Here is a 72089-nt window from a genome sequence, read left to right as displayed (position 1 = left end):
CATTATGTTGAGGATTATTTTAATGTGAACCCCCTTAATGTTGTGGGGCTCCTTTTGGAGTAACCACGAAGCAATTTTTAATAAGAAGTTCATAATGGACTGCCTACCGTGTGAAAGGGGTCTTTGCATCCCATGGTTAAGCTACATTAGTGATATCCGTAATAAGCTAGACAGTCCTATACTTTCAAACCCTGACAGTCTATCTGTAATGGATACATGCTTGGTTAAAATAAAGGCTTGGGAAGTCAGGAAAGGGGAAAGAGAGAGGGTTGAATTACAGACGTTTTCCAATAGAGACTATTCATTGAACCAAACTGTGCTAGTGCTTGAGTGGTATCTTGCCAGTGTGACCCACACCTGGGACAAGCTGCTCCTGACTAGATCTAGGTTTGGATTAGTCAGATGTAAGCTCTGCTTTGCCTCGGGCCAGTCTGAGCTAACAACTATTCTCGTTTGCCCTTGAATGAACATTTTCTGCAAACCCTGGCGCATTTAGTATTCTTTTGTAAAATTCTATCGTATTTATACCAGAAGGTTTTACTAGATGTGTGCCTGCGTCATTATATCTAAAGTTGCTTTCCACTCCGATGTGTGCCTATTTGTTTCTACATTTCTTCAAATCGCCTTCCGGTGTAGCCAGTCTTTAATGTTTTAGATTGTTAGATATTTTTTTTAAACTCATTTTATATGTCAATTAGTTTGAATTTGATATTTTTTTATGTGATGATGTGCTTTTATGTTATTCTTTCAATGTTCGAATAAAGCTATTCAATTGATTGACTCTGTGAATAAATTTCTCCTTAGCATGTTGGCAAGTGACACCTGTTAAAAATGTGGAAAATAGGTAGTAAATACCAGAGTTTAGTTTAATAAGCACTGAATACCTCTTTTCTTTCCCCACTGTCATAGAGAGAACTGAAATTAGGAGGAATTAACAGCACCCTGTAAATACCTCGCTCTGTCCCGTCCCACTCATAATTCAGGCCATAGGTTTCTCTCAACTACATTATTTCTAGCAATATCCTTCGAATGCTTACTCGCTGAATCAAAAAAGTTAAATATTTTCCAATTCCACAGCACAGTCTCAGAACAGTTTCTTTTGTTTCTTTTTGTTTTGAAACATCAAGAAATGCAGCTGTCACACTGTATACTGGAAACGAAATTCTAACTAGATTGACATTTTCTAAACAAAATGGCAACCTCTGCCTCAAACATTACGAAGAATAACATGAAAACCTGTCATGCTTGCCCTCTTGATCTAACACATCCTGAATTCATTTAAGGATTACTAACTTGATTTGAGCTGACCTGATGCTTTTCAAAATTCTTGGTAAACAGCAGATGTTCAAATGTTTTTGTAGTTTGATGTTGCTGATTATTTATGTCACGTGCTCATTTCCTGACATTTGCCTAATCCGTTCAGGAAATGTGTTGGCAGACACTGCTGTAAAACTTCAAAAACAGGCACGATGTCTTTTTTCATAATTTCACCTACACAAATAGCGAGAGCTGTAATTAAGAAAAATAAATATCTGTTGGAAATATGTGCAGAGGTTAGGCTATATGGCCGTGCAGAGGAGTTGCTTTATAGTGTTACCCCAAGAATCAAGAAGGTCTGATGGACTGGTCTGATGGCTTATCGGACAAATTCATTCACTATAGGGACCCCCTAATCACAGATTCCAACCCCTGGTAGGTTCATTCAGCATTCCCTCCTTCTGTGCCCAATAAAATGAGAACTGTTGAGTTGGGCAACAATGAATAATTGTCCTTCAGCACCACGGAACCCTTGAGTGAACCTACGCTTTATATTTGCATGGCATACAAGAATGACTGGGTTCAGTTTTGAAGTGCTCTGTAAGTGTTAGGGCCTCATTCAAGCGAAGGCCTCAGTACAGAACACTGAGGTTCCTAAGAAATGTGGAATTACCAAGAGAAATCAATACGTCTGGTTTTGCTATCCCTGGTAATTCCTGCCTTTCAGCTTCAGGAATCACCAGGTGATACTCTAGTATCCTGTAATATGTAAATATCCTGTCACTTTCTCCCTAGCTGCTCAGCCAGTGTGAATGTCCTGCTGTAGTGAAGTTCCTATATCACGGATAGGCTCTGCGCATTGGAATAACATACACTATAGATTTGACATAGGACTAAGGTCAGTATGTCTCTATCGAGTATATTAAACTTAATTACTTGTGTGTGCCAGCTAACTCAGAGGTCACTAGAAACTTCTCGAATATACAAGAAGGGATTAGTCTCTGACAACCGCATGAACATGACAACTTTGTTTCCCTTTAGAATCGGAACAATCTCAGAATCATGGAAACAATAGATAACAGTTTCACTCAGTCAATCGTGCATGCTTCGTTTCTACAGAGTTGCACAGAAATAGAGAGACGGGCCTTTCAATAAAAGGGTTTATTGAACAGTCTTATTTCTCATGCAAGAGATATGAATTGCTACAATCGTAAGACAGACTGCGATGTACAATATGTACGAGGTTAGCAGTAAGATAAAATAATACTGCAATAGCATGGTTTGTAGCTATGACATATATTAATCAAAATACATACATAAATACCATAATGCTAAAATGTGATACTCATCTGATGCTTCTAAATTGTTCTACCTAGTGTACCTAACCTAAGTGCAGTACGAGGTTTGAGTAGGTGCTATTTCTAAAGTATAGCTAGCTATATTTTAGTTTGGCCAAGAGTTGCCAAAAGTTTCTCTAAGTTCTAGTCAGCTCCATACCTGAGAATGAGAGAGGGTGGAATCTCTTTTCTGGACTCAATAGTCTAAGCCCCCGCAAGGAAAGTCAGAGAGCACTGGAGCTGGATTCTCTGCGAGGAGGATGGCAGCGTCAGGTCATCGCATCAGGCTGGAACTCGATCTCCTTCCGAATTTGCCGTGTCAAACCGCACAGTCTGGGTTGGATCGAATCCTCCGGGAATCGCAATTTGCCAGGGCATGTGCTGGTATATTTATTCCTTGAAGGGCATAAATCGGGAAACCTATATACAGATTCTAAATCTGCACACAACACCCACTCCAGTTTTGTATGAATGACGTTACTAAATCCTAAACGTTCGAAACATATCTTAAAACAGAGTATCGCAGGGGTTTGCTGAAATAAGCTAAAAACATATCTAAAACATATGTTCTAAAAAAGACATTACAAAACCATTGCTATGCATAAAGTGTTGTACATATTAAAGGCAATGTTCTATTCTAAGCATAGGATCACATTGAAATGCTAAATGAATGAACCAAAATATATACATGTGATGAAATGGCTCGTAAATACAGAAGAAAAAAGGAGCCGAAACCATTACATATCAGGTTAAATAAGTCAAATTGTTATCCATGACAAGGTGGTATACTGTTGAATCAAAAGAGGGAGGGGAAGTCAAGGGATGGGCTTTTATAATCAGGTCCAGCATACATGCCCAGAAGACTATTTTTAAACACTGAGCATGAAGTTCCTATCAAAAGATGAGAAATGAAAAATGCTAACTGTATGGTTGAAACCAATGGAAAATAGGAGAGTGATCTCCTTATTGGAAAAAGACCCTCACACACCTGACAAGTAGGTGTCTTGCTTCATCATCGGGTCTGCTCCTACTCGGGCCGGCGCTGCAATGCCCGATCAGGCACCCGTTAAGGGGCCTACTTCTCGGAGATCTTTTTTTTCAGAGCCGATAGGTGAAGTGCAAGTGAGGGTCCTAGTGTAGGTACAAGTGAAGGTGTTAAGTGCGTTAAAATAGAGAAAAATAGTCCAATCCAAAAATATTTTAATGAGTATGGCTACTTCCCTAATTAAAATGAATATAACGCTTATCGTCACCTAATGTTGTGTAGTGATACGCTTAAAAATAGGTCGACATGTTTCTTGCCTATTTATCAAGGTTGATGGCAATTCCTCAGGACCTAGTGATGTACTACCTCCACATTTTTTGGTGGTGGTCACCCAACGCGTACAGTGAAGAAGCGGCCACCTTTACAGCACCCTAAAAAATGTGTGGGGGTGGTTGGTACCTTGGTATCAACAGGGGTTAGCAATGCTTAACCTGAAATGGAAAAAACAGTTAGAACAATCAAGAAGCAATCTAGTGCAGTGTTATTTCACTGAAAGTCACTAATCCCAGTACAGTAGTTCGTGGTAGTATATTTAAAATACATGCATTGGGACTAAGAACAGTGATGTGCTAAAATGCGATAAAACAGTGATCAATCAATTTGAGGACACTGAGGTGATGGAAAGCAAAGCAGAAATACGAAATTAAATTACAGGGAAACATTGTTCTTAAACCGTAAGAATTTAGTATCATCAAAATATGTCTCACCCTCGTTCAATCCGTGCCGGGCCATAATGGTACCGGTCGCCGCCAACACTGAAATCTAGTGTCCTAATATATGATAAAAATACGTTAATGTCAAACACTTTGTTATATGTACCCAACAGAGAATTGCCTCCTAGGATTTAGGTAAAGGTAGTGCCTAATGTAAAGGTCTCTTAGTGCTCAGTAGTATCGCTGGCTAGGAAGTTTAAAACCTCTACAGGCAACACTGGAATGGTAAATAACTCCATTTGCTAAAAGTGAGACTTCATACATACTGGGTGATGAAACCTGGTCAATTGACCAGATATATTTATTAATATGGTCTATAATGTCCAAGATACCATAGGCTCATATATAAGCAGTCTAGGTATCGTGGGGTGGTGCACGCTTAAAGTTAAAATCGATTAATGTGCACCAGCGACAAGCGAGTATCGCGTATCTCTTCGTAAAAATATACTGTTCGGTTTCCAGAGGACAACGATAAAAGGTCAAGTCAAGCATAAAGTTTTACTCACGGTTTGCAAGTCGAATCACAACGTTAACCCTACCCCAGCGGATCGAAGGGTCCAAGTAGTCTGGTGACCGGGAGGTTGCTGGTTGTGGTTAAAAGGAAGCGGGACGCGGGATACGTGTTCTCCGTGCTTCCGGGTCGGGTAGATTGGAAACTAGAGCGCTATGCAATCAGGGGCGCCATCTTGGGGAGGTCTGGAAGGGACCAAGCAGAATATGGTAATAGAAGATGGACATCAACACTACCACCTAAAAGAAGGGTCTAAGGGAAAATTTTAAAGACCTGCCCAGATTCTAATCCCCAAAAACTAGACTATACCACATAAGAGAATCGGGGGTCTAAGGGTAGACAGTACAAAGAATAAGAAAGGAGTAGGGTGTGTAGAATCAGTCTAACCCATGCATGATCAGAGCAGAGCATGGATTACCATCAACCTTACTCATCCAATGAGACAAATAGTGAGAGCAAGGACACCTCTCTTGATCGTTTGCATCATATGGTATCCAACTAGAACAGAGGTATGTCTCTTGATCGTCGAGACTCCCTCACTAGTTAAAGGCTCTATTGCTCCTTTTAGGTTGACGGAAAAGCGTCAAGAGGACACGTGAGAAACTGTGACCACCAGACAAAAAAGAAGTGCAGTGCAGAAAAAGAGACTGTGAATTCTAAAAAGAGGTTGTGTGGAGAATGCGATATAATTCAGTTCACTCCACACACCTTGATTAAAAAAATGTGACAAAATTACCAGCAGTACTAACTAGTCGCTGCTAGATGAGGGTCGACATGTTTCAGCCTTAAAGGGATAGTGGCCCGCGGCTTTCTTCAGGACCTTTATGCTACAAAACTATGCTACTGCATTCAACTGATACATTTTCCTATAGTGCAGTGTGCCCCCACTTATAAGAAAAAGTGAAATTAAACAAAATTAGAGAAGTAGTAATAAATACGACCTCAAGTTGTCCTAATCCTCAAAATCACAGGATGCAAACATCACCCAGCGTGATCAGGGATTGCACCTCACCTACCCTGGAAAATGTATCAGTTGAATACCTCTGTTCTAGTTGGATACCATATGATGCAAACGATCAAGAGAGGTGTCCTTGCTCTCACTATTTGTCTCATTGGATGAGTAAGGTTGATGGTAATCCATGCTCTGCTCTGATCATGCATGGGTTAGACTGATTCTACACACCCTACTTCTTTCTTATTCTTTGTACTGTCTACCCTTAGACCCCCGATTCTCTTATGTGGTATAATAGAAGATGGACAACAAATGTAAACGCGGTCTCAAAGGATTGCGCGCTTTTTTCTACAATTGACTCAAAATACCGATGTCAATTCTAATGATCTCTCATTCATCACATCTTAATTATGTAATGTGAATGCCCACGAAATGGTGGGAGTCAGTGGCGTTGAAACGCTTGTCTAATAGGATAGTCTGGAGGGTCAACAGAATCATAAATAGCCAGGTGTTTGTTAAGGGGAGATATACGCTCCAGGCATCCAGCTATTAATAGAACTCATGTTTAAATTATCCGAGTCCGTGATAGCAAATGACATACAAGGGATGATCACTTAGAGAGCCCCTCAGTTTCTAGAGGTCGACATGCTCCACGGAATCTCCTCGTTAAGTCCTGATCTATCAGATGACAGTCTCAGGACCCAACGTTGTTCCAAACGGAACAAGGCATCCTTCGTCATGCCAGGGTGTGCTTCAAGAATGCACCAATCAAAGGAGTCGGGAGGATGTTGACTTTCTTTGTAATGGGTGGTCATTCTTGTATTGGTCTTAGCACATCTGAAAGTGCTTCTATGTTCCATCATGCGAAGCTTCACTTGTCTTGTCGGCATCCCTATATAGATCAGGTTACAAGGGCAACGCATCAAATAGACACAGTTGGTTGTGTTACAGTTCGTATGTTTTTTCAGATGCCACACAAAATTGTTCGGAAGATTCAGTTGTTTTGTAACCTTGGTTTGGGAACAGACAGAACACGAACCACAAGGAAAATGTCCCTGAACTGGTGGCAAATGCCAAAGGGTGTTCTGTGTTATGTTGCGGCGTTGTTTAGGTCTGGTATGTATCAACATATCTTTTATGTTGTTTGTTCTCTTGAATGCAAATCTGGGGTTAGCGAGGTTCAGAGAACCGGTGTTCAAAATACCCCAGTGCTTGCGAATAATGTTCCTCAGACGACTAGAGTCTGGGGTGTAGGTGGTGACACAGGTGATGGTGGTGTCTGGTTCTCTCATCCTAACCTCCAACAGTCCCTCTCGATTGTTATTCCGTGCTCTTTTATAGGCATCATTAATCACCTGTTTAGGGTATTGACGTTGGAGGAGATCTTGTCTCAACGTATTTGCTTCCTTTTTGTAGTCACCGAGGGTGCTACAATTCCTTCTGATGCGGAGAAACTGGCCTACAGGAAGATTGTGTCTCAATGCCCTGGGGTGATGACTGCTGAAAAGAAGCAGACTATTTCTGTCTGTTGGTTTTCGATATAGAGTGGTAGAGATTGTCCCTGCTTCCAACTTAATCATCAGATCAAGAAAAGGAATCTCCTTCTTAGAGATCGTGTTGGTGAATCTCAGGTGGGGATTAAGGGTATTGATCCACGGACAAAACTTGTTGCATTCAGTCATCTCTCCCTTCCAGAGGATGAGGATATCGTCGATAAACCGTTTCCACAATAGAATGTTGGAAATGTAGGGATTATCGATATCAAAAATCTTGCGTGTCTCAAAAGCGGACATGTACAGACATGCCAGGCTTGGAGCAAAGGTACTCCCCATTGAAGTACCCTGGGTCTGATGGAAGAGTTGGGTACCAAACTGAAAATAATTCTCTGTGAGCGCTATAGTGGCGCATTCCATAATGAATGAAACTGGGGTGGATGAGTTCCACTCGGCATTGGTTAAGATGTCTTCAAGAACATCCAAAGTGGCTCTTTGAGGAATATTAGTGTATAGGGCCTCAACATCCAATGTCACCAGAAGGTTCACCTCATTGGGATGTTGGACCCCCTCAAGGAGACGCAACCCGTCAGTCGTGTCCCTCACAAAGGAAGGTGTTTCCTTGACAAAAGGTTGTATGAAGTAATCCACAAACTTGGAGAGGGGCTCCAGTATAGAACCTATACCTGACACGATGGGGCGTCCCGGTACCGGCGTCATCCCTTTATGAATTTTGGGGAGACAATAAAAGTAGGGCACAACCGGGTCATTGGTTATTAAGAACCCTGCTTCTTTTTTCGAGATCCATCCTTCCGATTCAGCAGAGAATGTCATTGCAGTGATGGCATTATGTAATCTCTGTGTAGGATTCTCTCTTATTGGAGTGGAGTATCTTCTGTCACTCAATTGTCTCTCACATTCGATGTTATAATCTACTGTGTTCATAATTACAGTGGCCCCACCTTTGTCAGCTTGTTTGATTGTAATGGCATACTGTCCCTGGAAGTGTTATCAAAGAATTCTGTTCTCTATGAATAGTTCTACTATAAGCAGATTACTGTGCCAAAAAGTGCAAAAAATACAAATTTGGAAAAAAAAATTAATCATAGAAAAAAAGGTTCCAAAGTCAGTAGCATGTTTGAAAAAGACTGAAGTATCTCCAGAACACTCTGTGCCTGAATCAAAAGTCAGTGTGTGGGGATGAAGAAAACAAAAATGTTTTGAATCCTGTAGACAACAAGTCATCTACCATTGTGGGTGAGAGTTGGAATACCTTGTGTAGAAGATCAATAGCACAGAGATACGAACTATCGCCTTCAGCATTGGAAGCATCAGCAATGTCCGAATTGGATGTTACTTGCACGTCTGGTGTTTCCTCTCGTACCTCAGCAGTAGCATGTTGCGTCTGTGAGATCTCAATGAATGCCGCCATTAGGATTGGTAGCCGCTGGGGACCACACATAGCATGGGCCGTTATCGGGTCCAGCAAAGTATCGATATCCGTAGGCATGACTGATGGAAGTGTCAGACAAATGTCCAGCACGCATTCTTCACCACATAGCAGGCAGCGTAGAACAGGTAAGATGCAATCTTGCCAAATTGGTCTGAATGACAGAAACCAAGTGGTGTTTAATTCTCGTAGACGAGGTAAACCCAGAATTTGGACGATGCGCTCACGACACTTCATCTCCAATAGAGTTCTTTCCATGGTGAACTGGGTGTCGCTGGTGATTTGGCTTGCCATATCGTAGCAGTAGGAGAAAAAATAGTATCCCTGCAACGAGTGCTAAAAGGAGCGGCAGTCCGCCAAACACAGACTGCACGAAGTTGGGAAAAATTCCGAGGACTGCTTGAAAAGGTGCTAACAGTCCCACACACACGGTCTTAAATACATATACAATTCCGCTTGTATCAGACATGTTTAAGATACGACCTAACATTTCTGTGAAAAGTACAGGGCAGTTTGTATACAAAAGGGTATGTATATCTGCTGACTTGGAGGTCATAGGTTTCTTAGGCAGAGGTCAAAGGCACAGTTTTTTGTAAAAGAATGACTTTCATTCTGCTTAGACTATCAATTCGTATAGAAGAGATATTCAGTGAAGGCCATAAAGGCGACTCACTGACTATGTCTATTTGTGGAAACAAGACTTGCATACAGCAAGTGACCCTGGATGTAACAGTTACTAGATATGGGATACCTGGCAGCAAGCCACAGCAGCTGTGATCATTCAACATAATGTAACTCCCATTTGAAAGCTGACCAAAGATTGGATTAATCACTGCTGCCGATGAACCGTGCAGGTGGCAGGATAAGTTCGTAGAGGAACCATCGCAGGCCCCGTGTAAATTAATACCCTGACAAAGGAGAGAACCGCTTAGTACCTGTTCACAGTTTTCACCGCTAAGAAAAACTTCACGTCCCCCACTCCAACATCTGTGTGTGTAAGGTAAATCCCGGGATGTCTTGATGTATTCTTTACCCAACCTTTAATCTTTGCCTGCTGGTATATTTTTTAGGCCATATTGAAAATGGAAAGTTGTAACAGGAAGAGTAATTTTACCATGTATGATCCACTCAGTAGCTGGTTTTTTTGCCACTGTGAATGGTAATTTCTCCAGTTTTTCAATGCTCAGCACCATATAGTCTGCTCCTCTTTGTGCCAGTTTGATCTGTCTATCAGTGAGATTGAATTCTGCAAACAGTGACATAGTATTGATTAAAGGCCAAGGAACATAGCCAGAACGCAGGTTTTGAAGCGTCCAGCCTAATAGCATGATAGAACGTAGCTGTGACTGACCATGTTGCAACATGACCAAGTCTTGGTCCATGATGTCTATGACAGAGGATACAATGCTGTCCAAAGAATATATACTGGACGACAGACTCATCAACCCATTGTCTACTACAGAGAGAGATTTCTCTAAATTAATACGATCAATTTCTCGTATTTGTTCTGCATTCTCTGCTTGGGTGACCTTCCATGCTTCATTATAAGCAGCGTAGATACCGGCATATATGAAACGTTATTGACATGGTTTTCTTGGACCTAGCAAGAATTCCCTAAGGTCTGCGCCTTCTTGAAGTAAAGTTAAGTGTTGTTTTACATCCTCTAGTGTAGCTTTCTGTAGCCAATCAAGGCAAAGTTTCCCTACACTGTAAGTTGTTACTACCCCCGGATGCTGGCTTTGGACATAACGTGGGTCAGACCTATGAAAGGTAAAACCTTGTGTCTTGTTCAGGAATCTATCTTGACAGTTGTTTGTGTCTAAGGGCCAGAGCAGCCATTTTTTTTTCCATTCAGAATCTGATCTGTTGTGATGCAAAACTTTATGTACGTCGACCTCCCCCTGTGTAGTGCTTTCACTTGAAGGTGCAGGTATAGACAGTGTTCATGTTTTTTATCTTGGCTATTCCAAGGCATGGTGTTTGTTGGACAGTGTCATTCAAAAACATAATTTGCTCAGGGATGTTACAGGCTCTAAACAAAGCTTCTATTCCCTGTACTTGCCAATCTTTAGTACCACAGACAGTTTTTGTCTCAATGTTGTCTTTCCAAAAGTCCTAACCCTGTCTAGACAGTTGGGCAATAAAGGCTGTAGAATAAATCTGTTTGGTATTCGTTAACATAGGAAAGGAAGGAGCAAGATGGCGGCCAATAAGTCAGCCGAGTAAGTCGACCGTCTCTCCCCCTGCCGATGCAGTGATCAGCTAAGGAAGACCTGCGGAGCCCGAGGGAGGGGAGTCAGGAGCAAGAGCGCGAGTCCGAATGCGCTGGAGAGTCTTCTCGCTGGGAGGCTGGAGGGATCACGGCAGCTTACCTCTTCATTTTCTGGTTGGCGGACTGCCGTGGTGCACTTCCATCGGGCCGATGATGGCGGCGAAGGCTGCCTCTCGAGGTCAACGGGGGAAAGGCGGTACAGTGTCGGCCGGGGTCCCTCCTAAAACCAGGAATGCTTCTGTTGTGGCGGCACTTAAGACGGCGACAAAACAAAGTATCAAGAGCTCTAGCCCTGTAAATCGAAAAGATTTACCAGCCCAGACCATGCCATCCCAGGATACAGACGCCAGTTTATTATTGCACGGAGGCTCAGCGAAGGTGAAGACAAACACGCATAGCATTTCGTCGATGGTATCGGCAATCTTCTCGCGGGTCTCTCGGAAGGGGCTCCACCTCGAGCCCAGGGCTGTATCTGTCGCAGGAGGCAACGGGGGAAGCAGCGAGCTGGGGACTGGGGTTGAAGGCATTGCCGGTGAGTCTATAATTCCTTCTTTGCCCCAGTCATTACATGGCGCCGACAGTGTTGGGGGACTCTATAGTCTGCAAGACGCGCTGGGTTTAGGATCAGATCTCTCCAGTATAGCATCCGCTCCGGTTAAACCCAGCGACAACTTGTTAGAACATTGCACTCTGGGACTTGTAGGCAAAACAGGTGAATGTACGCAGCCATCTGAACGTTCGTGTATACCAGGCTTACACCGGCAGGAGTTGATGCCTATAATGGATACGAGAATGGAGAACCTTAATACGGGCTATAGCTCTAATAAGGTGGCTGGTAGCCTACATGAAAATCAAGAGGCTCTTAGTAATTTTGACATTCCTGATAAAATATCAAATACCGATGATTTTTTCTCTTTATCTGATCATTCTTCGGTGGAAAGCCTAGCTAAGGAATTGGCGTGGGACTTAAACCTAGACGAAGACGAAGACGAAGATGAAGGGAATTCAGACAAATCGGGCTCCGCTGCAATCAAAGGACAGGTGGCTCACTACAAGAGTACTCTCGTGGCAAATAAGCATCCGGGATCTGATGTTTCATTGACTTGGGACTATCAGCATTCCCCTAATATAGACACTACTCTTTCTAATGTGGCTAATGTGGCCGAGATCACTTCTGGTGGGAATGTTGGGAATGAACTAAAAACGGGGGATATTACACTCTCTACTATCTATGATCTTATAATGGCCCATAGATCCGAAACCCAGGCAGAGAGCAACAGCGCCCAGGGTGCCTGTAAGCGGTTACAGAATGCAATACGAAGGATTTCAAAATCGTGCACTGAAATAGCATCACGGGTGGGGGAGATTGAAATCAGGATCTCAACTATAGAAGATGATCTGGTAGTACAAAAGGAAGCAACAGCGTCTTTGCTGTCTCAGAGAGAAGATGTACAATGGAAACTGATAGATTTAGAAAACAGGGCCAGACGTAATAACCTCCGTATTCTAGGGGTTCCGGAAGGCAAGGAGGGTTCTGATGTAAGGAAATTTGTCATTGAACTTCTGAGTGAGGCCTTTCCGGGTTTGGGGGTGTGGAATTGGCAAAAGGAGGTGCAGAGGGCACACCGCTTCCCCTTTAATCAAAAGAAGAGGAAGGGGCAGAAGGAGGCCATGTCACAGGCCATCCTCATTTCACTCAACAATTTTCTAGCAAGGGAGGCTCTCTATGATCTGGCTCGCACCCAAAAAAAAGCCCGTGGCAAGGGTTGTGAGTTTTTGTAAGGCCGGATTTTTGTCAGGCCACGGTGGAAACTCGTTGGAGAATGCACCTGATGATTCCACTCTTTCAGGCCAAGGGGGCACAAATTTTTCTACAAAATCCTGCTAGGCTAAAAGTAATTTTTAAAGGCCATACGCAGATCTTTCTCTCTGAAGTTAAAGCTAACGAATTTCTACAGTCTTTAGGTGCATAATATTGTCATTAAGGGTACGCTCGTTGGCGTAACCCTAAGTTATGCTCCGATTTTACTTTCTGGTCATTGGGTTCTCCCTAGTTTGGCTTGATTTTGGGCTATTTTTCTGTCAGGTTTTTTCTTGTTTGTGGTTCCCATTGCATCGGTGGGGGGGGCCACGTGGGAGATCAACTCTACATCAAAGGGGGCGTCTGCCCCCAAGCTCCTTGGGGTGGGTAAAGGGGGGGAGGGAGGGTGGGGTTCGGGGTGGGGGTTGGAGGTGGTGTGCGTGATGGTAGAGGGGGGGGTGTGGGGGGGAAAGAAAAAAGTATCCATGAAAATCTTGTTTTTGAGTTTGATACTTTTTGGTTGTCCTGCTATCCAGCAATATGTGTTGCAGCCATCTTGTCTCTTTTATCACTTCTGTGTTTTGTGGTATTTACACTGCACATGTAAAGGTTATTCATCAGCTTCTCATGTAGAATTGATTATCAGTGGTTCTATCTATCTTCTACCTCTAATAGCTCAGGCTATAAGTTAATTGAACTATTAAAATGAGGAAATTAACTGTTTGTACTCTAAATATTTCGGGGCTAAACAATCCTAAAAAGCGAAAGGTGCTAGCCGGGTTAATTAAGTCCCAAGGATGGGATTTAGTCTGTCTCCAGGAGACTCATATTTCATGGGCCCATAGAGCTTGGTTGGGTATGCTGGGGATGGAACTATTGGGCTGCTCAAGACAAACAACTAACACTAGGGGGGTTGCCATATTGTCAAGGAAAGGGATATTGGAATGCAAAAGAAAAAGGGAGGATACGTGGGGACGGTGGGTGATTGTGGAGGTGAGGATTAAAGGGGAGGGTCTTACAGTTTGTAGTCTTTATGGCTCCAATTTAGATGATGCTGAACTGATGGACTCAATCAACAACGAATTATCACTCTGGCCCCAACCTTTAGTAGTATGCGGAGATTTCAACATTCACCTGGGAAACGAGCTTAACGATGTTATCGGCCAGCCCTATAGGGGGCAAAAACCTAGAGATTTTAAAGGTTTACAGGGATTAATGCAGGACCAGGGACTCTGCGATGCTTGGACTAGATTAAGACCCAATCAACCTGGGTACACATTCTTTTCGGCACCCCATAGCAAGTTGGTACGGCTGGATTATTTTATGGTCTCGTATACATTATTGGCTAAATCATACGTGAAAATGTTACCAAGAATTATATCAGATCATAATCCGCTTATTCTGGAAATTTCTGGTAGTGATTCCCCGGTCTCTGTTAATAATTGGTCCTTCGACAGGAAACTTCTTCTGGATCAAGACTATTGTATACAGAGTGGATCAAAATGTTTTTTTCTGTCAATAAGGGATCTGCTTCCTTGCCTACGGTTTGGGATGCGTTCCAAGCCGGGATCCGCGGTGAAACATTAAGCTTTGCGGCACAAAAAAGAAAAAAAGTTAAAGATGAATTGGATAGTAGCCTAGAGAAAGGTAGAGAAAGAAATGACATACAAAATTAAACATAAATTAGATCTGGTAGAATGCCAGGCAAGACTTGCTGCTAAACGATCATTAATATATCAGCATTTTGCAGAAGATGTCGCTTTAAAATTCGAGATACATAAGAGAGAGTGCTACGAATTTGGGGAGCAAACTGCTAAGGTGTTAGCCAATAGACTACGCCAGAGGGAGTCCCAGAATAAGATTGGGGAGATTAAAGATCTGCGTGGAAAACTGCAGATCTCTCCTTTAAATATAAGACAGGCATTTAGGGAATTTTATCAAGGACTTTATAGGAATGAAAAGACTATATCAGCTGAAGGATATTTAGCGGGGATTGAAAGATCGGTATTATCACAATGTAATAAGGAATATCTAGGTGCTCCAATTACTTGGGAAGAAGTTGAGTTGGCACTCTTGTCTCTCTCCCGTGGAAAGGCAATGGGTCCAGATCGAATTCCCTTTGAGTTTTATATAATATTTCGTCGCGTTCTTAAAACGGAACTGCTTGCTATAATCCAGGCGGCATTTGAAGGATCGCCACCAAATTCATGGTCAAGGACTACGATAGTAGTGTTTAAGAAAAAAGGCAAGGACGCCAGAGAACTCTCATCTTACCGTCCCATCTCTTTAATAAATGCTGATAGCAAGATCTTTTCTAAAATCCTTGCTATTTGGCTGGGGAAAGTTATTGCCCCATTAGTTTCCTTGAGACAGCATGCCTTTATTGGTGGGCGAAGCACTACGGACCATATAAGACGGGTCATAGCATTATTTGACTGTGCTCAAGTAACGAAATCTCAAATGGGATTGGCCCTCCTAGATGCCGAAAAGGCATTTGATAGGGTGTTGTGGGACTTTTTATGGGCAGTACTTGTCTGGAAGGGCCTCCCGTGTATATTCATTGAAGCGATCCAGGCTTTATATAAGAACGCGCTGGCCACTATTAGGATTCTGGGTGGAGAGTCTGACGAATTTGTGGTGGGCAGGGGGACCCGGCAGGGGTGTCCCTGCTCACCTCTTTTATTTGCTTTGTATTTGGAGCCTTTAATTTCTAAATTAGAGACAGATTTTCTGAGATCTCCCGTTGCTTCTCGATAGTGGCCCCCAGGGTTCTGGCCTTTGCGGATGACCTGGCAGTAATATCTTCTGATATCAAAACCGCTCTGAATAGAATTGAAGTCATTACTAAGGTATTTGGTGCAGTCTCTGGTTATAAATTAAATTTGATTAAGACCCAGGTTCTCCATTCTGAGGCAGGCCTTCCGCAACAGGTTGAAATTGTTTCCGAGGCAGTTTATTTGGGCATTCACATCTCTTCTGATGTTCGGAAAATACCAGAGATTAATATAGATCCGATCGTGGGTTCTTCGAATAAGCTTTTACAAAACATTAATAGACCACATCTATCACTTTATGGTCGATCCAATGTCCTGAAAATGGCAATACTTCCAAAATGTCTTTATCTATTCCGTGCCATACCCCTGGTATTCACTAATGCTCTATTCAGCAAGACTGAAAGAATGTGCTCACGCTTTATGTGGGGATACAAGAGAACTAGGAGGGCAATAAAGTGGCTTAACTTACCTAGAGTATGTGGTGGTTGGAATGTGCCGAACTTTAGGTACTATTATTGGGCTTCCCTGCTGCAGCATCTGGGGGTTTTAATAGCGGGTGAAGAAGTAATGTATGATCCGGCTCTTACTCCGTCAATCTACAGGATGATTCTAGGTGATAATGCCCGCTACCTTTTAGTAAGGTTTTTGGAGCCGAGATATTATAAAAGGACTAGGTTCAAGGTCCTGGAAGCTGCTTTTTTGATTTGGAAAAAGATACTCATTATGTATAAAATCCCTAAAATATCATTTCTGACTCCTTTCAAATCTATAGGGGTTCTTCCCAGGATTTTTCAAGATGCGGTTTCTCGGCAGTGGGAGCAAGCAGGGATTCGGGATATTGGGCATCTGTATGAATCTGGACAGCGATTGTCTTTTGTAGAGCTTCAGAATAAATTTAATTTGTTGAGGGGCGATTTCTTTAAATAGTCTTTAAATATCTCCAGGTACACAGTTTTCTGGACAACGTCCGGTCCAAAGGTCTCTTTCAGGAAGGGCGTAACAATCTTTTAATTCTGATCACAGCTAAGTGTAAAATAGGCCAGATCTATAGATGTCTAATATCAGCTCAAGCAGACGATCTAGAGACCCACCAGGAAAACTGGAAAAGGAAACTTGGTGATGCCCCGATTGATATACAGTCGATGCTGGAAATGGCCAATTCAGTTATACTTGCGGGGAATTTGAGAAGTCAATTTTATATGTCTGTCTTCAATTTGTATTATACACCCTCAAAAATTGCTAAATGGAGGACGGGAAGGGGGGACAAGTGTCCTAGATGTAAGCTTTATGCTGCAGACTCTGTACACATGTTTTATGCTTGCCCCCAGCTGGCGGTATTTTTATCTGAGGTTGAACACTTCCTCAATTTTTCTTTAGGTATAACATGCAAATTGACTTCAGAAGTTGTTTTGTTTGGGGTAGCAGTATGCAATGGCAATGGTGGGGCGTATGCATCAGAGCATCGTTTTCTATTCATTTGTATGTCTATTGTTAGACTATGTATTTCATCTCAATGGGTTGACTCTGATCCCCCCACATTTTGGGAAGGGAGAACTAGGATTTTGGCTATATATCATTTAGAAACTGCTTTGTGTAGGCTCAAACGACCGGGGAAAAAAGATTCGGATTGCTAACCTGGGATTATATCAAAAAATGGCTTTGATTTGTTTTTGTTGCTGGAAATGCTTAAGTCTGTGAATGTATCCATCTTTTATTCTCTTTTTGATGTTTGTTCATGGATAAATGAATAAAAAAAAAAAAGGTATTCGTTAACATAGTTTTCATTCCTGTCTTATTGACATTCTTAAAGTAAGATGTCTCTGCATTCGAGATATTATACACTGAAAAATATGGAAATTTCATTGCAAATGTTTTTGAGCTACCCTTCGGTGGTGGAGGACAATGTTCCCATTGGTTATATATTAATACATTTCTAGGTGTTGCAGTTTTATGCAAGAAATGATGACCATAGTGGTTCTAACAATACAGTTGTTCATAGTCTGATGAACCTTGTAAATATTTATTATTAGTAAATGCAGTTGACATCTCTAGATCAGACATCATATTATTAACTGTCTCGAAGTCCCAATCATCCAAAAAGGTACTGGAGGTAATAAAGTCACTTAATGAAATTTTTAATAAATGTGGAATCTTCAAAAGTTCAGACGGACCAAAAATGTCATATTCGGTTTTGTCCCAAACTATATCATCTGGTATAGGAATCGCCATGATGTTCACTGCTGACAAGTCTCTCGCTTCAGGATGGGATGATTTGTGTGGCTGGAGAAGTAAGGTCACTCTTTTACTTGCTGTGTCCATTTGAATATATCTTCCATTAATCAGCATACCAAGAGTTATTACCAGAGCTAACCAAAGTAGAAAGAAGAATATTCCCAAAACAATTCATAGTTCAATCCATGGTGAAACCAGATAAGTCTTTTTCAGTAGAAGAAAAAGCCTGTTGCTTGTTCTTTGAAAGTTCTTTGTACTGGCATCGTTTCAGGCTCACTGTGATCCTCAGAAAATGTATCAAATTTCATGAAATAGCCAGAAGCAGTTCTGTCAATGGTCGGAATTGCATCAGGATTTGTTGAATTCACTGTAACCAGTTGATCACTTGTTACTTTGTTTTAGACATGTGGATCAGGATGAACTGTTATTTGGGTCTCAGGAGGGCAAGGTCCATAGCATTGTTGCTTAGTCCTCTATTTCTTACAGTCAAATCTTCAAAGGTGATGAGTCTCTCAGTTTGAACCTCTTGGATCGTAGCTAGAGGAGTGCATCTGCTACATTGGCAGAGTCCACTTGGCCTACTGTTCAGTATCGGCCACATAGCGTGGTTTGATCAGGTCGATGGACCCAAATCTTTTCTCCTTTTTACCAGCAAGAGGCAGCAAAAGTACTGTTCTTGATCCGTGGATTGCTAGGACAGGTACTGGTTGTCTGTAAGAAGGTCCAAATTCCTTCTTGTCCGCGATCTTTTCTCTGACTAGATCCCCAAGCTTTGGGATCCAGACAGGTCTTGCTGGGACGGCCAGATTTTTCTCAGTGGTGGTTGGCTTCAGGATCACTTTGCTTTGTTGCTTTCTAAGTTCATTTAAGTCCTGTAAAACAGCCAAACGATCTTTGATATCAAATTGTTTGTTTTCCACCACTGTGCCTTTCATATCTAATTCCGGAACCAACATTCTAGTCCCAAACAGGACCTCATATGGAGTGACACCCCCTAGAGAACTTTTTGGCAAGTTGTTAAGTGCGCGCTGGACCCCATATAAATGTTTGACCCACGCATCACCCGAACCTAATACCCTAGCTGTTATAGACTGCTTTATGTCCCGGTTTTTTCTTTCCACAACAGAATTTCCCTCAGGATGAAACGGAGAAGAATACTGCAATGCTACACCCAGACTGGCCATGGCTTCTTTGTAAGCCCTAGAGCTAAACGCAGGACCCTGGTCAGAATGTAGTGTGCCTATGGCGTAGATGTGCCGATAAAGACTCACAAATCTTTTATAACAGTTTGAACGTCAGCCGAGCGCTGAGGCCACATCCATAGGAACCTAGAGCATGAATCCACTGCAACCATGATATATTTATAGTTCCCATCCCTTTGTAAGGGACCACAGTAGTCCAGGTAAACACAAGCTAATGGTTTATCTGAAATTAACAGGGGTGTCTGCACAGGACGTTTCACAGTAGAGAATTTCATCTTCTGGCATATCTCACAGTCCAAAACATAATTTCGAGTCTGTTTGCTAATGCCGGGCCACCAGTACCTTTGTTTTAATAATGCAACTGCGGTGGAAACACATGCATGGGCAGAGACATGCCCTTCATGTGCTGCTAGGATTAGACATAGTCTAGGTTCCATGTTTGGAATTACTCTATCCCCCACTCCAGGGATTCGAGAAAACTGAACATTGTTGGCATCAATTATATATGAGTATTTGAGTGGAAGCTTTTTAGGTAATGCCGCACCGCTGCCTTTGCTTGATGCATTGACAGCCAGCATTATTTACCTGTCTGTTTTCGTTTTTGATCGAGTGATTGCAGCTACAGAAACCGTTTGCACAGCCCCTTTCGGGGCTTCATCAGCCAATGAATTCCCTTCAACGTGAACGCCATCACGTTGGTGACTCAGCGTGTGTATCACGTGAGTGTTCTGTAGTCCGTTTCGAACTGAACTACATGTTCCCAAAGCAATTTGTGCTTGATTGTGCCACCTTTTGCATCTTTGAAACCATTTTGAATCCAATTCTGGAGATATTCATTGTAAGATTGAACACAGTAAAAAGAATCGCACACTATGAGTGTGGGGAATTTGCTATCCGTATTTTCAAGTGCCATCTTAAATGCTTGTAGTTCAGCTCGCTGAGCTGTACAATCTCCTAGAGATTGGGTTTTTGTGACCATTGGTCTGAATTTGCCATCTCGCATGCGACCTTTAACGATAGCACACGCTGCACTGTAAGCTTCTTTACTCTCCGTAGCGGGCTGTGCAGATCCGTCAGTATAAATTATAAATTCGTACTGGTCAAGAGGGAGAATTTCATTAGGCAGAGGACATTCGTGTTCATATTGCAGGAATTCTTGTGTTTTTAAATATGGATCAAAAACATATTCAACATCAGTTGCAGCAAGTGAATTAACCCATTATATCCATCTCGGATGTAAACCTTTTGCATTTGGAATGCTAGCCTTTGTGACTGCCTCTAAGGCTGGTACAGGAGTCACGATCATAATGTGTTTCCCCTGTGCTAGGGCTCTTTCTTTTGCTACAGTGGTTTGAACTGCTGTCAGAATTTTTTCTGTGGAAGTGAATTTCATTTCTCCTTGTGTACACAAGTGGGATTTGTATGTAATTGGTACTTTTTCACCTTTGTTAAAAGTTAAGTAGGTGAATCTGCATTGACCCGGAATTATTCGGATCACTAAGTTGCGTACGTTTACGCGTGTTTCATTGCTAACATGTCTGTTTGTAGTGAACACTAAATTTCTGTGTGTTTTTGTGTCCAATGTGTGATTTTAAAATCAGGTTTGATAAATTCATAGAGAGGTTTAACCCTTTCTGCGTAGTTCAGAATGTAAGTTCTTCCAAAATTAAGGAAACCTAGAATCGACTGTAAATTTTTCAGAGTTTTTGGTGGTTGGAGCAACGCACACTTTTCTAAAAAGTTGTCTGCCAGGCTTTTGCCTTCACTTGATAGTTCATATACTAGGAAACGGACGTTGAGGTGGGCAATTCTTGACTTTTTAAAGTTGAATTTGTAACCCTCTGAGGCGAAGCCCAATATTATGGTGCTCACCCTGTTCAAGTGCCTATCCAGATCATCGTCTGTCAGATAGATATCATCAACATATGACAATGCCTCGTCATCATAAGTTTGTAGTAACTCTGTTACCCTCGCTAAGAATAACCCTGGGCTGTTTTTGAATCCCTGGGGCAGTCGACAAAATTGACTCTGGGTCCCCATTATTGAGAAAGCGGTCAAATATCTGCTTTCTATTGCAATATTTTGACAAAAGAAACCATTTGAAATGTCTGATGTGGTTTTATATTTTTTACACACAATGTTATTCATTAATGCTGTACTGTGTGCATTTTGCACTGCAAATGTTTTGCAACAAGAGTTTAGGTGTCTGTAATTCAAAACTAGACGATATGTATTGTCTGGTTTGGAGACAGGAAACAAAGGATTGTTCATTGCTGAGGTGCATGTTTCAATCGGCCCCTGATATTCAAGTTGATCTAAGATCTCCCTGACCTGTTTTTAGCTTCTTGCTTAACTGGGTGCTGCCTTTGTGCAGTCGGTTTTTAACTGGATTTTATGGTGAGGTGAGTCCTCATCCCATCCTATATATTATTTTTGGATAGTGCTGGGGCTTGGGCTACTGCCCATTTGCTGGCTAATGTATATTTTAAATGAACTGGAATACGGTTGGAGAAGGCAGGCATAATGATGGCCTCGCCATGTGGGCACTCCCTGACAAACTCTGGTGGCCATTCCTGTTCTGCTACAAGTATATCATAACCCTTTGAAATATCAATCAATCAATCATGTGCATTTATAAAGCGCGCTACTCACCCGTGAGGGTCTCAAGGCGCTGGGGGGGGGGTCAGTGCTCGAAGAGCCAGGTCTTGAGCTGCCTTCTGAAGGAGAGGTGGTCCTGTGTGGCGTGAAGGTGGCTGGGAAGAGAGTTCCAGGTCTTCGCTGCTAGGTAGGAGAAGGACTTGCCTCCGGCGGTGGTTTTGCGGATGCGAGGTATGACAGCCAGGGCTTGTCCGGTTGAGCGTAGGGTGCGAGAAGGAGTGTAGAAGGAGACTCGGTTGTTGATGAGTTTTGGTCCGAGATTGTGCAGGGCTTTGTGTGCGTGGGTGAGGAGTCTGAAGGTGATCCTCTTGTTGACTGGAAGCCAGTGGAGTTTCATCAGGTGTCCGGAGATGTGGTGGTGGCGAGGTATGTTCAGGATGAGTCGTGCGGCCGCGTTCTGGATTCGTTGAAGTTTTCTCTGCAGTTTGGTGGTGATGCCGGCGTACAGAGTGTTTCCGTAGTCCAAGCGGCTGGTGACGAGGGCGTGGGTGACGGTCTTCCTGGTGTCGGTGGGGATCCAGCGGAAGATCTTGCGGAGCATGCGGAGGGTGTTGAAGCATGCAGAGGTCACCGAGTTGACCTGTCTGGTCATGGAGATGGATGAGTCCAGGATGAAGCCGAGGTTGCGTGCATGGTCGGTGGGTTGAGGAGTGCTGCCTAGGGCGGGGGGCCACCAGGAGTCGTCCCAGGCGGTGGGTGTAGGGCCGAGGATGAGGACGTCCGTCTTCTCTGAGTTTAGTTTGAGCCGGCTGTCTGTCATTCAGTTCGCCACTTCCTTCATGCCTTCGTGTAGTCTGGTTCTTGCTGCGGTGGGGTTGTTGGTGAGGGATAGGATGAGCTGGGTGTCGTCGGCGTAGGATATGAGGTTGAGTCCGTGTTTTCGTGCGATGTTCGCCAGGGGGGCCATGTAGATGTTGAAGAAGGTGGGGCTGAGGGAGGATCCTTGGGGAACGCCACAGATGATCTCCGTAGCTGTGGATCTGAAGGGGGGGAGGCGGACTCTCTGAGTTCTTCCGGAGAGGAAGGAGATGATCCAATCCAAGGCCTTGCCTCTGATGCCGGTGTTGCTGAGGCGACGTATCAGGGTACGGTGACAGACCGTGTCGAAGGCTGCGGAGAGGTCCAGGAGTATGAGGGCCACGGTCTCTCCTTTGTCGGTCAGAGATCTGATGTCGTCCGTGGCTGCGATGAGGGCGGTCTCGGTGCTGTGGTTAGCTCTGAAGCCGAACTGTGAGGGGTCGAGTGAGTCGTTGGCTTCCAGGGCGGTGGTGAGTTGAGCGTTGACGATTTTCTCAATCACTTTGGCGGGGAACGGTAGGAGCGAGATGGGCCGGAAGTTTTTGAGTTCGGTGGGGTCTGCTGTTGGTTTCTTTAGGAGGGCGTTGAGTTCGGCGTGTTTCCAGTTCTCCGGGAAGGTGGCGCTGGTGAAAGATGTGTTGATGACGTCTCGGAGGTGGGGTGCGATGATGTTGTCGGCTTTATTGAAAATGTGGTGCGGGCAGGGGTCGGATGGTGATCCTGAGTGGATGGAGTTCATGATGCGGGTGGTTTCCTCGGTGGTGGTTGGGTTCCAGGTGTCGATGGTGGTGTTGTCGTTGGCGGGTTCCGGTGGTGGGAAAAGAGTCCTTCCACTTTTCTTGGTATGTCTCCCTCCATCCGAAGTGTTATTTCATATAACCTATGTGGAGAACTAACCCTGGTGTCTACAGTCTCAACTTTTATATCTTCATTCAAGTCCACAGTCTCCAGAAGTCCCTTCAGGTTCTGGCGAGCTATTGTAACTTCTGCTGCACTGTCCAGCATGGTCTGGGCCCACTCTTAGTTCCTGAGTTGGGTTCTCAGTATTCTGGGCATGTCTGATCTTCAGACCTGCTACCTTTTTCTTGGAGATTTGGGGTTTTGCTTTATTTTTCTGAACGCGTTGATCATCTTTGGACTTCACGCATTCTTCCTTTTTTTTTATGACCGTCCTCTTCTTTCGGATTTCTGTGACGATATCTGAAAGGTACGAGAGGAACGTGTATCATTTTCTTGATATCTGTCAGGTTTTCTCAAATTATCCCTATTCGTGAGGTTGTACCTCCTTTCAGAGGGTTCCTTCTGTGGAGGAGAACTGCCTCAGGAATGAGAACGCTGCTCTTTGGAATTCTGTTTGCCATTTTCCCACTTCTTTTTAGAAGAGGTAGGAGTGTTTTTAGAAAAGATCTTATCAGGACTTTCAGACAGTTGTTGTTTAACTGTATAGTTCTATTAGCTTTTGTATGTTTTTAAGTAATTCCTCGTCTGACATTGATTCAATGTCAGGGTCAGGTGTGTAGCTGGCTAAAATCGGCCATGTTGCTCCTGGTCTACCTAGTGGACCGAGCCTGGTAATGTGATTGTAATGTTTTAGGGTGCCTTTAAACCAGAGCTCATGCTCCTGGTATATGAGTGGAATTTCAATATCCTCAAAATGAATGTATTCCTCTGGTGGTTCATCTTCTTTGTAGAAGTGAAACAAGTGTGTTACTGGATTTGATTCTGGGAATACTATCCATGAATAGAATACGTCTGTCTGGTGAGATTCATGTGCCTCTATCACGAAAACTGCTCTACCACCTCTTGGTGTTAGGCCATGTTTTATGAGTTTTAGGGTGATGGCTCTCCTTAAATTTGGACAGATGATTATAGTATCCTCGTCGGTTTCTTGAAAACCTGTACGATAAAAAGCTGCTGCGAATTGGTTGGCTACAGCCCCACCAGCATCGGAGTTTGTGCAGTTTTCGGACATGTTGAAATGAAAAATGCAGAGCAAGTTTCAAGGGAACAAAGATAAGGTGCACAATATTTTGGAACACTGTATCCTTCAACGTTGAACAAAACCAAACAGCTAATACATAGGACTTTCGTCCTACTCAGCTATGGCGGATATTATCCCTACCCACTTCAGACGTCTTATGGAGTTTTATGAGTAGGGGTCTCTGAGAAAAGCACGACTGAGTTGCTTCAGTATCTAGCGGTAAATTAGTGCCTTACCAAACCGTTGGGCGCCATGTAGTGTAGTTCCTATAACCCTGATAGGCTCTGCGCATTGGAATGACATACACTATAGATTTGACATAGGACTAAGGTTAGTATGTCTCTATCGAGTATATTAAACTTAATTACTTGTGTGTGCCAGCTAACTCAGAGGTCACTGGAAACTTCTTGAATATACAAGAAGGGATTAGTCTATGTCAACCGCATGAACATGACAACTTTGTTTCCCTTTAGAATTGGAACAATCTCAGAATCGTGGAAACAATAGATAACAGTTTCACTCAGTCAATCGTGCCTGCTTCGTTTCTGCAGAGATGAACAGAAATAGAGAGACAGGCGTTTCAATAAAAGGGTTTATTGAGCAGTCTTATTTCTCATGCAAGAGATAAGAATTGCTACAATTGTAAGACAGACTGCGATGTACAATGTGTACGAGGTTAGCAGTAAGATAAAATAATACGGCAATAGCATGGTTTGTAGTTATGACATCTATTAATCAGAATACATACATAAATAACATAATGCTAAAATGTGATACTCATCTGATGCTTCTAAATTGTTCTATCCCAGTGTACCTAACCTAAGTGCAGTACAAGGTTTGAAGTAGGTGCTATTTCTAAAGTATAGCTAGCTATATTTCAGTTTAGCCAAGAGTTGCCAAAAGTTTCTCTAAGTTCTAGTCAGCTCCATACCTGAGAATGAGAGAGGTTGGAATCTCTTTTCTGGACTCGATAGTCTAACCCCCGCAGGGGAAGACAGAGAACACTGGTGCTGGATTCTCTGTGAGGAGGATGGCAGAGTCAGGTCAGTGCATCAGGCTGGAACTCGATCTCCCTCCGAACTTGCCGTGGCGAACCACGTAGTCTGGCTTGGATCGAATCTTCCGGGAACCGCAATTTGCCAGGGCATGTGCTGGTATATTTATACCTTGAAGGTGTCTAGGAATGCCAGTATTGACGTAAAAGTCGGGCAGAGAAACGTCATGAATGAACCCCTAAGGAATAGATGTTCATGCATACTTAATGAGTTCTTGGAGAAATCAATATTCAAGCTGAGGGAAATTCCTAAAGGCTTAAGGGTCTGGTTTTCCAAGAATTTGTTGTGACGTGGATGGACGGATGTAGGTGGTCATGCCTGTATTTGGTTTGTACGGACAATGTCTAAATAAGGGCCGGATTTCTATGTCCAAATAAGGGCCATTTGAATTGTACCTATATAAGGGCATAAATTGGGAAACCTATATACGGAATCTAAATCTGCACACAACACTGCGTGGAATGTTGGTGTGCTGATGCTGGATGGAATGTTTGGGTGCCTGTGTGATGAAGTGTGACAGGTGGAGTATGGGCTGAGCAGCAGGCAGGCTGCTCCTGGTGGGGCTCCTGTACATGATCTTTTCAACATGCAACTAAGACTAAATAAACCTACTTAAACTGCATCTCAGCTACTGGACCTCATCATTGTATCCTTCAGATATCTAACAGATACTAGGTGCTCCTGAAGATCTTGTAGTTCTGATGCTGCCCCTATAGGAATGAAGGGACTTCTCACAATGAGGGCCTTTAGAGTGGGTATTCGAAGTAAATTGTCATATTGGGATAAAAAAAAGTCAGTATGTTTTTTCCTCTTTGGACATTTCAAAAGTAAGCATCTGGAAAAATATATGGGTGGAAATGACCCACCAAAAGATAAATTACCATTGGGACTCATGTACACAAACACTGAATCCTATAATTATTGAGGATTTCTCAATGTATTTTTGATGTTTATGTATCCTGCAAGCATCAAACTCTGTGGGGTGGGAAATTCCACGTGGAGGGTGGCAAATGAAGTTCTCCTCTACCTCTAAAAAGATGTTAACAAGACTAGGTTTTCCGGCTCAATGTGAGGGGTAAGGTGCCTAACTAGAGTTACCATATCTGAATTCAGCACATTCTCACTCGTTCTGATCTGTCTTCAACCTGCACATTTTACCAAATGTGAACAGAAAATAGCAGTTAGAGTGATAATAATGTAGAATTCTGAATATAGGCATCTGTGACTATTGAACCCTACTCCGGCGGCAGTGCGAAGGAGCACCTTCCTGTTTACATGAGTTGGTTCTTCATTGAATATAAAGATGTTCTAGGAAATAAAGTCTAGTGAATTAAAGGTTTCCCGATCAGGTCTGTGTTTAACTAGAATATCAACGGAAACGACTTTAATACCCCTCAAGGTGGTTTCTTGTAGGTCTAATAAATTGGCAAGTTCAGTGTGTGACCGTTCCCTGTGTGTATGTGACAAGAACACTCGTAGGCATGAAGTACCCCTATCCAAGAATATTCTGTGCAATATGCTTGTTAAATACAGCTTGGCTGCTAAGAGGGAGGCATTACTTACTATGATCTTGGAATTCCAAGCCGATTACTTCAGTCATCTGATGAATCGCAATAATGAGTGCTTTTCAGTGGCTCAACATGGCTCATCGAGTATTCTGGCCTTGTGTATTGCTGCCACAGTCTTTGATGTTCTGTTCGAAGATATTCAATAAATCATTTTTATCGTTTTATCCTTCAGCCATAAAGAAACATGAGCACGTTTTGCAGCAGGATAAAATATGACACACTTTTAATGACATTTAATCGTAACAATGTGCTTTTTACACCAGCAGAGACAATTTAACTGTTCTCACAGAGCTGTTACAAAGTCATTCATCGATTAAATTGTATTCATCAATCTAAAGATGGCAGCAAGATATATTTAGCAATCTGGATAGACAATTTAAACTAAATGCAAACCACGTGATTCTAGCTGGAAGAAACTGAGGGGATGTTTTAAAACCTAGGGGCTGATTTACAAGAAAGTGACGCCTCTGTAGAGAGGCGTCACTTTCCCTGCGCTACCCTGAGAAACCATTGCGCCACCGTGGATGCGCCGTATTGTAAATATGGCAAACCATGTCGCAAGGATTGACACATGCGTCAGAAATTCTGACGCATCTGTTGGTGCAAAAGTCAGGCATTGCTGGACTCGCGTCGTGAGCACGGCGCAACTCCGGCAATCATGTTGAGGCCTATCCTCATTGTGCTGCGTCACTCCTTACGCCTGCTCGAAGCAGGCATACGGTTTCAACGCAGCGGCGTCCTAGAAGTGGCACAGCAAAATCTTGTAGATTTCACTGCGTCACTTTTACGAGGCTTTCCTGCATCGAAACAACCACCCTGAATACCTTATACCTGACGCAGGTATAATGTGAAGCAGGGCTTTACAACGTGATGCATCTCCCTAGATGCGTGACATTGTAAATGGGATGCATTTTTATGCTGCGTCACAAAAAGTGACACAAAGGCGGCACAAAAATTACGCAAGGGGCTTGTAAATCTGCCTCCAAGTGTTCTTAAAAATGTATCTAGCAGTCTTTTGTCTTTTGTCTATGGCAATCATCGCTGGGGTTATCCTAGTAGTGCTTTTGTAACCGCCTTGCAGTAACAAATAGAGAATTCGGGCTTTAACAGCTATGACAAACTATGCTAAGTAATTATTTGCACTGGACATTAGACACCCTCTATTGCAGGAGCTGCTGCTCATTTCAAATCTCACGTTGAAAGAAAGGCAGAAACCTTGACTCGTTTGTGTGCTGGCCTCCTCAGGGAAGAGGAACCTTCATAGCATGGACTGGGTGGAGCTGGATACTGCTGGGTGGATATTGTCCTTTTTTCCTGAGTAGCAGGTCTGGGCCACCTTAGGGAGAAGCCTGGGGAGCTTGAAGAAGGTACACTGGAGGACCAAACATGTGCCATCTTGGTATTCTGTAGATCAAATGAGTCTAGGTTAGATGTTGAAATGAAACATACATTGAGCCACTTTTCTGAATGTGTTACGGAAAAAAACTGGGAGAACTGTAGTTTGATTTCCTCTGGAGCTCTCTGCAAACACAGACTGATTTAGTCACTGGCCTAACCACTCAGGGAGAGAGAGATAACTGATATATAAGATAGAAGAAAACAAAGTTATGCCTGTTCCTCTGGATTGACTTCCTAGCTCCCTTTTTAGAGTACTGTGGCAGAAATGCATCTTCAGCTCTTTCTGCAATCCCTGTGACTGCTCCAACCTCGCCATGTGCTAGGGAACATCTCCTCTTGTTGGACCCATGCCCAGTCAAACAGCATGCTTGTCCTTTTTAAATGTCTCTCTTGAACTTAAGAGACAAAAGATGTGAAGTTATCACTACTTGGAAGAATAGCCAGTGAATACATGAATGCATGCATGAATGAATGAATAAATCAATGATTGTATTGTCCAGTTCAGTAAAACATTTGCAATTGAATTGATAATGACAGGATCAAAAAAGTGAAGAGGACCACATTTCATCATGAATAAAATCACCAAATATTCTCAACAAAGGAACCTTTGCTCAAGATTGTCTGAGACACTGTTTGTGATTCCCAATTGGGTTGCAAAGGACCTACCTCAGTAATGGTGTATGGTCGCAGGCAACGGCGGACACAATGACCGCACTATCCCAAAGTGTACCCTTAGTATTAACGTCCGTAATATGTATGGGGAAGGTGTGCGTTAGCCACTTCCAGCACCTGCCGTTGTTGGGTGCTAGCTGCAGAGCAGAGAAATACTGAATTCAGGTTTTTGGAGTGGCGCACTACCAATGTATACACAAAGTTGTTATTCACAATGAGTCGCAAAGTCTTTATAGTTAGTAAACCAATAATGTCTTTTATTGGAAAATGTTTGTCATTTTTAAGACGATTGTCAGCCAACGCGTTTCGTTCATAGATGAACTTCTTCAGGGCTGAAAGTTACAATATAAGGTACATAAATATATATACGACAACAAAAACATACATGTACAAATTACAAAAATTCTGGTGACATAGAGGTGAGTATGTAGGCAGGAATAGTGAAGGAAGAGGCAAGGGGATCAGTGTTTTTAGGTCGGGAACAAGCGTCAGGTAGACAGTGCGGGAAAAAGGTCAGAGCAAGTAGCAGAAGTATAGAAGGAAATGTGCATCTGGAAAAGAAATGAGAAAGGGGAATGTGGTGGAGACAGGCAAAGACAGACTGTGATCAAAAAGCGTTCTCCCTTTGTTGTTTGTCCTTTCATCTGTGTGATATGTCCTAAAAAAATTGTGTATCACAGCTAGTTAGATCTATGCATTGTGTATATGTAGTGTGTGAATGCGCGTGGGGACCATTTCAGGCCAGATTAATCTAAGTGGTGGTACGTGGTATAATGCGAAAAAGTACAGGCATGTCCCTAGTTGTGTGTGCACAGGGTCTAATAGTTAAAGGTTGCATGTCCCCTGTTCTAGAATTGAGTACAATGGGGAAAAAGTACAGGCATGTCCCCAGTTGTGTATGCACAGGGTCTAATAGTTAATGGTTGCATGTCCCCTGTTCTAGAATTGAGTACAATGGGGAGAGTTACATACCATGTGCGAGTGTTATCTTGTGTGCACTGTAGCGTGTTGCTTGCCAGTCCGGGCCTCCTTGATAAGGGCTCGTAGTCTGATGGAGGAAAAGCAATAAAATGAGAGTGACCCCAAATAGGACGTTATATTCAACAGTAATGGAAAAAAGGGGCTGCCCAAAAAGAATGGTGAAATAAGTTAGTCATATGTAATCCCGAGAATAATGGGATGGGGGCTATGTGAAGAAAAAGGGCCCGGAGTGAAGCGGGCGTAAAAAAGTGGTTGGGTGAATATACCGCAGAGATCGAAGGGGCAAGAAATGGCGCCCCGGGGTTGTGTGATACATAGTTTCGAATATGCCATGTTAAGTAACAAGGCGGGAGCAGGCGCAAAGACATTCACGACCGCAAAAATGGAGCGATCGGTGAGTATGGTGGCAAAGGGAGACTAGTTAATCCATTAAAGGTGGTAGGACGTGTGCTCAAAAAAGCGGGAGTAGGCGCAAAGATATTCACGACCGAAAAGTGGAGTGATCAGTGAGTCGGGTAGCAGAGGGAGAGTAGTGAATAAAATAAAAGTGGTTGGAGGCGCGCTCGAAAGGTGACGGAAAAGGAAGAAAAAATAATAATAACATATGTTGCTATGGTAGTGCAAGGCAGGCTCGGGCTGAAATACTAATGGATGTAGACAAAAAGTAAAAGTTAGAAAAACTAGTTGCGTATGCTTGAACAAAGTGTCTATGAAATCCGTTCGGGTTAGAGACTAGAGAATAACTAATTTACGGGACATATATCGGAAACCGAGCCCATGAGGGAACGTACCTGGTAGATCAAAGAAAAGGCTGCTTGCTGCTCCGTCCAGTCGAGTCAAGTGAATGGGGGCAGAGGAGCCGATTATATACTGAAAAGCGCGGGGAAGAAGATAGCAGGAGACGTGCGAACAAGCACGTAGTCCGTAAGGGAAAATGACGTGTCACATGATGGCTGGAAGACTCATGGATGTATCTATGTTGTCCGAGCGGTGGGAGGGCTGTAATGGTGGCAGTGTCAGAACAAGCGCGTCTCTTGGAGGCTGGAGGATGCAGGGTTGCATCCATGATGTCCGAGTGGTGAGGAAGTGGCAGAGTCAGAACAGGCGTTTGGGAGAATCCATGTCCTGTGTAAAAAGGGGCGTGTATGACGTAGGTGGTGAAAGCCTGTCTCCTAAGAAGACAGAGAGAAGGGCAGGGTCATAACAAACGTGGTGGAAAAATGAATCGAAGGGGGCGTCAAATGGGAAAACGAAGTATCCAAATACGCAGAGATATAAAGTTGGGAAAGTAGGAAGTAAAGAAAGTCATTAAACTTCGGACAGTTAATGGTGTCAAGTGGATACGAATATATATATAGTAAGAAATATAAATATGTAAAAAGAGGCAATGGATATATGGAAAATAAAGTGGGTCTAGGAATGTTTGTTGAAAAACCTAGTTGGATGTCAAGGCCGATCAAGAGGCATAAATTGCCCTGCGTAAATAAGGGGAGGCAAAAAATGATGTCATGTAAGAGCTGCTCAGACAATGTAAATGGGCCTGTGCCGTGTTGGTAGCCACTGTGTATAAGTATCTATCTAAGGAAGTAGTGAAATTCATGGTCAGTATTATGTCCCCGTTTGACCGCATCCAGTCTGCATATCCATTTTGCCTCTGTTTGTCTTAGTGTCAGTTCTCTATTGCCACCCCGGTTGTTGAGTGGGATGTGGTCAATTCCCAGAAAGCTGAATTTAATCGGCCCTGTGTGTGTGGAGCGATAGTGTTCGGTCATTGGGTATCTGCTGTCATTGTTGATGAGTGCCCTGCGGTGTTCCTGGATTCTGGTCTTAAGGTTGCGAGCTGTGCTGCCTACGTAAATGATTCCGCAAGGACATTCCAAGATGTAAATGACAAACTGTGTGTTGCATGTTATGTGGTGTTTGATTTTGTGTGTTTGTTTAGAGTTGTAACTCCACTCTGTGCGTTTGTTCTGGCCTAGGCAACAGACATTGCAGTTGGTGCAGGTGTAAAAGCCATTAGGTGCTGGTGGTAGCCATGTACGTGTGTTGGTCTTGCTGGTGGTGACATAGCTGGGACATAGGGAGCTTCTCAGGGTGCGCCCTCTTCTAAATACAACTGATGGGTGGTCAGTTATAAGAGGACGCAGTGACGGTATTTCGGTCAGTAGGTGCCAATGTTTCCTAAAGGTCTTAAAAATGTGGCTGCTGTGTGCTGTGTAATCCGTGAAAAAAGCTATTCTGTCCTTCTGTTCTTTTCGTGGATTGCTGGTCTCTTCTGCGTTAGTGTTGGTAAGGGTATCCGCTCTGAGTAGTGTGAGTGCCCTCTTTTCAGCTTTCTCTATTGTTTTGTGGTTGTAGCCCCTGGCTTTGAAGCGTTCTTTTATGTCCTTGATGTTCCTACTGAAGTCCGTGTCCTCGCTGCATGTGCGTCTTGCCCGTACCATTTCCCCATAAGGGATATTGGAGATAACTGATTTAGCGTGGGCACTCGTGGCGTGTAATATACTGTTGCAAGAGGTGGGTTTGCGATATAGTGAGCTGTGAATTGTCCCATCTTTCACATAAAAATAAATGTCCAAAAATTCAATGTGGTTCTGGTGGTGTTGCATGGTGAGTTGGACATTGAAAGGGTTGTTGTTGAGATGATTCAAGTATTCGTGTAGGGATAGTTCTGTGCCTGACCATAGACAAATAATATCATCTATGTATCTCCCCCAGTACACAATGTTTTCGGTCCAGGGGGCAGCTTGTCTGGCCCATGCGTGCTCCTTCTCGTACCAGCCCATAAAGAGCCCAGCGTACGAAGGAGCAAATTTTGAACCCATGGCGGTACCTTGGATTTGGTGAAACCATTTGTCATTGTGCTTGAAAAAATTGTTGGTGAGAATGAGGTCTATCATGTCCATGATCATATTGTTGTATGCATAGTGGTCTGCTCCCTCAGTGTCCAGGTAGTGGCGAGTGGCCAACATCCCAAAGTCTTTGTGTATGCACGTGTACAATCCCACTACATCTAGGGTCACGAATCTGAGCTCCTCTGACCATGTGAAGCCATCTAGCTTGGTAAGTATGTCTTTACTGTCTTTTATGTATGATGGCAGGTTGGTGACGTGTTTTTGTAAAGTGAGGTCAACGAATTCCGACAGTCTCTCGGTGGGTGACCCTATACCAGAAATGATTGGTCTGCCTGGTGGGAAGTGTCCACCCTTGTGTACCTTTGGGAGAATATAGATGCATGGAAACCGAGCATTGTCAACGTGTAGGTATTTGTACTCGTTGTCGGTCAATAAGCATTCCTCCCTCCATACAGTAAGTCTGGTGTTGATAGTGGTTTGTAGTGTCTCTATGGGGTTGTGTTGGATGGGCTCATAGCACTGTGGGTCATTTAGTTGACGTGAGATCTCACCCATGTAGTCTTGTGTGTTCATAACCACCACATTCCCTCCCTTGTCTGCCTCCCTGATGACAATATTGGGATCTTTCTGTAATCTTTGTAGTGCTTCTCTTTCTTTGCGGTTTAGGTTCTGGGTGGGATGCGGTGCGTATTTGTCGGTGATTTCTAGCTTTCTAATGTCTTCTGTCACCAGATCTCCAAATTTTTCAGTATTAGCATGGCAAGACCCTGGTGGAACAAAATTGGATTTAAGTTTAAGACCAGTGTCCCGATTATAGTTTTCTTGAATTTCCAAGTCATCTAGGATGGACTGCATGTCAGGTGTTACATCATTTTCAATTGCCAATAGTGTTTGTACTCCCCGTATATCACTGATGGTGCGATTAGTACTAGTAGTATGGGTATTACGTATGACAGGTCTATTGGGTTGTTGTGCAAAGAAATCTTTTAATTTCAAATTTCTCAAAAATTTATACAGGTCAACGTGTACATTTACTAAGTCCCCATGTTGTGTTGGGCAGAAGCCTAAGCCCATCTTCAAAACATTATACTCATGTTCATCTAGGGGCCTACATGATAAGTTGATGATCTGTAGTTCAGTGCTTGGTGTGGATTTTGCAGAGTCGCTGTTTTCTCCCCCCGTGGTGGAAGCGTCAGCCTGCTTCGAACATTGGATAGTTATTTGTTCCTCTTGGGGCGTAGTGACATCGCATGGTTTTCCATGCCTCCTCCTTTTCCTTGCTCCTCTCCTTGTTTTCTTGTGTTCTTTTTTGCCTGTCTCTCGCCAATTCTCAGTCTTTCCATTTCTTTTTGGAAATTGGAGGAAGCTTCCTCTAAAGGGATCGTGGGCTGTGCTGTGCTTGAGGTGGTACTTTCCGTTGATGCCAGAGAACTGGTACTTTCGGATCTGTTCTCCAGGCTTTCTTCTCTGGCTCTTTTCCTGTCATCGCCATTGGTGGAGTTGTCATATTTTTTGGCAAAGGTGTAAATTCGGCCGTCTCTGTAATCCCGGTCGTCTCGTCTGATTTTGCTCATTTTTTTATCTCAGAGGTATTGTTGGTGTTCCTCAATCACTTTGTTGAGGATGGCATAATTCTTTTCAATTAGGTCTTTGCAGTCCATAGAGTCGATCTGTTTTTCAATTTCGTCTATTTCTGCTTGTAGTTTTTGGCCTTTTTCACTGGCATGTTTTACCAGGATTTTCATCATGGTGAATGAGGCCCCTTTGAGGTTGAGCTCCCATTCTTCTAGGAGACTTCCGCTGAGGTCCTCAAAAGTTGGGAAGATGAGGATTCTTAGACCTCGTGGTATCTTGTCGTTGTCCATGTACTGCTGCAGGGTCTTACCGTCCCACCAGCGGGCCAGTTCTTGTTTTTTTGTTTTTTCTAGTTTCATAAAACTTGCTCGTAATCCGGTGTTATGTTGTTCCGTTGGCGGATTGTTTGCCGCCGCACTGAAACCCTTGCCGAAGAGGTCCTGTGCCATTTCTTCTCTTCTATCGATTAGTTTTGGCATTTTTGTGGGTATGCGGATGTGCTGGTCGGTCCAATTGGTACAATGGTGTATGGTCGCAGGCAACGGCGGACACAATGACCGCACTATCCCAAAGTGTACCCTTAGTATTAACGTCCGTAATATGTATGGGGAAGGTGTGCGTTAGCCACTTCCAGCACCTGCCATTGTTGGGTGCTAGCTGCAGAGCAGAGAAATACTGAATTCGGGTTTTTGGAGTGGCGCACTACCAATGTATACACAAAGTTGTTATTCACAATGAGTCGCAAAGTCTTTATAGTTAGTAAACCAATAATGTCTTTTATTGGAAAATGTTTGTCATTTTTAAGACGATTGTCAGCCAACGCGTTTCGTTCATAGATGAACTTCTTCAGGGCTGAAAGTTACAATATAAGGTACATAAATATATATACGACAACAAAAACATACATGTACAAATTACAAAAATTCTGGTGACATAGAGGTGAGTATGTAGGCAGGAATAGTGAAGGAAGAGGCAAGGGGATCAGTGTTTTTAGGTCGGGAACAAGCGTCAGGTAGACAGTGCGGGAAAAAGGTCAGAGCAAGTAGCAGAAGTATAGAAGGAAATGTGCATCTGGAAAAGAAATGAGAAAGGGGAATGTGGTGGAGACAGGCAAAGACAGACTGTGATCAAAAAGCGTTCTCCCTTTGTTGTTTGTCCTTTCATCTGTGTGATATGTCCTAAAAAAATTGTGTATCACAGCTAGTTAGATCTATGCATTGTGTATATGTAGTGTGTGAATGCGCGTGGGGACCATTTCAGGCCAGATTAATCTAAGTGGTGGTACGTGGTATAATGCGAAAAAGTACAGGCATGTCCCTAGTTGTGTGTGCACAGGGTCTAATAGTTAAAGGTTGCATGTCCCCTGTTCTAGAATTGAGTACAATGGGGAAAAAGTACAGGCATGTCCCCAGTTGTGTATGCACAGGGTCTAATAGTTAATGGTTGCATGTCCCCTGTTCTAGAATTGAGTACAATGGGGAGAGTTACATACCATGTGCGAGTGTTATCTTGTGTGCACTGTAGCGTGTTGCTTGCCAGTCCGGGCCTCCTTGATAAGGGCTCGTAGTCTGATGGAGGAAAAGCAATAAAATGAGAGTGACCCCAAATAGGACGTTATATTCAACAGTAATGGAAAAAAGGGGCTGCCCAAAAAGAATGGTGAAATAAGTTAGTCATATGTAATCCCGAGAATAATGGGATGGGGGCTATGTGAAGAAAAAGGGCCCGGAGTGAAGCGGGCGTAAAAAAGTGGTTGGGTGAATATACCGCAGAGATCGAAGGGGCAAGAAATGGCGCCCCGGGGTTGTGTGATACATAGTTTCGAATATGCCATGTTAAGTAACAAGGCGGGAGCAGGCGCAAAGACATTCACGACCGAAAAATGGAGCGATCGGTGAGTATGGTGGCAAAGGGAGACTAGTTAATCCATTAAAGGTGGTAGGACGTGTGCTCAAAAAAGCGGGAGTAGGCGCAAAGATATTCACGACCGAAAAGTGGAGTGATCAGTGAGTCGGGTAGCAGAGGGAGAGTAGTGAATAAAATAAAAGTGGTTGGAGGCGCGCTCGAAAGGTGACGGAAAAGGAAGAAAAAATAATAATAACATATGTTGCTATGGTAGTGCAAGGCAGGCTCGGGCTGAAATACTAATGGATGTAGACAAAAAGTAAAAGTTAGAAAAACTAGTTGCGTATGCTTGAACAAAGTGTCTATGAAATCCGTTCGGGTTAGAGACTAGAGAATAACTAATTTACGGGACATATATCGGAAACCGAGCCCATGAGGGAACGTACCTGGTAGATCAAAGAAAAGGCTGCTTGCTGCTCCGTCCAGTCGAGTCAAGTGAATGGGGGCAGAGGAGCCGATTATATACTGAAAAGCACTTTTTTACGCCCGCTTCACTCCGGGCCCTTTTTCTTCACATAGCCCCCATCCCATTATTCTCGGGATTACATATGACTAACTTATTTCACCATTCTTTTTGGGCAGCCCCTTTTTTCCATTACTGTTGAATATAACGTCCTATTTGGGGTCACTCTCATTTTATTGCTTTTCCTCCATCAGACTACGAGCCCTTATCAAGGAGGCCCGGACTGGCAAGCAACACGCTACAGTGCACACAAGATAACACTCGCACATGGTATGTAACTGTCCCCATTGTACTCAATTCTAGAACAGGGGACATGCAACCATTAACTATTAGACCCTGTGCATACACAACTGGGGACATGCCTGTACTTTTTCCCCATTGTACTCAATTCTAGAACAGGGGACATGCAACCTTTAACTATTAGACCCTGTGCACACACAACTAGGGACATGCCTGTACTTTTTCGCATTATACCACGTACCACCACTTAGATTAATCTGGCCTGAAATGGTCCCCACGCGCATTCACACACTACATATACACAATGCATAGATCTAACTAGCTGTGATACACAATTTTTTTAGGACATATCACACAGATGAAAGGACAAACAACAAAGGGAGAACGCTTTTTGATCACAGTCTGTCTTTGCCTGTCTCCACCACATTCCCCTTTCTCATTTCTTTTCCAGATGCACATTTCCTTCTATACTTCTGCTACTTGCTCTGACCTTTTTCCCGCACTGTCTACCTGACGCTTGTTCCCGACCTAAAAACACTGATCCCCTTGCCTCTTCCTTCACTATTCCTGCCTACATACTCACCTCTATGTCACCAGAATTTTTGTAATTTGTACATGTATGTTTTTGTTGTCGTATATATATTTATGTACCTTATATTGTAACTTTCAGCCCTGAAGAAGTTCATCTATGAACGAAACGCGTTGGCTGACAATCGTCTTAAAAATGACAAACATTTTCCAATAAAAGACATTATTGGTTTACTAACTATAAAGACTTTGCGACTCATTGTGAATAACAACTTTGTGTATACATTGGTAGTGCGCCACTCCAAAAACCCGAATTCCTACCTCAGTAATATTTATGAGGCAGATATCATTTTGTGACACATTGCGAATGGCTGCCACTCACAGGGTTGGTGGCCTGATGGGGTCAGCAGAACACCATGTCTGTGACTGCTTTTTCAATACAGCAGTTAGTTTTTTTTCTAAAATGCAGCCCATTTAACTTAAAGGAAAACGTGATGCATTTAAAAAATACAACTGAAAGATTTTTGATTAACTTTTTAAGAGACCACTGTGTGCTCTTATAAACCATGTTCGCCACCAATCTCAAAGGGGAACTGGTTCACTGGGGTCCTCTTCCCATTTGCGACCAGTTTACAACCAATTCAAAATTGGGGGTAAATGCGATTGTTTTGCAACCGCATTTGCAGTCACACAACAATCTTACATCCCCCTGTGACTCACAATTAGGAAGGGATTCCTTTGCAACGCCCTTTCTTAAACATTACTCACAAAACCTATTTTGTGACTCGCTAACCTGTTACCACACTTGCAAAATATGTTTGGTACATTCTAAACATTCTACAACTCTTTTAGCAGTAGCAAATGGGACAAGTTCCTGTTTTCGACCACTAAATATCGTTGTAGATCTGGACCTAGAAGCCCATTGTCTACTAGTCTTCATATCAACTAACACCTCATAAATCCAGGATATAAGGGGCACCATAAACACCAGAACCTTAAATTTGACATGATACCAAGAAGAGACCCGTTTCCATGACAAGGCAGGACTCCACAAAGAGTGGCACTAAGTTCTGCACCTGTGGAAGCCATCTTGCACCCACTGGATTTTGACTCGACAAAAGCAAGAAGCCAGTTCCAAAAAGAAGGTGAACTTCTGCAAGCTTCAGACTTTACAAGAACTGCCTTAGTCTAGAGGAACTAGTCCTCTTCAGGTGGCAGGACCAAACCGCAAAGTCCACTATCTTGAATTCCTGTTCCCCGAGCCATATGGTATGGCTGCTCAAACTCCATGGGCATGTGGCTTTTTGGAACTGTAGTCCTAACCCTCAGTGTGGCTCAGCTTTCGTCAACGGTCCCCTGGTCCTCTGGGTAAAGATATCCTCAACTGGATTTATTGCATGTACCAAGGCTTGTTGGTGGTAAGTCTGACTAAAACCTGTATTACTCAATGCTTCAAGAGAAGAGAATCATCTGCAGAAATGACCAACCACCTCTGTTGCTCCATCGTAAAGATCTTGCATTTGTTTTCACCCTTGGCATGCCTGTCAGCTCCTCTGGCCGCGGACCCAGATCAGCAACACTAATACCCAAGAGAACCTCTGCACCCAAGTTCCCCGAGCATCATCCCCCTCACAGTGTGCCGAGATGTGCGTTTGCTGAGTGGTGGAGTAAGAGGGCATGGCCTACCTCTCAAAAATCCCGCTGTGTGGGACTTACTGGAGGTCTTATTGGCCCGTAAGGGACATCAGCAGCCAAGGGGACTTCACCCCTCAGCCAGCAGCATGCCAAGAGGCGTGATTGCAGAGTGGTGCAGAAAGGGGGAAGGGCCTCCGGCGTCATGCCGGTAACATTTTCTTTTCTTTAAAAATTATTATAAAGGCGGACAGTCATGTGTCACCCCTTCCCTGGGGCGTATTTAGCCCAGGGACCCAATACCCCAGGTCATGGCCACAATACTGGGTGCCCTGATCTCACCCACGGTACCCAGTTTCTCACGTTGGGGACCGGGGGGAGCCTCAAGGCCCTCGCTGCCCATCTATTGCCCTAGGAGGGGGGCCACGTGGCCCACTCCATTACAGTATACAGCCCTGGGGATGTGGTGGTCCCCAGGGCTGCAGAGGGCTGCTCGGCCCTCCACATTCAATGTAAAAAAAAGCCCCATGAAGGTGGCAGCCCCTGGGGCTGCAGGTGCCCTTTCAGCCCCCCCACATTGATTTACAATACAGCCCCATGTAGGTGGTGGTCCCCAGGGCTGGGGGGGTTCCAAGAGGCCCCCATGTAAAAAGAAATAAGCCCAGAAGAGGTGGTGGTCCTGAGGCATAATAAGGCCCAGGAGGGGGGCCCGTGCGCCCCCTCTTTTTTCATAATGCCCCTGGGACCTGGGCCACCCAGGTACTGATAATGAATGAAGCACAGGATCCCGTGCTTCATTCTAAAAAAAAAGTTCAGATGGATCTCACTGAAATTGTTTTTAAAATTACTTTTTTTGGCCCTGTGTTGTCCTAGAGGGACACCCTCCAAGAGACCTAGGGGGTCAGGGTGTTTATACCATGCCCCCTTTTCGGTTTTTTTGTACATTTGTCGTGGGACTCGGTTCAACTGAGTCCCAATATGGCTGCCAACACTTCCTGGTTGACGTGTTGGGAGCCAATCAAATTTTAGTATGAGAAAAAAAAGAAATGGGGGCAGAGTAAGAATACACTGACCCCCCCAGATGTTGTTGGGGGGGTCCCACAGGGACCCAGCAGAGGGTTAAAAGTATTTCTTTTAATTTAATGTTGCTGTAAATTAACAGGTGGACCTGCTGATGCACGTCAAAATGAAAAAATAAAAGATGCACAGGTTCCCACATGTCTTTTAGAAGAAGCCCCGGGAGAGCCAAATCCTGGGGCATATGAAAAATAAAGGAGGGGTGCTTGGGGCCCCCCTCCTATGGTTTAATTAAACCCTGAGGACCACAATGTCCCTGGGGTTTTTGTTTTGAATTATGCAGGGAGTGACTGCATGGCACCCTCCATCCTTGAGGACCACCACCTCCCCGTGGCTTGTTTACTTATTAAATGGGGGGCCTCCTGGACCCCCTTCCAGCCCCTGGGACCACCAATTCCCCGGGGCTTTACATTAAATAATGCAGGGGGTCTGCAGACCCCACACAGTACGGGGCCACAACCTCCTCGGTGCTTTAACTTTAATAAATGGGGGAGCTGCGTGGACCACCCCAGCCCCTGGGATGCCACCTCCCCAGGCTTTATTTACATTGAATCGGGGTCACACGCCCCTCTGCAGCCCCAGGGACTACCCTCTCTACTGGGCAAATCCTAAAAAAATAAGGGGTGGTGCACAGCCCCCCTCCTGGAGCCAAAGATGTCCATAAGGATGGCCCCCACCCCAGGGCCAGCTCCTGCTATGCCTACCCCGGGACATAGCTGTTTGCTATGGCTTGGCAGAAGCTTCACTGCTCCTGCCTAACCATAGCAAACAGTGCTCGCTTTCAGGAAGCGAGAGCAGTGAAATGCTTTTGCTTGCTGAAAGTGAGCAAAATTGCTTTGACAGAGAGGAAGCTGCATGTTAGCAGCTCTCTCTGTGTCAAAGCAATGCCAACTCCTGTGGGAGGTGGGGAGCTGGCAGGGACTTCAGGGGCCTTAGGCTCCCCCCATGGTCTCAGGGGTGAGTTAGTAAATGTCCAGGCCCTGGATGATGGAGTCCCTGGGGCCAAATTTGGACAGGGAGGTGGGCCACACAGCGCCCCTCCGCATCTGTAAATGAAATTAGCCTTGGCAGGGGGGCCACGTGGCCCACTCCCCTAGTATTGATTTTTTTTTTTTAAAAGGCCGGGTCCCAGGGGAGAGGGTCCATGGGGCTGAAATTGGCTCGGGGAGCGCGGCCCACTGGGCCCCCCTCCTTAAAATTAGAAAAAGGCTGGGCCCCAGTAGATGGGGTCCCCTGGGAAAAAAAAATGTCTGGGGAGGGAGGCCACACAGCCCCCTTCCTGTTACAAAGACAAATTAAATAAACAGGTGGTCCTGCACCCTTTCAGCACCACTCTGCAAAGTCTCCTCCACTCACACAACTGCTATGCCCCCTTTCTCCACCCTTCCGCAAACAGCCTCCTGGAACACTGTTGATTGGGGGCTAAACTCCCCTTGGCTCCAGAGGGTGTTTGAGGGCCAACAAGCCCTCCTGTCACCTCCAGTAAGTCCCACACAGCGGAGTTGTTGAGAGGACTTCAGAGGCCACCCACCCTTTCTCCACAACTTTTGCAAATGCGCCTCTTGGTGCACTACTGCTAGGGGAATTAAGTCTCCTTGGCTCTAGAGTGTCCTTGGGGGCTAACAAGCACTCCTGTTATCTGCAGTAAGTCCCACACAGCAGAATTGCTGAGAGGTGTTCAGAGGCCACACCTCCTTTCTCCTCCATTCAGCAAATGCACCTCCTGGCGCATTGCTAGTAGGCTATGTAGTCCTCTTGGATGCTGAGGGTACTTGGGGGCACAGAAGCTCTCCTGTTACCTCCAGTGAGTCTGATAAAGTAGAATTCCAGAGAGATGGTTGGATTCCCCACCCCCTTTCTCCACCACTCTGCAAATATGACCACTAGTTAAAAAAACATGGAAATTCACTTAAAAAAACAAAGGTGACTGTGACATTATAGTCAGAAAATCTAATTTAAAAAACCTTAGAAATTCACATAAAAATCTAAAGGTTAGAAGGCAATTATAGTTAGGAAATGGAATTTAAAAAAACATAGAAATTCACTGAAAAAACAAAGGTTACAGAGAAGGTATAGTTAGGTTCAGGTTTCACTAGTACAAAACCAGAGAAATTCTGCAGTTTAGCAAGCTGAGCTAACTTTAACTCGCACCCCCGCAGTACACTGCTTATGAACTCACATATTACAACACTCATGACATGGTCAGTGACATCACTGATATCATCACTCATGACATCTCAAATCTCTTCATGAAAATTTCCAAGTAAAGTGTTAAAGCAGGTTCTGGTTGTCATTAAAAGTTTGGGGGTGATCCGTGGAGTGGTGACCGAGAAATTTGGGCACAAAATAAGGGTGTTTTGTAATGTTAATTCCCATAGGAACCTTTAACCACACCTTCAGCCCGAACCGCAGAACGGACTTACTCCAAATTTGGCAGGGAGGTAGATGTTAGTTCAAGGAAGTGCCTTTTGCATATTTGATGTAAATCTGTTCACTAATGTTTGCGAAATTTAAGCCAAAAATCATGGTGCTATCTCTGGCCGATATATCGCAAGGGTTTCGTGCTGAATCGGCAATTCACGTGCCAACAGGAATGCTCTGATTGGCTTTGAATACACCTTTGAATTACTGCACCAGAGATTGAAAGTCCTTGCGACTAGTAGAGAAGCCAATGTATGATTCTAGAGTGTGGGTGTGATATGTACATTCTGTAGCAATTAAAACGTTTTTCTTACACATGTAGGACCCTCTTAGATCCTCATTATGAGTGTCCCTGAAAATTGGCAGGATTATACCACCACCGGATTTACCAATGCCGGTGATACCAATATCTCCAAGGGTGGGTAAACAGGGTCGAATTGGGATCACAATTTGGCCCCAGAAGTGCCAAAAAAGTGGCCCACTTTCGCGGGACATGGTCTGTCAAGAAACACCATTTGATTACTCTCAGAGGTCTCATTTGTAGATAAATGTTTGGTAAATTTGGTAAATTAAGCATTTGAAAGCTTATAGAGCCAGTACAATTGGTAAAGACAAAGAACACTGCAGTTCTGAAAACTGAATACTTACTTGCAGTCGTAATGCCCTGCACAATGTAGTTAGATGCTCTGTCCCAACCAGATATGTCCTTGATTCAGATCATCACATAAATTAGAACTCTAGTACAAAGTCAAGGGGATAGGGTAAGACTAGAATCTCTGGGGATAGAACATGCAATAAAAACGTAAGAGGAAGAACAGCTATGAAACTCTGCCTTGGAGAATAGACCCTCTAATGAAAAGCAGTAAAGAAATACATTTTGCATATCAGCCATAAAAACATTTAGCAAAACACTCAAAAAGAAATTAAATCTAGCTCCCTCACACATTTTGCACTTTTCCCTTAACATAAGTACCTTTTGCCAACTTGTCCTACCTCCCCTCTTTCTTTGAGTGCGCTACTCTAGTTAGACTGTGATCCCAGTTCTGCTGGTTAGTACCAACTGGGGGCTGGGGGGAAAGAGGAGGTGAACATAGAGGTAAATAGAAGAGTATATTGAGATAGGTGAAGAAGAACTAGAAATCAGGTAGTGATAGGTGTGATGGGAAGAGACATAAGTTAAATATGGAGACATTGGGTAGCCAAAAGAAAAGGTACATAGCTATAGAAGGAGGAAGAAGTAGGTAGATAATGAGTGTAAGAGATATAGGTAATACTCTATGGCCATAGAAAAACACATGCAATCCTGCAAAGTGAACGTTCTTCACTTTTCCAAAGAGAATATGTATTCAAATGCCACACAGTATTCAGGAGATGCAATAAACACTCTCTGTTCTCAAAATCATTGTTCACGTGACCTGCAGACAACTAGTGATATTGATTTAAATATTCCATCTAAGTAACAATCCCTCACAATTCTTCACATGCCCTCCATGTGTAAGATGCATGCTGTAGTACCAAATATGAAGCACGTTCTGTGGGCCACAATTGCCAACAGCTGCTCAACCTTATAAAAAGCGCTTCGCACTTCATGGAATTTCATTTCTTTTTTTTTTGCAGAATATTTATAACCTGGGCGGCAAAATCCGCTCCGCTCGCGGAGTTAACGTTTTTTTCACAACTCTGCATTCAGCGTAGAATGTGGAGTTTCTGAAAACTCTGCGCTCCACAGCGGAGCGGAGGTTTTTTTTGAGTTTGCGATCTCAAAATGCATTTTCACATGTGCAGGAGTGACTTACCGGGATGCCTGTGATCGCTGACGAGATTTCCCATCTGTTCGCAAGCGCCACGAGAATTGGTAGCCGACTATATGTTCCCGCGAGAGTGTACAATCGCGAACATGTCATTCAGGTGCGCCATCAGACTTCCGGCAGAAGTTTTGAGAAGATCGCGATCCCGAAACACGCAGAATTTGCAATCTGGAGAAGAATCTCTCTCGAAACTGTTAGTCTGATTAAAAAAAAAACTCAGATTGACATTTGGCTGTACTTTTTTGTGCAAGGATTGTCTTTTCTTTTTTACTTTTCTTTAAGAGGAAGGAAGCGCCCCAGAGTCTCCAACTTCCTGTTCCTATCCAGCTGGCTCCTCCCAGTGCTTTGTCCATCTTCTGTTCACTTTTCATTTGTATTTGGAGCTGGAAGGATCACTCTGTGTGGCTGCTGCATCATATATATTTACATTTGAGGACTTTTAAATCTGAGATTTCAAAAGTAAGTTGGAAAATTGGTGTTGTTTGTTTGATTGGGTCATTGCACCTACATTTTTTTTGTACTTTTCATCGTTTTAAAAAAAAATTATTGTAGTGGTTGGCCTGTAGTTCAGTAGGAGTCTAGTTGTAATTTTTATCTTTTATAAAGGAAACATTTTGCACAGTTCACTGCATTTTCGCCAAATTTTGAAATTCATTAATTTGCAATATTTATTTAATTCACAAGCCCAGTAGTCTGCCAATACTATAGGCCTTCCAGCCAGTAGGCCCAGAGCTACTCATCAGTGCATCAAACAACTATTTCTGTGGTGTCTGTGTAATTTAAACATCATTTAAGAGCCTGGATGGCATTGAAATGAATAGCAAAATGTGTTTTTTGGGGGGTATTTCACTTTTTTCGTGTGTATTCAATAAATGCCTTTGTTGGATGCGTTTTTGCATTGTTACAATAAAGCTGTGTTGTTTAGCTTGCTTCTTTTGTCTATCCATATGGGGCCTGCTTGAGTTCATTGTTTTCCAGGCCTCCTGCTTTTTATGAGTAACCATGTGGCTGGTGGCCATTTTGTGGTGGTACTTAGTGTGCTGCTTTTGCCATTGGCCTGCATGTCTTTCCTTTGTTCCTGTTGGCTTACTTCTTCTTGTTGTTGTGGCCTGGCCATGTGGCTGGTGGCCATTTTGTGAATGCAGCCAGTGTGCTTTAGCCATAGGCCTGCATTGTCTGTCTCCCCATTTTTGGTTGTTGTTGTGGCGCGGCAATGTGGATGGTGGCCATTTTGTGAAGGCAGCCAGTGTGCTTCTGCATTAGGCTCGCAAGCCTTCATTATGGTGCCCATGCCTTATTGTTGATTTGCATGCAATTTTTTCTTCTTTTACCCAGCAAAAAAGGCAGTTCACAACATTTTCCAATACATTTGCAATATTAATGATTTGAATCGATTCAGTATGTGTCCTAGTCTATCAATTGGTTTTCCAAACAATAGGCCCAGAGCTACTCATGGGTGCATGAAGCAAATGTTCTGTGGTATCTGTTGAATTTAAACATCATTTAGGACATGGATGGCATTGGATTGAATTGCAAAATGTGTTTTTTGGGGGGTATTTCACTTTTTTCGTATGTGTTAATTAAATGCCTTTGCTGGATGTGTGTGGCGTGGTTGTTGTGTAACTTGCAAACCTTTTTTAGCCCTGCGGTTCATTGTTGCATTAAAGCTGTGTTGTTTATGCTTCCTTTGTCTGGCCATTTGGGGCCTGCTTGTGTTCATTGTTTTACAGGCCTCCTGCTTGTTGTGACTGTGAGTGACCATGTGGCTGGGGCCATTTTGTGGTGGTAGTACTAGTTAGTGTGCTGCTTTTGCCATCATCCTACATGTCTTTCCTTTGTTTCTCTTGGCTTAACGCTTCCATCCCCATTGCAAGCTGCAGCTCTATGAATGCTGCATCCCACATGATGCACAATGTCAAACAGGTTCCATCACATTTGTATTTTTTTTGTTCTTCTTCTTTCCTATCCTTCCTAACTGTACACAGTAGTACACCATGAAAGCCCTTGTTGCCAAAGTCTCGCAAATGACTAAACTGTTGTTATGTTTTTTTAATAACTAAACTGAGTTAATAATAACACTAAGTTACATACTATTATATTTGTTTGTTTGAACTAGTAGGAATTGAACCACAACAACAAATGTCACGTTTCACTGATGTTCTTCTGGCTTCTTTGCTTTTAGGTGCACAAAAGACTGAGGAGGAGGTGTCATCATCACTCGTTGTACTGCCAGACATAAGTCCTGCTGTGCACGACGTCAAGTGACGTGTGACCACAGACAGACATCAATTCAACTTGTGCCACTGTGTGCTGCTGACATCTGAAGAAGATGGCCCCAAAGAAAGGTAGCAGGTCCACTAGTACCAAGAAAGTTGCCAGTGAGAAGCAGGAACTGCCACTTACCAAGACTGGTGTGCCACCCAAGATGTTTTTTGGTAAACATAAAACTGCCCTTGCAGCAGCGGTGTCCAGGGAGCAAGCTGAGAACAGCACTCCCGCATCAGTAGACCCATCCCTTAAACCTAGGCCCAAGCCCATGTCTGTCGCAGAGGCAGCCAGTCTAATCACGACAATGCTGACGAGCAGTGATGTTGAATTTGACTTATCGTTATCGCAAAGTAGTACCCAATAAACACAGGAAACTCAGATAAGTGGACAACAACAGCTGCAACAACAGCCACAACCACCGCCCACAATAGTAGTTGTTCCTCCCAAAGTAGGGTCAGTTCAGGAGATAGAGCTTCCTGCAGACGAAAAAGAGCAAGCCACTATTGTCTTCCAGATCCCCAGTAAGGAAAAGGAGGGTCTGTCTATTGAGTTATTCTGCAATCCCCCCTTCTGATGATCTAGATGCCAATTGGATGCCACCACCTCAGTCTGAGTGTGAGACATGCCACGAGAGAAGGCTAGGGAAAAGGAAGATTCCAGAAAGCCTTAGAGTTATGGAGGTAGATGTAGAAGAGGAGCATGATGACGAGCCAGACATCATGGACATAAGTGCTTCCCCAGTGGAGCCCAACATTATTACCCCATCCCAAATTGCTGAGAGGGATGTGGCCTGGATACCACCAACACAGATAACACCAACACCACCTGCAGCTTTCATATTTGCATTTGCAAAGGCCCGGTAGTGACCTACATCCAGCACAACTACCTCCGTAGAAGTAGGTACTGCATCTGCGAACAGTCAAACTCTACCACGCCCACCTTCCAGTTCATCTGGCATTGCAAGTGGTACCTCCAGCAGCACCAGTAACTTCACCTGCCCAGTTTGGGACTTCTTTTTGGATAGCAGTAAGGAGGAGAACGTTGCTATATGCTCCATTTGTGGACAAGGTGTTAGTCGGGGTGAGCTTGGTACAAACTATGGTACCGGAGGCCAAACAACCCATCTGAAAAAACAACAATTGATCCAGTGGGAGTCGCACCTTAAAGGCCAAAAAACTGCACCCATTGCTGTTGGTGGTGATGGAAAAGTAGAATATATGATTGTGGTGGAAGGTAAATGAGAGGGAGACATTTTCTCTGGAACACAAAGTATCCCTGTCCCCAGCAGTGCAGTGGTACCACCCACATTCTCATCAGCCTCAGCAACATCTCAGTGGCACAAGAGTAAGAGTAAGGCTGAGAAACTAAGGCAAGAGAGTACCGCAACAAAAAAAGCAGCATTCAGCCTAACAACATCTGACGCCAAGAAGTCACCTGCATCAGTGACACCAGAAAAGAAAAAAATCCAGCCTACCATTCTCAGCATGTCTAGGTCGGAGGGGCAGTACGAATGCAACTACCCAATGGCACATTTGTGCAATGCGAAGCTAGCTAAAATATTAGCGCTTGACCTCCTCCCTTTTTCTTTTGTGGAAGGGGTGGGTTTTCTTGAATTTGTGACAGCCATCTGGCCAAAATGGAAGGTGCCCAGCAGGTCCTATTTTGCCAGAGTTGCTGTTCCAGCACTACATCACAACGTGCTGGAATTGCTTGGACAAGCTTTGCAGCAGAGTGCTGTTCACACTATCCACCTGACAACAGACATGTGGACCAGTTGCCAAGCCACTAATTACATGTGCAACACTGCACACTGGATCTCTTGTGTGGGGGTTAGAGAAAAGATATCTGCAGGCGTTGACACTGCTGAGATTTTTAATGCCACTCGGAAACATGCAACTGCAGATATGTTCACCATGGAGAAATCTCATACTGCTGCAAACATTTTGGAAGAGTTTAACGGCAAAGACTTTGAATGGCTGCACCCAAGAGGACTTAACATTGGTTTGTTTTGTTGCCACGGACAATGGCAGTAATATAGTTAGGGCCATGTCCAATGGTGGCTATTTCTGGGTCCTATGTTTGGCGCACTGCATTAACATTATTGTTCAAGACTTTCTGAAAAAAGAAGACCGAGTCAGCAACTTACTGACCACCTGCAGAAGAATCTGCACAGATTTCAGCCATTCTTTTAAAGCCCGGAACAGCTGCGGATCAATCGATGTGAACATAGAGTGCCAGTTAAAGCACTCTTCAAGGAGGTGCCAACACATTGGAACTCAACTTATTGCATGCTTGAACGTCTGTTTGAGCAGTTCAGGCCAATTAATGAATATGTCATGCAAAGACGGGATGCTACTGTGAAAGGCATGGATGTGAGATGGACCAATGGGGCCAAGTTAAATGCCTGACAGAAATGCTACTTCCTTTCGAGCTCCTCACATGTGAAGTCAGCAAGGAGGACTGCACTATGGGCCAAGCTATCCCATTGTTGCACATGCTAAAGGAACAGCTGAAGGGAGTGTCTGCAATGTACGCAGGTGTGGAGGAAAAAAAAGAAGCATATGAGTGGGTGGACAGCTTAACCCTTTGCTTATATGAAAATACAAGGGTGCAAAGAGAAATTGTGTCATCCAACCATTACATTTCTGCAACAATTCTGGATCCACGGTACAAAGCAGTACTGATTTTTCTTTTTCAGTAGTGGATGTTGCCAAGTACAAAACTTGGAAAGCTGTGGAAGGGAGTCAATTAGAAAAAGAACGGCCGGCAATTAGAGGCCCGCTACTCCAGGCCACAAAAAAAAAACTGCAGGGCAGCCGGCGTCAAGTTCAACTTCAGAGCTTAGGGGCTGTGTGGTTGTCTCAAACCACCAACAACACCAAGAACAACATCAACAACAACAAGAACAGGAGCATCAGCCCCTCCAAATTCAGCACAGCGATGGTTTCTATATCAAGGGCTTGTTAGGTCCAGTGCTGAAGCTAAGGCAAAAGAGGCAGAGCAAAGCGGAGCACCCCTGACCATTGAGCGGATGGTCCAGGCCTATCTGGATGACCCAACAGAGGTCTACATTGATCAAAGCCCATTGCTGTATTGGTATGGGAAAAGGCGCCAATCCCCAGTGCTCAGCATGCTGGCGATAAACTATCTGGTTTGCCCTGTCACAAGTGTCTCTTCTGGGCATGTTTTCAGTGCGGATGGTGTTGTTGTAACAGTGAAAACAACCAGTTTCTCACCTCAACGTGGAGATGTTAACCATAATCAAAATAAATCAGCACTTTATACCACCGGATTACACCATACCTGAAGTAACACAGCAGGAAGATGATGATGGCAACTTATGTCATGAAAGTATTGTGTTAGATGACCTACTTCTGGGTGAACCACCAGAGATTGAGGACAAGCTCAACTTCGCTGACAACTAGGCTTTCAAATTGTTATTACTTTCTTCCTTATTTACTTTTATTATTTGTGTGTCTCCATCACCACCATCTTACTCTTTTTATTGCCGTATTGGAGTTGCAACTGTGTGCATTTGTTAAAGAAGTAAGTCCACTCCTCCGAGTCCTGCTTCATCATGACTCGCCCTAAATCCATTTCCCTCAAGCCAGACATTGGATGTAGAATAGTACAAGAAATGTGTGCCTGCCTCATTGAGTCCCTTCAAAGAACATGACTATAGCTATCCTCCTTTCCCAGCCAAGAGAGACTGCCCCTTAAGAACAACAGGCAATAATGGATGGCGTGCATTGGACGCTGACTCTGAGTGATTGGTGTTTGTATTGTTGTGCATGAATTGTACTAGTATTATTTAATCTACACACAAAAAAGGGACTCATGGGGAGGTTTCCCTTCTTATTCTTTAATAACAAAATTGTACTTCTACTGCAGGCCGATCCATTGCATTTTTTAATATGGAATCTATTCTGGACTCACTCGGTACACTACAGAGTTGGACACCATGATGATGATGACCATACTATACTCATTGCAGTCGGTCAGTAGGATCAGATATGATTGATGGAATAACTTGGGCTGTTTCATGAAGTGGTCTAAATGGTAAACAAGTCAATAACAACCACAGCAGACCTACATGTCTGTGTAGTGGTGGAGGCCAATGTAGTGGTATGACTGACAGCGGTGCATTGATTTATTTACTTAATTTGGAAAATGCTATGTTGCTGTATTTGTGTGCTCTGTCTGGCTCAAAATCTAAGCTAAGTGGAGGTTGGATGGGCGCTGTGGGCCTGCTCTGTTCTGTTGTTGCTGTAGGTTAATGCTGGACACAGAGTAGTAGACATGATTTAGCCATGCTGCCTCTGAAAGTGTTCTTGTTGCACCCCCCAGTAATTTATGCATTTTTTTTCTCCTTGATTTTTTAGTATCCATTTTATTTTCCGTCTACACTTACAGGCCGGCCTTTACCCTGTGCAATACTGGGGAAAAAACTCACACTTACCTTACCAATCCACATCCGCCAGTCAGGCAGTGGCCCTCAAGATTGATGTACGGAGCGTCCATGGAAGGGAGGAACAAGAGGAATGCTGAGATGCAACTCCCTAATTTGACAATTACATGCATAGTAACTTAGTATCATTCATCATCTTAATTAATTTGATTCATTTTTTCTCTTCAATCATTACGAATATGTGTGTTGTTGTTTATTATGTTTGCTCTTTGCTTATAATTAAGTCAAGTCAACTACTTCAGTTTGTTGTAACTTGTACTATGCTATCCCTGCCACCATTATGTTTTATTTTATTTTAGCATTGCTTAATATCAATATCATTCAACATCACTTTCTTTTTGTTTGGCAGTCTTCTTTTTGTGTACTTACTACTTACTGTACTTCTATGCTTGTTCCCTAGTCTCACTCAGGTGACTGACGTGTCTCATTTTCTTTTTTTGCAAATATAACTGTCTACTACTGCTACCATCACCCACCATGGCACCTTAGGAAACAAAACCATCACCATACAGCCATTGCTTCGCCTAAACAACAATCACAGGTAAGAGAAGAAGTGTGGGAGAGTCAATAATGTATATACAATGGAAATTAATTAATTCACATACCCACATCCTTCCGAGTACATACTACAAAGGGGTTTTAGTTTCAGAATGCATAGCCTAGGAGGAGAGACTGTTGGTAGAAGGGAAAATGAGGGTACTGCATCTATCTGTTGGTGTGTTACACAGTTGGCAGATTTTAAAAACTGGCTGCGGCCCTGCAGTAAAAGGAGGAAACAAACAAGGTAAAATAGTAAACCCCCCAGAAAACATTTGCATTATATGTATTGGAAAACTATAAATGTATTACCCTAACAAATGTGAACTAGAAGAAAAACCCACAGCACCTGACCCACCCCTCTCCCTAACCCCAACCAATGTCCAGTAAATAAATAAATGTCCATGTCGAAGTTGAAGAAAAAGTAAACCCCAAGGTTCCCCAACTAGTCCCAACATCCCATCCACCAAAAAAAAGATTAAAAAAGGGGCAAGAGTCAAAGACTGAGGTGATGATGACTTCTAGAAGCGGGGGTGCCGGCTAGTTCTCTCCAGGACCTCCTCCAGCTTGGCCTCCTGGCATGCCACCCTGAGGAGCATGCGGCGCCACAAGTTCCTGCAGGAACAACTGGGGTGGGCATCAGTAGATGTTCATGATAGGCGGTGGGTGGCTGCCAGAACATGGCGTCTTACCACCGAAGGCACGGGGGCTGGCTGGGTCCAGGGGTATTGGAGGAAAGAGCTGCAGCTGACGCTTCCTCCTCCTTCTCCGCCTGGGCAACCAGCCGGCGATATTCATCCCGGATGGCTTCCAGCTTCCTTTGCTGGGCCCTGGCTGACAACTCCTGCCTAGTGGTTTGGGAAGGAGTAGCTATATCAAGAAAGGAAAAAAAGAAAATTGTAACCGATAATCTGAGCAAAACACTAACACAAAATTAAATTACACACTTAAAAACTATAGTGGCACAGTAGTAGCACTCGCAGTTGTGGTATCCTCTCCTCCTCACTTCACTTCCTCTGCCCCTGAGATTTGGATGTGATGATTATACCTTCATGCACTATGAAGTAGAGTAGATGTATGCTTTTTCTCTCTCTTGTTTAGCACAATTAATCTTGTAGGCATGCCAGCTCCGTCAGCTTGAAAGTTGTACCCTAGACAGATATACTTGTGTCGCAGACTCATGTACTTTACTACTGTCTGCATGTGGGGCAGCTGTACTACACAATTATATATTTCCATTACGGCCATACTCTGTTAAATGGAAATCAATGAAAAATGCTCAGACAATTTCACTTTCACACTGACTACTGCAATAAGGTACATGATGATGGTTAATGATGACATGCTTATGGATGATGAGAAACAGCGTCACAACATCATGTCACTCATGTAATGATGATGATGATGACATACTGAGTGATTTGTAAGTAATAGTTACCATGCATCCGATAGGCCACCCATGGCTGTCAAAGGGAGGTGACTGGAGCGGAAGTGGGCCTCGGAGTCGGAGGGAGGCGATTATGGGTAGGGTAAATAATAGTCATGCACAATATATATGTTGTGCTTGCAAACTACTATGAGTCAAGGGAGTATTCCATTCTGAAATACAAGCACAACCTCAAACCTTTGAATCAAAAACCTTGCAAAAAAACTGTCCTTATTCTTCCAAGGGCTTGTTTTTTCATTTATCAGTGCTTTGCTCTTCTAGCATTATTTATTCTTAATCTTGACCCTTGGCTTTGGTACTCTGGCATGGTTTAATTTTCTTTTACATTCTCTTCATCCAGTCTGACTGTTTTCACGTACTCTATGATACCATCCAGGTGCCATCCATCCAAACATGGCTATCATAAACCGGCTTTCACTGACAACATACTTATGTCATAGATATAACAAACCACCACCCATGCCATGCACCCTTACTTGCCTTAGAGTTTGACCCCTCAAACCCCTCAGAGGATTCCTTTCACCCATACAGTTTCACCCACCCAGACAGGCATCCTTTCTGCTTTCTTCTTCACCTTTCACCCATCCTTCAACTATCCATGTATCCTATTCCTATCATTTTCATCCGCCACCTATATTTTTCCTGGGGCACCTTCCTTCACCCGTGCATCCTTCTCTACCAGTCATACATGTCGTCTGACTGTTTGTCTTTGTTATAAAACTGTCTTTGCTGAGTTGAAGATAGAATATGTCATCAGTTACTCAACCCCCGCCGCTAATGCTAATGTTCAAGTAAAGAGTGTCTTCTTCAACTGTTCAATTTTCACAACAACTAAGCCTCAACAGAAGTAGAGTGTACTAAGACTGAGTGTACACCCTTGCAGCGAGTGTATTCATCATTCTCAATAAGTAAGGACTATGACTTACTACCGCCCGCCACTGCTGCTGGCTCACCCCTGTGGCTGCCGCATCCACTCCCCCCAGAGTGGCATGGCCCTCACCACTGGTCCCGGCACTAGTGGTTGGTATGCTTGGTAAAACCTTTTTTTTAATGCTATATACGCCTCCCCTATTTATTTTTTTCATTAGCAAGATTGAAAATACATAATTAATAATACATATACACCACACACATCACTATCTACAATTCAGATACTAGAGTATAGTAGACAGTATGTCCTATTAAACATAACTAAATAATATCCAGTTGGGCATTTTGTTGGTGGCAATTTTTGAAAAGCCTCTCAAGAAGAGGACAACCCAAAGGATTGGACTCAGTGACTAGAGTTATTGGTGCATCTCATTTTTTGAAAAGAAGAAAGAGTGGCCAACTGTGCGGACATGAGGTCTCTCTTAGTTGGAAAATAATGGTGCAGTCCTCCTACTCATCATACTTCCTTCCAGCCATGGTGCACGGTAAAAGTTGTTCAGTGTTCACTATTCAATTGCTGCTACTAAAAGAAGTACTAGGCCTAGATTAGAAAAAGTTAAATACACCACTTTGGGGTGTCCTGTCCAACATGAGTGACCACCATTACTGATTGAGCATGATGAGACAGTAAAAGAAACTAAAGCCTACTCATCTCACAAGTCACAAACCTGCGGAAAATACCTTAATTGGGCATGCAATCTGCACAGCACTTTAGAGCTACTAGTAGTAGTAAGGAGTCCTTACTAGAAGTAATACTAGTAGTAGCCTAGGACCAATGGGTTCTCTGAGTCTTACAATACCACTACTAGGCAATCCACATATAAGGGGAGAGGGAAAGCTGAGTGAAACCCAGAAGAAAGCAAGCTACAGACAGACTAATACAGAGTCAGCAGAGGTTAGTCAGATGCAGTTTGATTTGATGTAAAAAAAACAGACACTAGAAGAAACAATATTAGTAGTAGTACTAGTACTTAGTAGTAGGTAATGGAGCGAAAACAAGAATTTAGAAACAGATAGATTGAAGAGGATTTTGGAAAAATTAAAGTTAGGAAATGGAAATAATAGAGCGGTAAAAGTTAGGGAAATAATAATATATAACAACACCAGGAGGACTTACTGGGGCCTGCAGCGAAACACTGCCCAGTGCACCCTTGCCCACCGCTGGTAACGTTCCTGGAGTCCATACACGGACCCAGGCCTGCCGCCTGCTGCCAGGGTTAAGGGGAGGTGGTGCAGGATAAAAAAAACAATGCAGCCACCTCCACCTCTGCAAATAAGGCCCGTGGTTGCACTCCTTGTGGGTGCCGCCTTCTGCAAGGAAGGCTGTCGCGGCTCTCACTCCGAGCCCTCCTCTTCCTCTGGCCCTTGCTCTTTGCCATGGTTCTGGGTCGGAGGGGGGCGGAAAAGAAAACGTAGGAAGTAAGAAAGTAAGTAAAAGAAATGAAAGTAATAGAAAAAGAGTGAAAAAGGCACTAAAAACACACAAAATGTAGGAATAAACACAAAATATACAATCAGGAATAGAGAAGGATAGATAATAAATAAAAAGATTCAATAAAGTTTCTAGAAACAAAGGATTGAAAAGATATAGAGAGGATAGAAAAACAGGCTCGAACCATAGCAAAAAGTGAAAAAATAGATGGCTGCGCCCATTGGCGACCGCGGGGTGAAGTTTGCGTGATATTTCCCCCCGAGAATGCAAAAAACATCCCTGAACATGCAATACGCGTTCCTGAACAGGAAAAACGCATTGCGAACGGGCAGAACTAGCAACTCCGCGTGCTTGTGGAACTCCAAGCAGCGCACAGAGTTTTTTGCGACCTCGCGGGATTCAGCGTAGCGCGACTACGTGAACTCCACACAGGCTTAATTATTTATTTACTTTTTTATTCCACCAGTTCACCTCTTACGCCTACTCACTTCAGACGATTGCTCAGTGGGTTAAACACACTTTGCAGAGGTTGGAACCTGGAGTCCGCTAAAATGTTCATCCTTCCCATGTGGATGAAATGGCACCGGTAGAAAACTCTCCTGCTTTCCTAGTGCATATCTCTTCATACTATCCACACAGACAGCACTGCAGCCCAGGATGGTGCTCTTATGGGGTGCACCTGGATGGCATCTCTGCACCCCCGCAATACTTACAGTGTATTGTAGGTCTTAGAAGCACCCTTTGGAGATGCAGATTTTGCAGGACGGTACAGCAATGTCTCCTGTCATGATGTGCACATCTTTGATAGTGCTGGTATAGGTCTGGATGAGCTGACATCAGAGCTGTACAGTACACCAGCAAAGATGTGAAACTTATGCACAAAGAAAAATAGGTTATTAATCTACTATTAACTTCTAATCTAGGGTTCCGGAGTGGCTTGCAACTAATAACAAAGCGATTCAACTCATCGTCAGGGGTAGTAAGCATTATACAAATACAATATGCAATATGGTTATTAACAGTAGCAGCCGACACCGATTGGGGGTGGTGGGCGGGTGATGTCAAACATAACAAAAAAGTTAAAAAAACAAACTTCTCACTGCTCTCCTGCACATCATCTCAGTCTCTCCGCTCTGGGGTCAGAACAACCAGACTCTCTCCCCTAAGCCAATCACAATGCTGCAAAGCCATGGACCAGCGCTTAGCCAGGGAATGTGAGCCTGGGCATGTTCTTCATGCAGGCCGTAATACAGCCTGCTTGGACCACATTCAAAGTGCTCATGACTGTTTAGGACAGCCTTAGAGGGCTGGACAAACTACCATTGCACACTTAGAGTGGGCACCCCAGTTCTGAGTTATTATCATTGTATTTGTTCTTTTTGTCACTGCTTTACAGCAGTGGGGCAACGCTCTTCCTCCTTAGCGGGCACCCCTGTTCTGAGTTATTATCATTGTATTTGTTCTTTTTTTCACTGCTTTACAGCAGTGGGGCAATGCTCTTCCTCCTTAGCGGAGGAGCCACCACTGTTTATTAAGCATGCATTTCTGTGGGAGGAAAGGCAGCCCTCAGTCTTATTTATGTTTTCTCATTTTTACAACTGCTTTGCTAGCATCTAAAAGGCAAAGTATCGTTTAAGTTCATTTGATGCCACATAGCAGCAATACACACAAATGCACTCCACATCATACCACATAATTTTAATCAGCATAATTTCGCTCAACACCACACAGTTCCGCACAACACAGTTCCACACAACACATTCTCATTCCACACAATTCAGCAACACACTACATAAGTCAACTCAACAACACATTTACACAAGACACCACATACATCCTATCAACACCACACAATACCACATCATGCCACAAAATTCAACACACCGCATAATTAAACTGCACATCATACCACTACACAACACAAAATATCATTCCACATAATTTCACTCCATGTCACACATTCCCACTCTACATAATTTCGGTACACTCAAAAACACATAATTACTATCCACATAATTCCACTGCACACCATGCCACATAATTCTACACCACACCATTCCACAACAATTCCAATCCAAACTATATAATTCCACTCCACACCACATACCTCCACTCCACTCCATAACACTTGTGTAAAACACATTGTCATTTACAACACCAGTAGCTCTAACTGTTGCAAATGTGAAACCTATTGGCATTGTCAATGTTTGCATTTTATTGTTGTTCTTCCTTTTGACAGTTTTAGATAGTGTGAACTCAGCCCAAGGCTATTTGAGTGCTATTCATGACCACCAATCGTGCACAAGATCAGATTTTTTATTTAAGGGCCTGGGAGATGAAGTGATTTGCCCAGAATCACAGTGTGTTGATAGCAGACGCTGGGATTCGAACTTGATCCCCCGTCTCTGCAACTCTGACATGAAAGTGTGAGGATACTGTTCTTGAGAAGGACACTGGGGCCAAATGTAACAATGGCCTACACCTTGAGCAATAGAACAACAGGGAGGCCCCTTAGTTTACTTAATTAATAAACCCCTCCACAGACCTCATTACCTGAGCAAAAGAACAACTGCTAGGTCCCCCTGTATTACTAAATTACTCAAGCTCTCCCCAGCCCTCCACTGCCTCAGGGCAATGGCATGGCAGGGGAGGGGATTAATTAGCATAAAACACAGCTGCTGGGCCAGGCCATCTATAGCTGCGGGGGCTGAGGTGTAGATAACCCAAATCCATAACATCACCTGGACCCCACAGCAAGGCCCCAGCATAAACCCACCCTGCACCGCCCACCATGCCCTGAATGAGAAGGGCTGTGGGTGAGGTGTAACATACGAACACAGTTTCTGGGCTGCATGGGCCCCAGGGGAGGGGGGCGAGGTGAGAATGGGTTAATGGCCTAGGCAATATCTGGCCCACAGGGAGGCCAATTCTCGCAATCACTCGCTCCCCAGCCCACCATGAGGGCAACATTCTGGCAAGGCAGGGGGTCATGGAGAGGCTACAGATGATCATGGCCCAAGGGACATAGTAACAGCCCCCCAGCAAGGCTGCTTTACTATCCTGGTCCAGTGACCTCTGTGGACTGGGGAAGAAATAAAAACGGCCCACATAGGGACCTGACACACCAGCCTTTCCACCAATGCCCGACTGCCCACTGTGCCAATCCGTCCCTGTGGGTTAATCAAGGTTCTTTAAAAAATTAGGAAATACTGGATGAATGGGTATTTCTGGATTTGGTTTCACATGTAATTCCTTCATTTCCCCCGAACTTTGACACAGAGATTTCAGCTGTTTTAAGAAGCCAAAATGCTCATCTCAACAAGAAAAAAAATCCAAAATGGGTGGTAGCTGCTGTTACAGATCTCATTGGAATTAGGAGACCATTCATTATGCGATCATAAGTCATTTGAAGGGAATGTCTTCCATGGAAGCAAGCATGGCACTGCTTCCATCTTTGTGTAAAATGACCACATGCTGAAGAGTTGTGTAAAAGCTGTGCCCCTGTAGATGTGCCTTGAATTTGCAGACAAGTAAGACCATTTTCTGGTGTGTCACTGTCATCTTAGCAATAGGGAAGATGAAGCAGAAGTTTTTGTCAATGCGGAACCTGATGGACTTATGGCTGTTGGCAAATTGAGGTGCTTCTGCCAGGGTTCATTACAGTGAGGCACTCTTTTAGTAGATAAGAAAGCTTCTTATCTCAGTTAATCGGGAAAATCACAGTGATGTGGAATACAACCTGATCAGCAATTACACATGGCTTGAAACTGTGAAAATGTTCTGTTCATATGTAACACTACTGCTTTGAAACCCTTCGAACTAATTGTAATTTCGGCAAATCAAGGAAAGAAAATGAAGAAGAATACATTAAAACTAATCATGTTACAAGTGATGAAAAATAGATGGTGAATGAAGCACAGTAGCACTATTTCTATACATTTCCATATATTCGAATCAAGTGGTCATTTAGACCCAAGCAGGTGTCCTGCCTAAGCCACAAGAGAAGCAGAGGGTCCGCCATCACCCACCATGAGACAAATCACCTGTCCTACCTAAAATATCCCACTGCACTGATGGATTTCTTCTGACAAAAGTACTTCTACCTACTGGTTAATGAAAGAGATGTCCATGGCATGGATGAGTTTTCCTGCATAGGCTGCTTACCTGTTGGGTGACTATGCCCTCTATATGGTCACCCCACATGGCGGGTGGGCATATCCCTGACCCTGATAGGCTATTTTCCCCATCTTCAAGATGAGGACATTGAAAAGTGGTGTCCACCTTGCCTGCCCCTCCTTAGGGGTGGTGCAGGCTGAAGGTGAGCACACCTCCTAGTCTGATTAGTTTTCTCACCTTTCCTCCCACCAAACGTGGAGCAGGAAGTGAGGGTTATGGCATCCCCCACTATCTGGAGGTTCCTGGAGCGTGGTAGATTTTCAGGGGACCCTCTAAAAGGGTCTCCTTTGGGAATGCATTAATGAAGCTATCACTGGCATTAGTAAGGATTTATTAAGACAGGATGTTATACACCATACACCCTAGTGCAGCCATCATGGAGCTAGGAAACTCATGTTGATGAGTATCCGGCCCATGTAATCTTGATGGCTTTCCTGTTCACTTACAACATCACAAAATAGTCTGGGTATTGTAGGGGCCTAGCTGCTGGTTCACAAATACCCACACATAGGAAATAGTGCACCCTGCCTTAGGGCTGAAGGCCTGCAGTAGGGGTGGCTTACCCATATTTAATGCAGTTTGAGAGGTATGGCACATAAGGCTGTGTGCCATGTTGACTCTTCGGATTTTACTGCACCAAGAAACGCTACCCACCGTGACAGAGTGCATAGCCTGGACGAGTTGTCGCTGGGGTGGCACAATCAGTGCTGCAGCCCCAGAGGACCCTCCTCAGTACCTGTGCCCTAGGTACCATGAGTACTATTTACTAGGGACTTATAGGGGTAACTAAAGTTGTGCCAATAATGGTACAGTTTTGGTGAAGGACATCTGGCACTGAGAACTTAGGGGCATATCAACAACAACCGGCGATAATTATCGCTCAGCGCTCTTAGCGTGGGGATAATTATCGCCGGCTAGCGTGAATTGTTATCACTGAGATAGCGTGCTATTAGCAACGCTTATCTCAATAGCGATAAAAATCTACACGCTAACAGGCTAACGTGAGATTATCGCTGGAAACCCAGCGATAATCACACGTTACCTTGTTGATAGGGACAGGCAAACTTAGCCATGATATCCTCCTTCCATAGGATATCATGGCTAAGTCTGAAAATTAGCAGACGTAAAAAAGCAGCGTTAACCGCGGTTAGCGCTGCTTTTTTTGTCTCTAACAGGGTTAGCGACATTCTTGATAATAGGAGAAATGTCGCTTAGCGACATTTCTCCTATTATTTTACTCTGGAACGCCCCCTTTGCATCTCATTAGAGATGCAAGGGGAAGCGTAGAGTAAAAAGGGTGCTAACATGCAAATTTGCGTGTTAGCACCCTGTTGTTGATAGGGTGCTAGTTTTATCTCTGCTTTTTTGGCTTTTAAAGCCAAAAAAGCAGAGATAAAGCCCTTGTTGATATGCCCCTTGGTTAGTGAGGACACAGTGCACTTACAGTTCGAATTCACATCAAACAACGGGCAAAAAGTAGGGGCTAACCATGGAAAAAGAGGAACTCCCCTACAGTAGTACTAAATCACACATTGCAGGTTTTAATGAACAAATGTAAATAAAGAAAAGATATGCTAATCAGGCTGCTCTCCACTTGCCCTTTTGCTCACAGCTCTAAATGAGCAGAAAGGTATCTTACTGTGTATTGCTATGTGTATCAAGCAAAAGGTTTTAATTCTTGTGAATATTGAAAAAGAAATGAATTTTCAAAGACAACAGTAAATGTATTTACAAATTGTAACGTGGGTTGACGGTGGCCTTAAAAACTATTTTGAAAGTATTGCAAAAGAAAAAAAAAGCTTCATCGAAAGAACGCCAGAGCAAAATGTACTTTTTCGAGTTCATATGAATCTCCTTCTGCTTTGCAACTTAAAAAAATTGCATTTGAAAGTTTGAGACACAGTACGAGCCTTCTCGATAACCGAGCAGTAAAGGATTAGAGGAATTTTTGACTTTGCAAAATAATGATGTTCATGTATAGTTCCTGATTGCACTAAAATGACCTCCACTATAGCATCAGTTACTTTTTGCATCTGCCTGGAGAGGAGACAAAGAATTCATTTTGGGCATTCAAACATAAAAAACTGTGGTAGTGCTTTCCATTTAGCACCTTGACCTTGATTAAACCTTGGCTTTTGATAGTACTATTTTATTTTGCATGATTCTATAAAAGCTCTACAGCCTAATTTAAGATATACGATTAGTGCTGGAATAATCACACCCTAGCGCCTAGAGTCAAGAGGTTAATACACCGGCAGTATGCCATTACTAATAATCTGCCTTCCTCTGGCAAGCTGCCCTGCCTGCTCATTAACTACAAAAGCTCTGCTGGGCCCTCACCGGCCAAATTAACTGCCCAAAAACATGCCTGGCCTGAGGGCTCCCAGCAGAAAGAAGTTTGTTAACCTCCTTCTGGAATTCCACTGGAGGGCAGCGGTAGGAAAGCAATATACCTATTCGACCATGTTTTGTACGGCCAGAGGGGTAAAAACTTTAAATGACAGTTGTCAGGGAAAGCACAGTATGCAGATAAAGAGCTGTTTGAAAAGCACTTAAAAAGTAAACTTTAATTCACTTCCACCACATGTTTCAGAGGCTGCTTTTGAAGAAATGCAGAAGCGAAATGGCTTTGCCTTAGCAGTTTATTTCAGTGCTCGCAGTTAAGTGCTGCACACAGGAAACAGTAAAGGCACATCCTGCAGGTATACATTTAAGGTGCTGAATAATAAACCCCTGGCTGTGAAATATGTGGAAGTCTACGGGTGCAGCTTAATCGTGAGAGTCTGAGATTTCTCAAATACAGCAGTGAACCTAACTTAAAACGATGGTGTGACAAACGAAGGAGAAGGGAAGAACTTCAGATGATGAGGGTTTATGGGAGAGTAAAAGTTTAAGGAGGTGTTGTAGATTCTAATGAGAGAATAGATGAGATTTCTAAAGCCCTCCAAACACATCAAAGCATTAAAATGTGGGCCAGCCAACACATTATTAGGGAGAGCAGAGCCAAGGGTCTGGCTCAGATCTTAGAGCCCATGCACAAGCCAGCACTGAAAATATTTGCTATTAAATCATATAGCAAACATTATGCAAATAAGGTAAAGTCTCTCCAAAATCAATAAAGTGTATTTCTTTACATGTGGAAGCTTTGACCATAATAGGGAATATTATAGCAGTGCACTGAGAAGTTTTAATTAAAAGGGATAGTTTCTTACAACTGGTAGTCTGTACTCACATATTTGAAAGTGATTTCATATTCGATAATAAAGAACGAGTTTTGGTAAAATAAAATATTTGTCTAAGATCACACAATTTAAGTGGGCAAGCTGGAATTTTTCCAGGTTTACTAGTTTCACTTTGTACAAATCAGCCAAGAAATGGATATATATTTGTCTTCCCTTGTGGTAAGGATTATTTGTGCCTCTTAGTAAATGTTTTGAAATGTAGAGCAGACTCGACCTGGTGCACTTTAGATGAGCACCAGTTACATTGCGCAGGGTCACAGGCATTGTTTGATTGTTTATAGGCATGAGGAGATTAAGTGATTTGCCCAGGCTCACAGAATGTTGATCTGATGCTTGGACTCAAATCTGGTTCCACAGTTTGCAGCTCTGGCCCCAAAGCCACATCCTTTGTGGTGGGAGTAGGGCAGGCAGAAACCACATTAAAGGGCAGCTCATTATGGCCTCGAGGTACACTGTGGACACAGTATAGAACTGCTAGAATTTAATTGTGTAGTCCTCTCGTGATGTCCACATATTACTCACTGGTGGGGACAATCTTTGGACACACTTTAGATTCAGTGGTAATGTTCCATGGATGTTTCATTAATCAAAGGCATTGAGAAAGGCAGACAAATATATGACGTTACAACACAAACCATTACAACTCATAGTCTTACATCACATTTTTACAACGCAACTACCATTACATCGCATGTTTTAACAACGCATACCATTACAACACATGTTCATACAGTTACATTAAAACTACCATTACAAAGCATACAATTACAATGCATACTAATATTATGTTTGCCATTACAAAGCCGTGTAGTTTTCATCACAATTTTTTTTGTATTACCATCCCCTGGGACGGGATGCAAAGGAGATAGGGGTTTTGGGTGGGGGTGATTATTAGTACCCAGGTATTAATGTTAATACTCGAGTACTTTTTGAAGTACCCATTCATTAAAATACCTGAGCATTAATAATAAAATAAAATTAAAAAAATGAAAATAACATTGGAAAAAACATTGCTTTTCCACATTGTACAATAAATACGCACTACAATAAAAATCCAAAAGAGAATATACATACAACCATTTACAAGCCCATAAAATGGCAGTCCTACAACTATTTTTATTACAGCCCGTGGTCCAACAACTACTCAAAATGGCTGACATTCTGAGAAGGAATGTTCAAAAGAACATTTATACACGTGACAAAATAAATATACATTCTGTCAGGTTCTGAATCACGCGAAAAAACTTTTCTAAAACATATTTTCTTCTAAATTGTCATTAACCCTCAAAAAACGTATAAAAGATGCCGCCCACCATTTTGTGCTCAGTGGCAAACTGACTTTCACAGTGATTACACACAGAAGGAGTCCCAGGAGAGTTACTATGAATTGTGGAGTTGAACACTGTCATCTACTGACATAAATAAGTGTACATTTAAAATAAAACAACAACACGTTATTAAAACGTAAACCAAAAGTACTTACAATATTCTTTCATACTTTTTTACAGCATTTTGAGATTATGAAAATCTGCTAGCAAATTAAACCAGATCTTTTCAATAAAATCTAGCCTTTTGAAAGCAAGTGAATAAAAGATCAAAAGGTAAAGAACAATTGGAAAAAGACATTAGCCATAAATAAATATTAATAAAATTATACTTTTAATCTTAACAGATATTGGACAAAAATCCACACCAATAACCGAGCAGGAAGAAGCAAACCTTTAGAAAATCAAATGTAAGTAAAATGTTAACAACATTCTGTAAGTTGAAAAAAAAGACTTTATGGATATCACAAAAAAAAACATTAGCAGACACAAATCACAAAATATGTTTTTAATATTATTATTATAAGAGCATAATCAATTTCCCACAAGGAACAGGGTCAGAGAAAATATTGGATGGTGGTGGGGGCAAATATACTATCCGTTCACCGACAAGTGCTTGCCTCAGGGAAAGTGTTGGATGGTGGTGGGGGCACATTTACTATTCCTACTCCGACAGGTGTTTTCCTCAGGCAAAATGTTGGATGGTGGTGAGGTAACATTCACTATTCCTACCCAGACAGGTGTTTTCCTCAGGGAAATTGCTGGACAGTGGGGGGGGCAAATTTACTATTCCTACTCCATAAGGTGTTTTCCTCGGGGAAAGTGCTGGATGGTGGTCGGGCCAAATTTACTATTCCTACTCCGACAGGTGTTTTTCACTCAGAGAAAGTGCTGGATGGTGGTGGGGCGAATTTACTATTCCTACACCGACAGTTGTTTGCCTCAGGGAAAGTGCTGGATGGTGGTGGGGAAAAATGTACTCTTCCTACTACGAGCAGTGTTTGCCTCAGGGAAAGTGCCGGATGGTGGTGAAGCAAATTTACTATTCCTACTCCAGAAGGTGTCTGCCTCAGGGAAAGTCTTGCATGGTGGTGGGGGCAAAATTACTATTCCTACTCCGACCGGTGCTTGTCTCAGGGAGAGTGCTGGATGATGGTGGGCAAATTTACTATTCCTACTCAGCAGGCATTTGCCTCAGGGAAAGTGCTGGATGGTGGTGGGGGCAAATGTACTCTTCTTCCTCCAATGGGTGCTTGCCTCAGGGAAAGTGCTAGATGGTGGTGGGGGCAAATTTACTATTCCTAATCCAACAGATGTTTTCCTCAGGTAAAGTGTTGAATGGTGGTGGGGCAAATTTACTATTCCTACTCTGACAGGTGTTTTCCTCAGGGAAACTGATTGATGGTGGTGGGGGCAAATTTACTATTCCTACTCCAACAGGTGTTTTTCTCAGGGAAAGTGCTGGATGGTGGTGGGGCAAATTTACCATTCCTACTCTGACAGGTGTTTTTTACTCAGGGAAAATGCTGGATGGTGGTGGGGGCAAAGTTACTATTCCTACTCCGACAGGTACTTCCCTCAGTGAAAGTCCTGGATGGTGGTGGGGCAAATGTATTATTTGTACTCCAATCGGTGCTTGCCTAAGGGAAAGTGCTGGATCGTGTGGAGGAAAATGTACTATTCCTACTCAGACAGGTGTTTGCCTCAGGAAAAGTGCTGAATGGTGGTGGGGGCATTTTTACTCTTCCTACTCCGAGCAGTGCCTGCCTCAGGGAAAGTGCTGGATGGTGGTGGGTCAAATTTACTATTCCTACTCCAACAGGTGTTTGCCTCGGGAAAGAGCTGGATGGTGGTGGGGGCCAAATTACTATACCAACTCCAACAAGTTCTTGGCTCAGGAAAAGTGCTGGATGGTGATGGGTCAAATTTACTATTCCTACTCCTACCGGTGCTTGCCTCATGGAAAGTGCTGTATGGTGGTGGGGGAAAATGTACTATTCCTACTCTGACAGGTGTTTGCCTCATGGAAAATGCTGGATGGTAGTGGGGCAAATTTACTCTTCCTCCTCTGAGGGGTGCTGGCCTCAGAGAAAGTGCTGGATGGTAGTGGGGCAAATTTACTCTTCCTCCTCTGAGGGGTGCTGGCCTCAGAGAAAGTACTGGATGGTGGTGGGGCAAATTTACTATTCCAACTCTGACAGGTGCTTGTCTCATGGAAAGTGCTGGATGGTGGTGGGGGCAAAATTACTATTCCTACTCCAACCGTTGCTTGCCTCTGGGAAAGTGCTGGATTGTGGTGAGGCATATTTATTATTCCTACTATGACAGGTGTTTGCCTCAGTGAAAGTGCTGGATTGTGGTGGTGCAAATTTACTTTTCCTACTCCGAGCAGTGCTTGCATCAGGGAAAGTGCTGGATGGTGGTGGGGAAAATTTACTATTCCTACTCCGACAGGTGTTTGCCTCAGGAAAAGTCCCGGATGGTGGTTGGCCGCAAATTTACTATTCCTACTCCGACCGGTGCTTGCCTCAGGGAATTTGCTGGATGGTGGTGGGGCAAATTTACTATTACTACTCTGACAGGTGTTTGCCTCAGGGAAAGTGCTGGATGGTGGTGGGGCTAATTTGCTATTCCTACTCCGACAGGTGTTTGCTTCAGGGAAAATGCTGGATGGTGGAGGGGGCAAATTTACTCTTCCTCCTCCAAGGGGTTTGCCTCAGGGAAAGTGCTGGATGGTGGTGAGGGAAATTTACTATTCCTACTCCAACAGATGTTTTCCTCAGGTAAAGTGTTGGATGGTGGTGGGGCAAATTTACTATTCCTACTCCAACAGGTGTTTTCCTCAGGGAAACTGTTGGACGGTGGTGGGTGCAAATTTACTATTCCTACTCCAACAGGGGTTTTCCTCAGAGAAAGTGCTGGATGGTGGTGGGGCAAATTTACCATTCCTACTCTGACAGGTGTTTTTTACTCAGGGAAAATGCTGGATGGTGGTGGGGGCAACATTACTATTCCTGCTCCAACAGGTACTTCCCTCAGTGAAAGTCCTGGATGGTGGTGGGGCAAATTTACTATTTGTACTCCAATCGGTGCTTGCCTCAGGGAAAGTGCTGGAAGGTGTGGCAGAAAATTTACTATTCCTACTCCAACAGGTGTTTGCCTCAGGAAAATTGCTGGATGGTGGTGGGGGCATTTTTAGTCTTCCTACTCCGAGCAGTGCCTGCCTCAGGGAAAGTGCAGGATGGTGGTAGGTTAAATTTACTATTCCTACTCCAACAGGTGTTTGCCTCGGGAAAGTGCTGAATGGTGGTAGGGGCCAAATTACTATACCAACTCCAACAGGTGCTTGGCTCAGGAAAAGTGCTGGATAGTGGTGGGGGCAAATTTACCTTTCCAACTCTGACAGGTGCTTGCCTCATGGAAAGTGCTGGATGGTGGTCGGGGCAAATTTACTATTCCTATTCCGACAGGTGCATCATGGGATGTGCTGGATGGTGGTGGGGACAAATTTACTATTCCTATTCCGACAGGTGCTAGCCTCAGGGAAAGTGCTGGATGTAAAAGCATACAATCAACCTTTTTATAAAATTCTACCATCGCCATTGATTTTACCATATACAGATATAACCGTAAAGGACATTTCCTGAAGCCAAGATTAAAAAAAGGACATTACCACAGAAGAAACCAAACAAAACAAGGTAAAAATGTTCTAAAAATTATTTTTGGGAGAGGGTACAAGTGCACAACCATTTTTCTGAACCTCACTAACAAAAGCAAAATAACGTTTTAACAACTAAAAAAGCACTAAACTATTCCTTTGCAGGCAATAAGCAAAAATTGAATTTCTACAAACAAAACACTTTAAACATTCTATCTCTTTTTTTAGAACCCAAAAATCTGAAACACAAAAAGGAACACATTGTAAAAATCCATGAAAAATCTGTAAACCACCAAAATCTACAAAAGGACTTACGAACCAAACAACAGAAAATCCTGAAAAAGGTTGCCTTTATCATTTTCTCAATTGATTACAAACTTACGCTTTTTTCAAACTAAGGTATAAAAGCTGGAACAAATTCCACACAAAGTTTAATAAGCCAATACTTTCAAATCCAGGAACATTGTGGAAAACAATACAGCTGTTAAATAAAGAATGTGCACTAACTTTTCACTTGCAGGCAGAATCTTTTTTAAAAGCAACCACAGTTTAAAGCACTAAAACAATATTTTTCACTTTCTCTTCTTTCACCAGATAATGGCAGCAAGAAAGGAAGCAAAATACATCCAGTCCAGCAAGGGAAACAGACTGTTAAGTCACAGTGGCTAGGTGTCATTGGAGGTGTGTGCAATATTACTCATCCCATTGCACAGGCAGAGCAGTTACTCTTGATGACACTGTTGAAAAGACCACCGAGCATACCCACTCTGCCTCTGCAATGGCGATAGAGGTTAGAGAAAATATTAATGACTTGCATCCACCTCCAATGAACACCGTGGCTCAGTTTTGAGGGAGGTTTCTTAACACATTCCAGCACATGTAGCAAGTTGTATAGCCACAATCCCCAACCTATGCAGAATTGTACAGCGTAAAAAACAGGCAGGTAACCCTCTACGTGTAACACCCCAAACCTTGTCTGACATTACCATTCCACTTGAGCTATCTGTAACCATTACTAATGAGACTTTTCTTTTTCCAGGACAACAAAAACCAACTTAAAAGAATACTAATCTTTAGCACACCCCACAATCGTGTTAAGTTGGAGAGTAGTGATATTTGGATGATGGATGGGATGTTTAAATCCACACCCCATCCATTCACCCAAATATATAATATTCACGCCTACATTAATCACAAAGTAGTGCCTTTAGTGTACAGTTTACTCCCTAATAAGCAAACCTCAATATACACAGAATTTTTATTAGTGATAAAAGCTAAAACCATGAACAAAATTCCTAGAAAAGTGTTAATTGACTGTCAATTACCTATGGTTAACACAATTACCACAATGTACACTCTTTACAAAATGGTGTTGTACCTGAGGAGACAAAACCAGAAAACAAGATTATTCAATAGAAGTAACCTTTGTACAGTTTTTAGTGGAGAATGCTTACATACTTCTAGTACAGAATCTTTCTTTCATGAATAAAGCAATCTCCAAGATAATAGATTAGGTCATGCTATTGATTACAGAGGATGATGTTATGAAATGAAGAATGGCATTCCTATAGAGAAAGAGGTGATGGTACCTGCAAATGTAGAACAAATTATTGGAGAACAGGTACAAGGAAGGTGAAGTCAGGTGCCTGATTAGAAAAAGAACTGTAGTAGTGATTGTAGTATTCAACATAAATTCATTGATATATTAAGGACATTTCTACATATCTTTCCAAGGCAAAGTTTAAAACAGAAAATAAGTAGTTTACAAGGATTTGATCCTTGCAAGGTTAAAAAGCATACAACTTTGCAGGGACACTCATTAGCTTCTTTGTCAAACAAAGTGTGCCTAAGCACTTTTTTTCATTTCAGGATGTTAGTTGTATACCACTCAACAATGCAAACTTTAGTTAGGAGGCTGTACTTTGTGAAAGCTCCTGCTTAGGTGCCGATTCCGATCCGTTAAAAAAAAATTCCGTACGACTCGTATCCGTAATTTTTTTCCGTACGAATCGTACAAGTCACGTCCGACCCGTGAAGTATGATTCGTACGGGAAAAAGTACATACGGATCGACCCGATCCGTACGAATCGTAGCAGGAAAAGTTGCACGAGACGTACCTGGACACTTTTCCGTACGATTCGTAAAAATACAGTCCGAGCGTACAAGTACGATCCGGACCGGCTATCCGATTTACGAATCATACGGAAAACGTCCCGTACACGGGGAATGACTCTACCCGCTACGAAGCGAAGTTTGTACGACTCGTAGCCTGGGAAAAGTTGTTCCCAGGGTATGAGTCGTACAGGCCCCCCCACCCCACCCGCGTATGTACGCACCGTACCCCCGTATGTACTCACCGTACCCCCGTATGTACGCACCGTAACCCCCCCCGTATGTACGCACCGTACCCCCCGTATGTACGCACCGTACCCCCCCCGTATGTACGCACCGTACCCCCAGCGCATATGCATTCCACAGCTACAAGAACATTTCTGAGATAGCACCAATTATTACTGCATTGTTTTCTTCTGTATCTTCAACACCTGTGAACTCGGTGGTTCTCACACCCTATCCAAGCCTCTAATTTGTCATTTTTCAAGTGTGTGTGAATTCAGTTATTCACTTACTTATTCTTGTGCATTGCACGCGTGGGTTTGTATCCCATCCTCAAATGAAAGGACGCTGTCCACTGCAGGATAAGTCAGACAGGAGCTTTATTGCAGAAACAGGTGCGTAGGTCTAACGGGCCCAGATGATCAGCACCAATTGAAGTTGGTGTTCTAATCCTCTGTTCCCATGCATTCTAATACAGCATTATACTAGAAGGACAGAACAATCCCAGCATTCTATACCATTCTATACTATAGAGCCATTGATGGCATGAAATTCAAACCCGATAGGGAACGCAGTCTTCTCTACTATTAATTAGGTGTAAAAGGCCAGAATGTTTTTGACCATCTACCAACATATTCTGGTCACGACAGTGGTCAAATTGACAAATACCAACTAGCTCTCAAACAACTCAGTACTTATTTTGAAGGCAAAGTCAATTTAGCTGTGCACAGACACACGTTCTTCACCCGTGTCCAAAATCCTAATGAATCCATCAACACTTATGTTACCGCGATAAAGATTCTAGCCAGTTATTGGGATTTTTATTATTTTACCCCTTAGCTAATAAGCAATCAAATTGTCTGCAGATGCTACTCCAAGAAAATCCAACAGAAACTTCTGTCTTGTAAGAAACTCTCCGTAGATGAAACGATTGACATCGCACAGAGTATCGAACGCTCAGAATTAGATTCAAAACAGTTAGAGTCTAATACTTCCTCCTCTGTCGCTAATTCCTTAAGTAGCGCTCGACAGCTTACCAGTGATGTCAAATATAAAAAGAGTAAGGACCTATGGACAGAAATAATAAGAGTATGACTCCTGCACGGAACATATCCGGTTTCCAGTGCTTCAGGTGTGGCTCTCTAACTCACCTCTCCAATTACAGAAATTGTCCTGCCATTGCCCAAGAAGGCTTGAGGTATAAGAAAACTGGCCATTTTGGGAATGTTTGTAGGGGTGGCAATTGTTTTCCTATTAGAAGTGTTCAAGAGCTTGCTGTTACTGGGGGTCCTGAAAATTTAGAAAAAAGGGTTGAGGAGTTGTCTTTATTTGCTGTATCAGTTGAATTCTTGGAAATCAATATTGTTCATACTGAAAAGAGATATGGGGATCCTTTTGTTCAAGTGTCCATCCAGAGTCATGACATTCCTCTTCTCATTGACTCAGGAGCTTGAATAACCATTATTTCTATTAACAAATACAAACAAACTTGGTCTCACATGGTTTTGCTACCCCCTGATGTCATCACTACAGTGTTTGCGGGCAGCAGGATTGACCATGCTGGTTACTTTTGGGCCGACATTTCTTTCCAGAACAAAACCATCCGTGGTAAAGTTTA

Source organism: Triturus cristatus, chromosome 6 (genome assembly GCF_964204655.1).
Source record: "Triturus cristatus chromosome 6, aTriCri1.1, whole genome shotgun sequence".
Taxonomy (NCBI): domain Eukaryota; kingdom Metazoa; phylum Chordata; class Amphibia; order Caudata; family Salamandridae; genus Triturus; species Triturus cristatus.
This window is presented reverse-complemented; position numbering follows the sequence as displayed.